The following is a 72,089-nucleotide window of genomic DNA, read 5'->3' on the forward strand; positions in this document are numbered from 1 at the left end:
CCACTGAACTGGGGCACCAGTGAGTAAACAGCATAAACTCACAAGCTTTTAAAAACTCCAGTAAATTGTTTCCTGGAGTATCTTCAAGTTTATTTCCTAGATTTAATTTAAAGCCTCTGTAATCTGATGCAATAAATAGAGGTTTATTTTTAAGCTCCACAAACCTTACAAAATATTGGGGGTGGAATCCAGCAGAGGCAGGCAGAAATATAAGAATGGTTCTCAAATAAAACAAAAACAACTTTTCAGTAGATCTATCAATGGGAGATTTTTTCCTTGAGCCATTTTGTGAGCTCAAACCTTTCAATTTTGTAGAAGAAATGCATGGCCTTTTTCTGAAGAAACCCACCTCATTTTGTAGGAGAGGGGGGCGGCACACATGTCACAGTAGCACAGTGAAACTGTCAAAAATAGTCTCTCTGTGGTAAGTGATAACTACCCTAGCTGTAAAATGTTGGATTATGTGCTGGCTTATCTGGAAATCCTTCCTGACAAGCAGTTGCACTCTGGGGCAGGAGGGGACCTCTGTGAGCATTCAGATAGTCCCAAGGTTCAATCCCTGCCAATTTCCAGCTTTAAAAAGGAAGATGCTATTTGGGAAGATCTCTCTGGACAACACTGGAAAGCCACTGCCCATCATAGTAAACAATGTTGGGCTAGGTAGACAATTGTTTTGACCTGGTATGAGAGAGCTTTCTTCAAACCATTTGTGTAGAAGGGCAATAGCTCAGTGTTGGACCATGTGCTCTGCATGTGTTTCCAGACAGTGACCCAGTCTGAATTAACATGCATGCCTGATAAGGATGCTATTGCAATTCTTGTTTGAGCCTTACATTGCAGTCATCTCCAAAGAGCTCAAATAGTAGTCAATACCGACAGACAGACAGACAGAGAGAGAGAGAGAGAATTGCCTCAACCATCTCCATCATTAGATGGACACAAACAGTGTATAATAGTTGCACTGTTCTGTTGTGGCTGTTCAAAGAAAAGGGAGCAGATTTTGAGCTGGGCAATATGACTCTCCCCACCCTCAGTGCATTGGGAATTTGTAATTACAACACTTGGATCTCAGGTATTTTCCCAGCTTCCTCAGCAGCCTAAGAGTCAAACGTGTGATTTTAACTTTGTTAAGAAAAAAAGAGCACTCTGCATCAGAATCCCAATGTGTAGGTTTTAGCGGTTTAAACGATCACTTCCCGCTGTGGTCCCAATTCAGATACACATGCTATTTCCACTGCAAAAATTGGAGAAAAAGAAAGCAAAGAGGTCCCATTCATTCCAATGGATGTAGGGACTCTGACCTAGATCAGGAGCACAGGGGAGCCAAAGAGTCAAAGGCCCTGCCCTGCAATGGTCCTGATCCAGATGGGGTTCCTCACTTGCACTCAGAGGCCGACCTGTAGCCTTAAGGTCATGTGTGGATTTGGCCCTAGGAGACCAGAAACCGCTGCTGTAAAAGAAAGCGAGAGAGAGATTAATTAAAGGCATTTACAAGCAATGCTCCCTGAGCAATCCTTGCTATCCAATGTTTTGGGTCATCTTTCTTATGAAACACACTTAACTGATTTTCTTCTTTTTAAAGAATGCATTCAATACAGACTTTCTTAGCAAAGCCATTGGATTTGGAAGATTTCAGTAAGGCGTTGGGGATCACGCTATAAGAGCCGGTTGATGTGAAAAGTGCCTCGTTGACAACCTGACTTTGAGATGTTCCAGTAACTGTGTTTTAGCTGATTTACTGAGCTTGCCTTCCCCACCCCTCCCCAGCCACCGTATTGACCAGCCAAATTCCAGCTTCGAAGACAGCAGCTAAATATTGATGTATTTCTCAGGACCACCAAGAAACAGCTAAGCAGATGCGCTCAGACAACCCTGGCAGGGTTTTCTTTTCCCTTTTTTTCTTTCAACCCTGGTGCAATTTCAAATGTATCAGTGTTTTATTAGCACTCGCAAAAAAGAGGGAAAGGATAAGCTGCTACCCTGTGGTTGATGCTCTGTAGCAGCCAACCTTTACTGCACCTGACACTATGCATACATTTGTACAATCCCAAGAGGGGATGGGAAGATATTAAACTTCATACATAAGAGAGAAAGTCACACAGTCAGTGCACCCTTCCAGAGACCACATTTGGCATATGTAAAAATACTCCAAGTCCTGCCACTGCATTCAGTTTTAAAATCAGATTAAGGAAATCCATTATTCACTGGATAAAATGATCATGATTATTTTTTGTAGTTAATCCTAAACAACTTAGATTAAAGTCTTAATCCTGTATATACTTAAATTCCTGGGGAAAGATTTTGGGCACACACTTTACAGCCATCTGCTTAAGTGGATGATGTAAGGTCAACATACAAAGAAATTCTTCAATGGACTCCCCCCCCACCCCTGCAAAAAAAAAAATAAGTATTGCTGGAGTTGTGGATGCATTTGAATGATTTCATGAAGAAAGAAATGTAAAGGTTTTTGACATATTTTTGTACAAATAAAATTACATCACAAAGCAGTGAATTTCCTAATGCCGTTCTGTTTCAGCTTCTAGTATCTGTTATTCTGCAAAATAAATGTCAGATTTTACACCTTTAAAACAAAAATTAATTTAGCTCAATCATGTCACTGAGAATAGTATTATAATTAATGGTGTGCATTGGGTCACTAAGATGGTACTTTATATCACACTGAAGTAGCTACTGGGGTGGGGTGAGGAAACTCAACAATACTACTAGATCTTGTAAATGCAATCACTTTTTAAAATAGTGGTGGCACCGAGTTAAAATCAAGGGCCCTCTTGGTAGTTCTGTCACAGTCTGATATTTGCTGTGGTAGCAGCATGAGATCAGGAATAATTTGTGGGAAGTATTCCCTGGGCTGTGGAGTCCCCTAACCATATACTGTAAGTGCACCTGGCACCTTCAATGAATAGCTTTCACCATATGCTGAAGACACTTTATTTTGACCTTTGACATCTGATACATGTCTATTTTAGGACTCACCTCTTCTTCTGACTGTAAATTATTTAACTGGTTTTAATAATTGTTTTTGTTGCTGTACCCAACTTTGGGACCCTATGGTGAAAATTAGGTAAGAAATCGGGGGGGGGGGGAATATTAGTTGTTTTTATTATTATTAATTACATCACTGTGCAGCTTTCAGAAAAACCAAAATCACACTTCACGGGGTTTTATAACATATGCATCACCCAGTGCCTGATTTACACAAGAATGTGTTCATAGGGAGAGTATCTTGTATATACTTGGTCTGTTTTTGAACCTTCTCTACAGGGTAAATGTTTAATGTATGGTACCTACTGCACTTGGAAGACCGGCTGCGCCCACACTTAATCCCTTCCAGTGTTTATTTTCTCTTTTTCACATTTCCTTTGTGACCTTCAGCACTATGAAGTCTTATTGAGGTCAGTGAACTAAGACATGTTTGTTTGAATCTCAACATGTTTTATTTCTTTGGATTTCATATAACGCAGGGGGCAGGGGCATGCGTTGTTTTCTTCTTCTCCTCTCCCACCCCCCACCCCCCACAATAGTAGTAGCATTTCCCTATTACAGCAGAAATGTTAAATTCAATGAATATTTCTTATGGGGTGGGGGCAAGGATTTTCCTTATTTCAGTTCACTGCCCCACGGTGATGTCTGACTTTCAAGCATATTGTGTTGGAATCCCAACTCTGCTTTCAAACCCAATCTGAGGCCATGTACCATTTCTCTCACATTCCGGACAGGTGGCTAGCACAGAGATTTTCCAGCATTAGCAGTCAACTCATTTAGCCTTACACCACAGCTGAGTGAGCTTTGGTCACAGACTAAACCTTCATGACCTCTCCCCCCCCCCCCAGCCTCTGCTGTTCTTCTCTGCTAATCACTCCACCATCAGTCCCTGAAAAGCAATCTTACATAATCTGTAGCAGGCAAAGGGAACTGTAAGTAATTCTTGTCCGCTGCCCTACTGCTCTCATCCAGTTACAAAACAAAAATTAAATGCTAAATGCACACTTAGAGCTATTAGTCTAAACATATTTAGGACCGGAATGACAAGTGCTACAGCATCCTTGGGTACCAGATGACGAAATCAGCTATTAGTCTGGAACATATTTGGGACAGAAACTACACGTTCTACAACATCCTTGGGTACCAGATGGGGCCATCTGCTGAAGACTGCATTGCTTACAGAGAATCAAGGTCAAATTTCAGCAATGGCATGTAGTACAAGCAAATCTATTCGGAACACCTCATACATGACAGCATAATGGAACTGGGGAAGTGAGAGAAACATTGGTCCCCTGTGTAGTCCTGCATTATTCTGACATTCACATTTCAAAAAATATTACTGACTTCCACAGGAACTGCACTGAAACTGTGGTGTATATGCTGTTATTTTTTCTTTCTTTGAAGAATTATTGTGTCATTCATTATTTGCCAAGCGCATGCTGCATTACAATTTGATCCCATTCAAATGCTTGCTTCTTTTTTATAAAGAAGGAAGAGCGTGCCATATATTCTTAAAGCCTAACTCCAAAACTTTTTGTGGGAGGAGCGAACTGTCAGAGGTCAGACCTACCCAGACTTTGAACCTGAGGTCTCCTCAGATAAGGAGCAAGGGGAGCAGGGATCTCCAATGATCCTGAGGAGCTATCAGATCTGGACATCCATGTTCATGCAGGGACTTCAGAATCAATGCAAAGTGCTTGTCTAACTGCCTGTGAGGATGAGCACATGGAAATACCTGCTTAGGCCAGGGCCTGACTGAAAGCCAGGAAGAGGTGGAGCCTCCAGTCTGAATTTCCTCATTGTGGAAGAAACATCTCTCATTCAATCTCCAGCGTCCGTGGTCTGAGGCAGGGGACAGGGGAGAGGATGCAAGGGTGAAGTTCTTCTATGTTAAAGAACAGCCAGACTTTGACTGTCACTTCCTGGGCCCCCAGCTACTGCCATGATAATAACTGCTGGGCAACCAAACTACCCACTACTGTGAACCCTTCTGCATTCTAGTCCCCAGCATACTTCCATTCTAGAACAAAGTCTAGAGATCCATAGAAGCAGACTAGAAAGCAAAGAGAGTGTTCCTCACCCGCTGAGAACTATGGGACCATGGGGCATACAGTTGGTCAGAATTCTCCTTCTTGTTGAAGCGCTCTTGCCTTTCTTCTGTCACTCATGGAAATTGATACAATGAATGTCTCATTAAAGAAAAAAGTGCTCTAGCCCAGACACAGCATATAGTGCTCCTTGCTTTTAACCAACCTGAGCAGCAGCAACCTTGCTGTGACCCACTTGGGATGGCCTCGTGACCCAGCTGGGAGTCCCAACCCACTGCTTGAAGCCCTATGATCTACAGAATGAAAATATACTCTCCTGAATTGGGCAACTGAAGAGTTTGATATAATGAGAGTGTGGCCCCTGATTGCCACCCACACCCTGCTGCCAACAAGAAGACCAGGAATGCCTTTCCCCACAGCCAGTTCCCCTACTTGGGGGCTTCATTCCCTTGGGATGGGGTCAAGAGCATTTCCACAGGTCACCTAACATTCCTTGTCTTATTGAGCACCACCAATCCTCTTTTATTTGGGGGGGGGGCTGCCAGAGAATACAGGGTGCAGGGTTTTCATATCTCCCAGTAAGATCTCTTTATTGCCCCCTTCAAAATGATCCTTCACATCTAGCACTTCCTCTTCTCCAGTGGATTCTGCTTACTGTATTGTCTCCTCTAAATCCACCACATCTACTGTAGGTCTACAACTTTTTCCCTCAGGTACAAAATCCCTTGGAGTGCAGCTTCAATTTTTCCCTGATAAATGTTAGTGTCTACACAGTTGATGGCACCAGTGACATTTCTTGTCTGTTATTAACATTAACAGCAGTGCTGAATGATCTCATTGATCTCACACTTCTGGGTGGGCAGGAGAGGGCGTGTGCCTTTTTGAAATGAAGGCCAGATTTGCCATTTTGTGTGCCATTGACTCAAAATAATCCAAGTCATCTCCTGCCCCAAGCAATATGTAACTGGTGGGACCATGGAGCTCTGCTTACAGTTCCACTTTCACAAATACCTTGCAGAGGGATATCTCCTCATCATCCTCATCTGGATCTTCTGGTTGGTCATTGCCTGTTTGCTCATAGTGGTTTCATGAGGCTCGTTCTATGGAGTCTGATAACCTCTTTGTCCTGATACCATCTCCCTTTCCTGGCCAGCTTGCTAAGGAGGACACTAGGGCTAAATGCACAGAATGTTCCTGTACATATTTTATTCAAAAGTCTCCGATGTGCCTGATTGTGGAACCTGTCTTCCTGGAATCATGGGTCAAAGTACATAGTGGTTACTCTAGGTCTAGGAGCTGCTTGAAGTTTTTTAGTGAACACATTATTTGATGAGCTAGGTGAGCACTGGCTAACCACATTGACCTCATTCTTTAACCTGGTTGAAAACCAGGATAAGTTAGTTGCAATAGGGGCAACAGTTCACTCACTGTAGCATTTGCATGACTCACTAACCAAGTTGTTATTTACACTGGAGCTGCAAAACCTTAGATGAGGGTTTTCATAAGATTCCATTCAGAGAGTGATATCAAAAGATATGCTTTCTTCTCTTTAATCAAAGTACTCATGCCATACTTTTCTCAGAGCATGCATCCTTTCCAGCATATACCATATTACATTCCAGTGGGGACACATTTTCAATCAACTTGAGGGGTTTAAGGATGGCAGAAGATACAGTTTTGTTCAGAAGTTCATGCGCCGGTGAGCAATGGTGGAAGTGAGTAACTATTGTAATACATTTAGTTATCCAGGACTGCACTAACTCAAGAAATGAAATTGGCTTCATTTGTATTTCACCCATCCTGTTTTGCAGGAGGAAAAATGAGGTTTGACTTGAGTTCAAGAGTCTGACAGGCAGTCACACTTAAGTGCTTAAGCTGTGCAGCAGAATACATCAGAATTGTTATATTTGCATCTGGACATGTAGTGGTGGAAGCAGAGAAACATGTGAAACCTTCTTCTTTTGTATTCTACAACCTGGGTGAATAATACTAAGAAAAAGTCATCTGTTGCTGAAAAGGAAGGTCTACAGAAAGGAAAAGGGGGAAAACTTTCAATATTTAGGAAGAGAGTACTTGAAAAATGTTTAACAGATAAATTAAATGGCTTTTACTTCACTCTTACTGTGACTTTAATAGCATTTGATGCCACCTTGCTGTGAGTCCTGGATGACCTGCTCTCTGCCTTGCAGGCCTTTTCCACCTGGCCTGGGAGGACAGGGCCCTGACTGACTCCAGCTACAAAAAGCTGAGGTGGCTGAACAGATGCTTGGTATTGTTTACGGGGGTTCATTGGGGGTTTCTGTGGCTGTTTTTATTGCCCTAACTGTTCAATAATAACAATAAGTACAGTTCTATTACTCTGCAGAAAGTTCAAGTACAACCTTTCCTTGCCTATTTCAATTTCTCTCTGATCTGCAAGACCTGGAAAACTGATAATCATAAATTACAGTCTGATCAGCTAACCTGTGCAAGGCTTGACCGTACTGCCTGGATCTCACAGATCTTATCTTACCATAATAGTAGATAATAGTTACCATAAATACCAAAATAATTTATAACGGCATCTGCAGCCAAGTCACCTGTCCAATTCTTAGCACTGGCAACCTGCCATCTTCAAATTGGCTACCTAAATGCTGATTTAAAGCAGATTCTACTCTAGAAGAATACTTAGAACAGCCAAGCGACTGGCACTGTGAACAAAGCTGTTAAGACAGCATCAGTTTTAAAGCAGTTCTGAAAAGACCTTGATTTTCAAATGTGTCACTTACATTTATCCTTTTTCAAAAAAAAGTAAACTGGAGTACTTTTAACCTCAGCTTTTCAATTATAGTGGTACCTCTGGTTACGAACAGAATCCATTCTGGAGGTCCATTCGTAACCGGAAACCACTCATAACATGAGGCACGCTTTCACTAATGGCGTCTCCCGCTGCTTGCAGGCCTCTGACGCGCGATTTCCACTCGCATCCTGGGGCAAAGTTTGCAACCAGGAGCAGCTACTTCCGAGTTAGTGGAGCTCGTAACCTGGAGTGTGTACAACCAGAAGCGTTCGCAAACAGAGGTACCACTGTAATCCTGCAATGCAGGGAGAATACTGTTAAAATACCATATTAATTATTAGATGCATTGTTTCCAATGCGTTGTGAGATTCAGAAACTCTCCATCACAGCCCCCGCATATTATCATTGTTATTAAACCCACCAGCTGCCCAACTCAGAAAAGTCTATTTTCATTCTGTGGGTAACATGTATCCCAGTCCTTCCTTGAAACTCAGCTTAGTCACAGAGCAACATGGCAGATTGTTCATTAGCATTCCCATGTGTCCATAGCAGATACAGTAACACAGACAAGATCTATGTGAAACAAAGAATCTAATACAACATTCCACTACTCGGTTAGCAGATAAATGCTTTGAAAATGCCTTTAAACCAAGATTGCCATCAAATTCTGTTCTAGCACATATCAGGGCTGTATTTAGAAGGTTTGGGTTGAATGGTGTGTGTGTGTGTGTGTGTGTGTTTTCAAGGGCACTCATCAGAATTTGCAATGAGCTCTAGAAGGTGCTGGTACAGTTTCCCAAAATTGTGAGATTCTACTTCCAACACTGGCACTGGAGAATGCTTATAGGTTAAAGAAATGGATGAAAGGAACAAGTGTAGGATTGTAGTTAGAGTGCTGGACTAGGGCCTAGGAAACAAGGGTTCGAATCCTCATTCAGCCACCAAACTCAGTGAGTGACCTTGAGCCAGTCACAGTCTCTCAGCCTAACCTACCTCAAAGGGTTGTTGTGAAGATAAAAAAAGGGGAGGGGGAGAACTATATACACCATTTTGAGCTCTTTGGAGGAAAAGTGGGTTAGAAATGTAAAGAATAACTAAATCTTAGGCCACAATCAAACATGGCTAAAATAATAGGCTTAAGAATATACACATCTGTGCTATACTGCGTGCAAGTGTTGAATTGCTGTGGCTGTTATGGACAGCCATTTGTTCAGTGGTTGCTTACTGCAGTGAACCTTCACAGTAAACCAGTAGTCAGTACCATTCAGACACACCATTCAGAGGAACATTTTCACTCCATTAGGGTCCCTACTGCCTATTGGAAACATAGAAGAGGCACCATCTTCTTTGGTTGATTGAGGGGGCCTGATGTGATATCCTGACACCACAAGGAGCCAGGGTGCAGATCTGAATGCCCTCTAAACATTGAGGGGCCCCGGGCCCCTAAAAAAAAACTTGGGAGGGGGGGACAACAAAACTGCCTTGGCCTCCAAGAGCCGGCACCTATGAAACATAGAGATGCAAGATTCTGGTAAAACTGTTACAAAGACATCGTCAGATGTAACAGACACCAAGTTTATCACGGGGTTACATAGGCACAACAGGATAGTTATGTTTTAACTATCTCTGGCATACTTCTCAGTTTTGCACCCACTCATCTTGATACCCTGTGGGGGAGAACCACCTGCACCACCCTAAATCTGGTGCTGGTGGTTATGTCCAAGGCTTTGGGTGGTATCCAACTAATGTGTCCCATCAGCGCAAGGATTTGTGCTTGTGCAACAAAATTCATTCCCTCTCCTTTCACCGCAGGCCCCTAAATGTTCTATAGGTTCTCCAATTACCCCAAGCAAATTTTGATTGGGCACACAATGGGAGAAGATGGGGGAAAGTTCCATTGTGCAACCATAAATCCTACTTTATTTCTGGTATATGGTGTAGAAAGTAATTTGTGACAAGCAAGGGAAGTGACCTTTGCAAGTGTAGAAGATAACAGGAAATGGTCTATAAAACTATAAGTCATTAATATTTAAATTTTAAAAAAAACCTCAGTTAAGAATTGGTATGATATGGGGGTGGGGGAGTCTGGGATTAAACGTCCTTGCATTCAAATATTTATTATTATTATTATGAAATATTAGGCATCTGGGACATACACTTACCTGGGAGTAAGCCCTATTGAACACAATAGGATTTACTTCCAAGTAAACATGCATAGGACTGGGCGGTGAAACTCCAGATCTTTTCCTGCAGTATGAAATATACATAAGCTAGTGGTATCCTTCCTTATCCATTGGTGTGATTTGATATTGGCAAACACTAACAATTTGTATCACAGGTTTCAGCATATGGTTGATTTTGAGCAAAAAATTATATGATGCGATTAAAAAACCTGGAAAGTAAAGATAATATTTTTCCCCCTAGTGATGAGCTCAGGAATGCAGTTGAAAACAGATCATCACAGATCATTTTGATTCTTAAACTCACCAAGTAGCATCAATTAATGTCACATAGGTGTCATTTTCTGCAGCTACCCACCAATTCCCATTTTCTTAAAGTGCAAAGCAGACGCTGACTCTTAATAATTTGTTGACTTTGCAAATCTGTGTAACCATAGCCTACTAAGTCAGTCTGGTGGCATTTCTAATTCAAGTACCGTGGAGCAGAAAAGCAATTTGCTGTTATAGGACGTGGGTGGGAAAAGCAAGGAAGCGTGTTGTCAGATAGAGCTGAGAAAAATTTGTAAGGGAAGAGTTAAATGTCTACATTTACCATTGAATAAGTCTTTCTTTTTCCCCCTATGCACATCTCTTAAATAGGCCTCAGAATGGCACATTACAAATCTGTTACCTGTTTGGATCCCCATGTAGCCAAGACTGCATTGTAATGCACTTCACAGGAGAAAATTACTGCAGTTTGCCAGTAGGGGAGACAAGGCTGTTTTTCTGTCCTGTTTTACTGTATACCTTTTAGCTTGTTAGACCTGAATAAGTGAGCAAAAGCTTTGTCCAATATCCTGTGCTTTTGATTCTAGTCCATCCCGGCTGATAAATTCAATACACACACAGCTGAGGGGATAATAAATGTCTCCAAGCAGCAGTTATGCATTTGACAGTAAAAAGAGGCCATAATATGTGCGGTGGGCCTTTTCCATTTCAGTTCCTGCCCTATGAAATGCCTTGCCAAGCAACGTCCATCAAGTCCCTTCATTATACTTCAGAAGAGGGAGAACCCATGGCCCTGCACTACAAATTCCATCATCCCTTGCTTTGGCCATGCTGGCTAAGGCTGATGGGAGGTGGTGTCTTACAACATCTGGAGAGTCATGGGTTCCCCATCCCTGCTATTGTACAGCACAGAAGGGCACATGGTTACAAACAGGTAGTTCCTCTTATGCTATGACTTTTTCCACAGGAGGAGTAATGGAAGGAGTAGTATCACACCTGGGATTTCCAAAGCAATGCTTGTGTCTGCTGAGTGATTTAAAAGCATTTCTGGCATCTCTCACACCTGCCCTGGGAATTACTGTAGAGCCATCTAACTGGAAATGTTAGGCACAAATTTATTTCTGCCCCAGTCTTTCTTTTTCAAGCCAAATCCAACATAGTGGTGGGGTTTAGTTGATAGATATTGGCTCCAGGGGAGTGTTCAAGTCTCTTGAGGGATACTTTTGAGACCTGACAGCTTGAACTTCATGGTTTTCCTTGCTAAGTGAGCTGCCGTCTTCATGCTAATAGATTAAACTCTAGTACTTTTTTGTCAGGTGCTTGTTTTCACAGTAAAACCTCCTGTAAACTGGAGGAAATGGAATTGCTAGCTGCTGCACACAGATGGACTAGGTCATCACCTATTGAATTTCTAGATCAGGTAGGTAATTTTCTAATCCATAAATTAATTTATATACACATCCCTACATAAATCAAAGGAATAGCTGCCTAATAGTGTCATAAAGCCTATCTGTCGTACACAGAAACTTAAATGCTATTCAACATTTCAGTGACTGTGAGGATCCTGACAGCACATTGTTTCTTTCTAAAACTGTTTGATCCTGCTACATATCTTCTTAAGCCTTTGCAATATGGTGGGCTTTATGACTCAGTAAATATATACATAAGCATGTCCAAAGCTATCACAGATATACAGCTAAAATGAGTGTGTGCGTGATTATTCATGCAAAGCAAGCCATAGAAACGTGTGCATGCATGATTCAGAGGCGAGGATTTCTTCCAATGGTTGTGATGTTCTTTACTGGGGTGTTAACATCTTTTGTGTAAATTAGCTTTGACATCTGAGACATCATGTCATGTTTCTTATCAGGGACACCGGATGTTTGTTGTTTTCCCTGAGATCACTTTTCTCTTCCCCTCTGCAGGAGCTCACTATATGATTGATGAGTTGGCAGGAATAATCAAATGGTGACATTTTTAAGCTCCACAAGAAAACAGTAATTCTTTCAAGTCACACTGCGCTGAAAAAACACTTTCTTAAAAACATTAATCTACTGCTTGCCTTTTGCTCCCAGAAAAGCAATTTGAATATTACCATAACTGAACTTACAACAGGATCTACAACAGAATCAAAACAAAGCCTTCTTATATCCTATGGAAAGAGAGGTATTCTTAAACAGAGTTATATTGAATATCCCAGACATCATGCATGCTTGCTCTGCTACTTGTGATTGGAATCACAGAAACAGAAGACGTTAAATGACTGAACTATACATTTTACACATAAGTACCAAATCAACCCCAACCTTCTAGTCACCAGAAAGAACGAATTCACTGAACTAATATAATACGTATTTACATACAAAAATATTGCTGTTTATACCTATTGATGAAAGATACTTTAATTAGTTTTGAATGTATATAGTACTATTGAACTTTAATGTATATTTTTTAAATAAAAAATACTCATATAGTTAAGGATTCTTTTTATATACCATGCCTGAAAGTTAAAGTGATTTTTCAAAATGGTGCTCAGTATAATGACTGACCCTTTTCCAAACACTGCACAACCTCCCACTGCACAATGATGTTACTATGCCACATGTCATTGTTAGCTGCTCACTTCTATTTTGTCCCCACACTTCTCTTTTGTCACTTATTAAGCAATCCTATAACAAGATCTCCCAGGACGAGCAGGTTAGGATCCAGTGGATCTCCAACTGAGCTATGCTAGGCTATGCTGGCATAACTCCCTCATTCAGTCAAAGATACACCAACATATTCCTCACATCCCAGCTCAGGTGCCTGAGCCAAGCCTAGCAGATCTGAAGCTGGTGTAAGCCATCAAAAATGGGTATTCTGGGGAGGGGAGTGGATGGGACCAGAGAGCAGGGGCTGAGGTTCAGTTCTAAGCGCATTCAGCTGAATTACATGAGAGTAAGAGCTGTTCAACACTGGAATAGACTACCTTGGAAGGTGGTGGAATCTCTTCACTGAAGTTTTTTAAACAGAGGGACCTGTAGGGAATCTTTAAATGTGATTCCTGCAGAGGGTTCAACCAGATGACCCTTGAGGTCCCTTTCGAATCTACAGTTCTATGATTCTATGACCTGAAAACCCAGCATAAGTTAAACCAGAAAAAGGGTTGCGTAACTCAAACACTATTTTAAAGACTTGTTTTCCCTCTATGGTATACCTCTCCGTGGTAAAAGTGGAAAGGGGTAAATATCATAATTACGTACCTGGTACAAAATATGAATTTGTCAAACTCGTAATGTTCTGATTTATGTCAGGTGCTTTGTAGATGCATGCACAGAAGTTATTTATTCTATGACGAACAAAAAGCATATTATAAAAATGGAACCCAGTTTAATTACTCCAGGAAAAATGGCGCTCCAAACATTACCTTGGTATTTAAGGGAGGGGATTATATAAAGTGAGAACTCTGTAACCATATGTTTGTCAGCTTGCAGGTGTGGAGGTTAAGTAACTTGTTCAAGGTCACCAAGGGAGCTTTAAATCATTTTGGCTGAGCCTAACTGAACATATTTAGGCCTTTCCCCTCATGTCTCAGAGATTAATCTTTGCTGCTTTTACAGAGCCCAAGGTCATTACAAAACATTTTCCGAGACTTATTTAATGAATTGCAAATTGGGGACCGTGTTGTATGTTTGAGGTTGAAAGGATCCCTTGCTCATTCTGACCTGAACAGCAGCAAGTAGGGACTGCATGAAAAAGAAGGAATAAGAGCTATATCGAGACACTGTAATACAAGTTAATATGAGTAGGGAAATGTTGTTGCAGCGGGTTCAGAATTAGAAGTACTGTACCGTAATAAGAGCGTAAATGTGGTATTTGCTATGGTATGTGTAATTAAACAATGCATAAGAGATTAGAAGGGAGGAATAGCAAATAGGAGCAGAAACACAAAAATAAGGAAAGGATAAAGTACCGGTAACAAAAAGCAAGAGGGGCAATAAATGGTTGTCATATGTCCTCTTTTTCCAGGACACTTTCCTTTTTTATTGGGTATGTAAAATGAGAGTCATCATAGTGGTCCACAGTTAAAAGTAGAAGTTGGCAAATTTGTCCTCTTTTTTTGCTCTTCAAAATATGGCAACCCTAGACAATGAAAGACAACAAAAGTGGGTCCTGTGAGCTCTGGTTTCTGCAAAGAGACTTACATTTCAAAGTTGCAAGGATAAACACCCACCACCCATTACTCAATGGTCTGAAGAATTTACTGGCCTTTCTACCCTGAATGTATAATTGTGAACCTTGTCTGGATATATATTTTGGCATAAAGACTGCTTATAGTAATTTATTTTATTACAGATCTGGGGTAACAGAGCTTTAAGGTTCAAGGACAGTCATAACTGCTAGAAGCACCTTAAAGACCAACTAAGTTAGTTCTAGGTATGAGCTTTCGTGTGCATGCACACTTCTTCAGACACACTTCATGCACACTTCTTCAGTATCTGAAGAAGTGTGCATGCACACGAAAGCTCATACCTAGAACTAACTTAGTTGGTCTTTAAGGTGCTACTGGAAGGAATTTTTTTTATTTTGTTTTGACTATGGCAGACCAACACGGCTACCTATCTGTAACTATAACTGCTAGAGTTAGGGAATGTTAGAAGTTAATGAACATTAGAATTTAGATAACATTGAAGGGAAGACGCCAGACGTTTGATGTAAAATGCAGGATAAACCAAGAAATCACTTGCCTGGGGAGAAGGGCTATGAAGGTGTGATTACCAGGCAATGGCCAGTCATTGACCCTCTGCCTGAGTAGCATTGGATACAACAAACCCAAAGTATGGAGATAGTGTTCCAACAGTGATCTTAGTAACCCTACAGGTAGCTTGCTGTCTTTCTCAGGGTCAAGATAGGACTTAAAACTCAATGTATCATTTGGGAAAATGCCAAGTGATACATTTTGATTAATGTCCAGTTTGTTCCTCCAGATCTGACACTTCTGAAACACTGGAACTTAAAGAGGGTCTGTTTCTTAGGCACAGGCTTAGGGACCATGTTGTGGTGTGCTGGCAGATGGGAGGGGAAGAGGCTGTGCTAGATGCAAGAAATACAAGGATTCTGCTCAGCTAACCTCCCCACTGAATTCGCAATGCCTGCTGGATACTCACTTTATTTCAGAAGGCTTTAAACTGAATTCTAAAGTTTTTATCTTTATTATACTAAGTTGCTTGTATACTGCTTAGAGACAATTGTAATTAAGAGGTATATAAAGTTGTCTAAATACAATGAAGCGACCATTTGTTTTAACAGGTGTCTGGCATTCTTCCTATAACTAATGTGTACAAACTGAGGACTTTAACAAGGGGCGGTGCATCCATGCAGAGGCACTTAAAAGGTTGTCGTCTTTTAACATTTGGTATCTTTTAGCAACAATTCTATTTGTCATATTTAATTCTTGACTGAGAAGACTAGACAGTCATTGCTTCCACATTTTACGTTACTTTTTATCAAAATAAATGGAAACATTTATCTTTTCAAGGGAATATGTCACATTAACTTGTAAAATTATAATGGTGCCTTATCAAAATAATAATATAGCTTCTGGTAATATATCACTCATTTCTGTTATTGTTGGCCCTGAAAGAGCCTTTTTATAAGTTCATTTATTTCATAACTTCCTAATGGTCCCTTAATAAATAGTTATACTCTACCCTTAGGGCTTAAGATCAATCATTAAAATGCCTGGTATTATTAGAGGTAATAACCAAATGTCACCATTTTGTGGGTGGATTTCTGTAATGGTCACATTTTTAGATTTATAGCAGTAATGAGCTATTAGGGACCCATCTATTTCCTCTTTAACGTCCTGGATGTGAAACTCAATGAAAGTTAAAGAGGGTTCAGAATGAATAAAAACAGAACTTTTAACTTACATTACCTAATCACCCTTTGCTTGTGCAAACAACCTGATTCACAAAAATGGAACTTATGTCCCATGTAAGTGTTTAGAATCACAGGCAGAGATTCAAAATGGCATGCCTATTGTGATCAGTTAGTCTTGATAGCACATTTGCTGGATTGTGCTCAGAGTTTTAGGACATCAGGATTCAGGATGTGCAGTATGTACAGTAAAATATCCCACCCACCACTGATATAGAAGCCACGGGTCAAATTTCATTTTTGGAACTTGGGCAACAGGAACAGAGAAGACAACAGATACATTCAGATATGGCAACTATTGTGTTAGTTTTCCTGGTTATAATGCCAGCATTTCTGTCCTAGCTTCTAACATTCCTCTTACCATGCATTACCTATTGCGTTATAGAACTGTATATTTTTGATGGATATACCTCTATGTATGTACTTTCAATTTCATTCATACCAGTGGATAGGGTTTGACACAACAGTAGAAAGCATTGAACACCCCTACACACACTATTTATGTGCATGTGTGCATGATTCACCAATGAAAGCAGCGAGGGGGACTGCATGACAAGTATACCACCCACAATTTTGTCCCACTATTTTCCAGATTAACAGGTTTGCAAACAGATTTTTTCAAGGAGCAATTAACATGGAAATGAGCACTAAACTTCCACTAAGATTTCCAAAAGTGGCCTTTATGTCAAGATCATATTAAACATGAAAGTGATCAGATAAGGAAACATTGGGGAAACAGAATAAAGTGCTGTCTGAATGCAACAACACCCTCCACACCTAACTACTCAGTAAGCTACTGGTACCAGAAATGAAATGTTCAGTTTAGCTAGTACTCCGTAAAATAACACTGAGACAGTGGGCCATCCAACCATAGATAGATTTAAACCTTTGATATTCCTTCACATAAAATGTCAAAGGTCTAAACAATCACCCATGCCCTGTGAATACAGTCATATGAAGGAAGCTCTACTACAGCAGCACACCAGCAACAGCCAGGTTAACAACTAAGACTAAACAATGTTTGGGCGGAAATGAAGTTTTTTCCAGTTTTTGTTACATTTTTTAAAAAAATATTTCAACCATTTTATTTCAACCCATATTTCAACCATTTTATGTTCCTGGTTCTTTTCTTTTTCTACTCTTTTGGAGGTGACAGCCATTTTGTGTTAGACTACATCATTGGTAGAGCCATTTTGTGACCCAAAAAGGTTGGCACATTGATATAAGCAATGAAGAGATGCATGTCACTGAATGGTGAAGGAAGGAAAAGGAGGAACTTGTACAGCATGTTCAATGTTGTGATCAAAATCATTAGGTGAAAAAGTTAATGGCTTCCCTTTTAGCTATTCATAATGATGACTGGGTAATAACTAAGATAGAAAACTAATAAATGTGCATAGGAAGAAACATATTTCTTCAAAAAATACATGAAACACCTCTCTTTTTCTCTTGAAAGTTAAAGATTTACTTGCTCTATTCAAGGCTAATTGTTTCAGTCAGATTGGTGTAATAGGTTCTTTGTCTCAAAAAGTTATTTATTTTCCCCAGGGCACAACTTTATTAGATCCAAGGTTTTATTCTGATTTAAACCTGATTTAAAGAGCTATTAAGGCTTATCGCAAGATAATTTATACACAGTTGTGAAAATGCATCCATGCAAGAGGTTTCATATGATGAATGAAGTACGCACGATTTAACTCTGGAAAAAAGCCAAATATAAAACTTCTCCTTCAGAAAAGTCTAACGGCTGATGCAGAAATTACAGCTGATCCACAAGACTCACTCAGACTTGCAATATGTCACCAAACAGAAAAGAATTCATATGCAGCAGCTGACAAACAGTTATCAGGTGAATTCCACTGCAAAGCTATAAATCTATTTTTTCTTTATCTTGGAAACTGATCCACAATGTGATATGGCAAAAGGGGTCTTGTGACTGAGAAAATGCTCAGCTGAAGTAACGTTTGTCAGATTTTGTTTTTAAGTATTTATTTAGGTATTTAACAAAACATAATCTGTGGCTTTCTAAAAAGGTGTACTGTCCAGTTCTGAGGAAATTAAGACTGCAACATCAGTGAAGTAAATCTCCTCCACCCCCAGCCCCTAAATTGGCACTTTCCCCAGTAAAGAACTTCCTCTCCCCACACCTTATTTTCTCCATTGGGGGATTCTTTAACATATATTGTGTGGAAAAATATTTGCAGATCTTTGTGGGAAGCCCAATATGCAAAATGCACACCCTGTAAAATTAGCTCCTTGACAAGTGTGTACTGTAGCTGGTGTAATCCAAGCACTGGCCCTAAAATAAGTGTCATATGATACTTCTTGGTTCAGTGCTACATGGCATTATTGGTTAAGGAACTCATGGATTTTGTGAGGTTGCCTATTATTGAAATGATGTGAAAGGTGTGTAGGTTTGTAAGTGTACACATCCCATAACAGTGATGTCAAACAGGATCAAATTGGAGGGAGGGAAGGAGGGAGGGAGGGAGGGAGGGAGGGAGGGAAGGAAGGATAGGCTGTAGATGGAAAACATAGTCTTTGGGCAGGAGTGACAGAAGAGGGGACAAGATTCTGAGAAAGCATTAAACTGGATGGATTAAGAACATAAGAAGAGCCCTCCTAGATCAGGCCAAGATCTAGTCCAGATCTATTATCACAGCAGCCAACCAGATATCAGAAACTGATATTCAGATGAATACTGACTCTGACAGTGGGCACAGAACTTAGCCATTGTGGCTCATAGCAACTGAGAGTTTATCAACTAGACATTGAATAAGATTACGTATGGAGCCCTTCCATTCATCCAAGCAGCTAGTATAGTATACATGGGTCTCCCTCCCACACACACACTTAACCTCATAACAACTGTGAAGTAGACTAGGTGGACAGAAAGTGACTAGCACAGATAACGCAATAAGCTAAATGGCCGGGTTGGAATTTAAACCTGAGTCATCCTCGCTCTAGCACAAAGCTTTTATCACAACATTTTTGAAGAATGAAAAGGACTAAGCTTCATTTCCTTCTAAGAAATGTAATTTTACACACACACTGCATTTGGCGATGTAGTCTTAATATTAACTCACTCACATTCCGACATATCCATGGTGATTAAAAGAACAGGTGCATCTTTGGATTGTTAGCCAAAGTGTCAAGAATCACTCCCCCCACCCCGGCAAAAAAGATGGAGATGGTGTGATGGCCCAAGCCCAGTAGAGCTGCTGGCAGTAGGCCTAAGGTATGTTATAGTTCCAGGGGCAATAATTAACTCCCTCATCCCATCAGCATGACCCCCCCCCCACTCCTCCTACTGCATGCACCCCACACCCTCCCAAAATCGTTTCTAGGGGATTAGGGAAACCCCAAGAACAGATGTGTGATGCATGTAGGAAGAGTAGAAGGGGGAAGTCCCATTGTGCAAGCAGAAATCCTTGTGCTGATTAGATTCAATCCAGGAAACTATAATTCTGGTTTGTTTGAACTAACTGCAGTTAAAATAAGCAGCAGTTTATCAACTTCAGACAGAAACTGCAGTTTATTCAAGACCAAAAGCAGGTGCTGTTATTATCCACCCCTTGTGTGTAAAGGGAGTGGTAGGGTAGAGAAGATGTATGTGAACTTGAGCCTTGGTTTATTCTCATGACAATCAACCATGATCTAGCATAAAAGTCCCTGAGGGCCATCCATCCAACCCTCCACAACGCAAACACCCTACACATGACAGGTGGCCACCCAACTTCCACCCAAAAACCCCCAAGGAAGGAAAGTTTACCACTCTTTGCAGGAGTCAAAACAGCTCCCACTGTCAGAAAATTCCTCACACTGTCCAGTCAAAATCTCGCCTCCTGCATCTTGAATCCACTAGCTCAGGTCCCAGCCTCCTGAGCAGGGGAAAACAAGCCAGCCCCACCCTCCATTTGACTGCCCCCCATATATCTGAAGATGACCACAGCATCTCCTCACAGTCTCCTGCCCTGCATCCTATAATCCATCCATAAGTCCAGCCCCAAGCTCAACAGGCCACCCATGAACAGCATCTGGAAACCCCAGTTGACACAAACTGCCACCAGAAAGAAGCCAGAGGGAGCACATGACTCCCCTCCTGGATAAACCCAACTGGCCAATGATTTGCCTCCCAAAAACTCAACAGGTTGCAGCAACTCAACACAGGTTAAGTATATACCATGCAGCCACAAACCTCTAACCCCGCCATGCACTGGGAAAAGCAGGAGCTACACACCTGTCTATCTCGATGAACACTAAACGCTGCCTGTGCTGAACAGATATGCTTCAACTGCTGCTATTTATTTAGCTTATTTAGAGAGGTGCTATTTGAACGGGGTGCTTTTTTCCCATGCATCAGCTAGACTCATCCTCCTAATGAGTGTGTTGCTCGGTCAATTATTCTTCTGTCACTGTCTCTTGCAGCTGCTACTCATCATGCATCATTATTCCCATCCTGCTTTTGCTGGTATTGTGGTCGGCATCCATATGTCTCAGGAGACAATGAGGAATGTACCTTTGCAGTTGTAGTCAAACTGTTGGAAGGTTACAGCTCCTGCTGTGGCTGTAGAGACCGATACAGGAGAGACATGTTTTGTTGCAGCTGGGCAGATGAAAGCATCTGTTGCGCTGCTGCAGATGCACCATGGCATTTTTTTCTATCCGCGCTCCTCCCAGTGTTCATTCTTCCTCTGCTCACTGCTGAGGATACACAGTGTTATGTATTGGGTTTAACACAATTTATGTTACAAGGCTCGTTCTAACCAATCGTATAATGTTGGTAGTCGAACATTCTAATGGCTCATCACAGCTATCTGCCAATCACCCATTCCCACCACCCTTCTGAGTAATACCCCTCCCCACCTTCTCACTATATAGAAGGGTCTGGTAACTTCTGTTTCAGTGTATCTGAAGAAGTGTGCATGCACATGAAAGCTCATACCAAGAACTAACTTAGTTGGTCTTTAAGGTGCTACTGGAAGGAATTTTTTTGTTTTGTTCTAATGGCGAGTAAGCGCATGCACTTTAGTGTTAAATGTTTGGAAAAAGTCAGAAGCCCAAGGCAGTATAAGTTCCTCAACTATGTTTATTCAATATTTGTCAGTGACAACAGCTCACTGATAGGAAAACAAGAACCAAACTGACTGGACAACACAATAATAATGCCCAGCATGAACTGATGGTTGACAGTTGACAGTTGAAAGTGCATGTGCTTACTTGCCATTAGAATGTTCAACTACCAATGCTTATACGATTGGTTAGAACATGCCTTGTAACATAAATTGTGTTAAACCCAACACATAGCACACAGCCTGACTGATTGTCTGACTGATGCTGCAGTCATCTGCAAGGGATTCCCACATGGTAGGGTTGCTTTGGCCAGCCTTCATGTCACATTTGCAGACATATTTGTAGGTCTGCTAACAGATCTGGTACATGAAGCCAGCTCCCCATAGACAACATCATTGGGGATCCTGCCACCTTCCATTCTGTGGACACAAGCAAGCTAGCTTAGACATCACTGAGACAACAGTGTGAACATGCTGGGAATGTGGGCTTAGGAGAGCACATCTTTGTTTAGGACTGTCCTGCCATGTGACAGGGATGTGAACACCTTTCCTCATATGAACTGACCTGGATCCTGCAATCGTCATCGGAGGCCCTTCTGCATATGCCTTCTCCAAAGGAATGGGCCTTTTCTGCAGGGGATCATCTCAAAACCACCATCAAAGGAAAGTTTTCATTGATATTCCTGCCTTGCAGGGCGTTGGACTAGATGCCCTTTGAGGTTCCTTCCAACAAGTCTATGATTCTATGGTTTCACTTGCCCTCCTGCTAGGACACATGTACGCTATGGTCATTTATCATTGTTTCCAATAAAAAGCAGCCTGCCATGCTGATTATTCTACTTTGTACATCTGCATAATGATCAACTACTCATTTACTCCAGAAAACCTATTTTATTTTATTTTATTATTTTATTATTTTATTTTATTTTTTCATTACATTTATATCCCACCTTTCCTCCAAGGAGCTCAAGGTGGTATACATAGCTTCTCCCCATTCTATCCCCACAACAACTCTGTGAGGTGGGTTAGGTTGAGAGGCAGTGACTGGCCCAAAGTCACCCAGTGAGCTTCTTACCTAAATAGGGATTTGAACCCAGGTCTCCCAAGTCTTAGACCAGCACTCTAACCACACTGGCTCTCATTGACTTGAATAAATCTGCTGGCGCAAACAGGATGTGAATTCTGAATCTTTATGAATTCCTAGAACTTCATTAACTTGGAACCAGATGGCAACAGTGTAAGATAGTTTGCAATATGCAATTATGAGGCAGAAGCTATGGCATCAAAACTGCTCTGGCATACAGCCAAAAGGACAAAGAAAATATTTTGGTGAGAAGTGGAGATTTATCAAGTTCCTATCCATATTCTGGAATTCAGATCACCCTTTATGGGCACAGTTCTAGGCACAAATGACTTTTGTGCACAAATCATATCTTTTTAAATGATTTTTAGGACATTACTAGCCCAAAAAATGGAAAGACAAAAAGATACCAACCAAAGAAGAATGGCAAAAAAAACCCTGATGAAATATGCTGAAATGGCGAAGCTAACTGGAAAACTGAGAGTAAGGACAATAGAGACTTTTTAAAAGATTGGGAGCCATTTATGTTGTATCTACAGAAACATTACAAAGAAGTGGACTCACTAGCAGGGTTTGAGTAAACACAATCAACAAAACAAAGATAGAGAGTAAGATATAATAATTGGAAAATAGAAAAATATTAGAAGTAATTTAAAAATAAGTACGGGAAAATGATAAGAAAATAAGATATTCAATTGGAAGAATGTAAGGTATGAAAATAAGCAGGAGATGTTATTACATAAAAACCAGAAGAGGAAGTTGAGGGAAGTTGCGGGGTGGGGGGCGGGGGCGGGGGCGGGGGCGGGGGGCGGGCAGGGAACTGTATTTCTTTTTCTGTTTGAGACAATGTTATTGTGGTGAACATAAAACTTCAAAACTTAATAAAAATTATTTTAAAAAGAAAAAAAAAAGACATTTACACCCACTGTATTAATGCTGCAAGGGACTTTTTTATGTGTTCTTATGACCAACAGGTGGTGGAAGGAGCGAACCACATTCCAGTGAGTGAGCCTGTCCCTGGCTATTGTACTGGTTTTAACCCTCTCACTAGTCAGAGCTGAAGGAGCTAATGGGCAGAGGGATTAGGAGAGGGAGGCTGGAGAAGATGAAACAGGTTTGAAAAGGCAACAAACCAGTTTAGGTTAGATTGCTTTTCAAAACTATTGGGATTTTATTTTTTAGAGTAAATGAAGAGATTTCACTGCTGAAATTCATCATTTACAACTTTTAAAAGGGACACAGGTAATTTTCACCTGTGATCTCTGCTGTGGTTGATTTCAAATACTATGCACATATACCTTAATCAGGTATTTGTCCCTAAAAAGTGTTAGGAGAAGCATTAAATTTTAAATTAAAAGGAAACCGAAGGAAAATAGATCAAAGAAGACTTAATCTTAATAACAGAGGGACAGTAAATTGTAGACAGATGGTGGACCTTGAGAAAGTCCCCCAAAAAAGAGTTTAGCCAAGCAAAATTTAAACTGAAAACTCAGGAAAATACCAAGATGGAGATGTTAAAGAGAATCAAGGAAATTTTTAAAAAACTTAACTGGAAAAGCCAAGAGAAAATGAAGCTAAATGAAGGAATGCGAAGCGGGGGAAACAAGTTTTATTTACCTTTCAGACTAATTAGTCTTTGGATGAAAAGAAAGAGCACATGGATATGAAGCCTGCTTAAAGCAGAGAGAAAATGAGGTGGGAAAATAGAAGGCATTTCTTTTAAAAGGCAAGTTGGGGGGTTTTGTTGCTGAAGCAAGAAATGTGCAAGTGGAGAGGGCAGGAAGTACAGAATAAGGGAGAGGACAAGTCCGCTCCTTCTGCTTTCATGTTGACTTAGGATGCCTTGGAAGGAGAGAAAGAAAGGTAAGATAAAAACTTGCTGAAAAGGCAAATAAAGTATTTTGAGGATGGACCTGCTGATGGCGGCTGAATAGTGACTGCTCAGAGACATGGCAAGTCCAGAATCCTGTGGGAAAGTGCTTTCTCTGAGGGAAGTTCCTGAAAGAGTAGAATGGCTAGAGTGATGAATTAGGAACTGGGAGACTAGAGTTCAAATCCTCACTCTGCCATGAAACTCTCCATCTCTAAGCCTAACCTACCTCACAGGGTTGTTGTGAAGATCAAATGAGGAAGCAGACTAGAACATCAACTCCACTAATCCTTTCCAACAGAACCAGCAAGATTATGAAAAGATATGGGAAATAGAGCTCAAAAGGTAACTATGGAACAGGCCAGGCAAAATTACCTGTGATGCGTAATGTGGCTCTCTGGTGGTAATAACCAAGGTTTCGGGATTTTATTTGATTTTTGCTAAGTGTCTTCTTGGAACAGCTATTTAGCATACAGCTCAGACAACACAAAATATACAAACTTCTCACTTTGAAGCGATCATCACAGCTGAAGGAAGGTAACTATCAAGTACTCTTGTATTTTCAGAGGCGATGACAGGCTCAGATACCTCACAAGTAAACCCTAAACGCTACATCACAATGATAGCAGCAATATAGTTGTATACATTATGCCTGAAGGACATCTTAGTGAGTATTCCTTGCTTGGCTGGGAAGAAAATTTATGTTGTTTTCCTTCTGCAACTCTTTGTGCTTAGATTCTTTCCGGTTGCGGTGACTCAGTTGTCAGAAGAGGCCCTATTCTGTGCCACCACAATGAGGCTCCTGCATTTCGAATGTCTTGCTTTAGGTAAGTTCACATTCCACCACTCAGTGGTCTTTGTTCAAGACAATGTTTTTCATATTGGTCTCTCCTTTTTCTCATTTTCTTTTCTGCTGGTCTCTTCACAGGTCTCTCTCCAAAGAGTTCTCAACCATCAACTGAAGCCAACTCTTCCAGCAGAGTCCCAGAAGTCATGGTGGTAAGAAAAGCAGGGATTTTTAAATAAAAAAATCTCTTTCTGTAGGATTGGTGGAAGGTGGCTGGGGACTAACTAGTGACTCTAGATCGCAGACCAAAAAAGGGGAAACCGCAAGACACACCCTCAGATGGACAAACAAAAGGGTGAACAATCTTCCTTCTTTCCACACAGAGGTTTAAGTCTGAATCTCATCTCTCTGTTGTGCCCCTATAGATCAATGGCTCATCCAGCTTCAAACAAAAATGGCGGTCAAAATGGTATTCCATGACTGAAGGACATTTAGGTGAGTGTGCCTTGCTTGGCTAGGGAGAAAATCTCTATTGTGTTCCATCTGCAATTCAGTGTGCTAAGACTCTTTCAGGTTGCGGTGACTCAGTTGTCAGAATAGGCCCTATTCTGTGTCACCACAATGAGGCGCACCTGCAGGTAGGAGAACACTTCTTCTTTTGTTCCAGCTCCTCTTTTCTTCAGATTTCCCAGAGTTCACTCTACCTGAGGTGAGAGTCACCTGCATTTCGACTGTGCTGCTTTAGGTAAGTTCACATTCCACCACTCACTAGTCTGTTTTCAAGACAATATTTTTTGTATTGGCCTCTCCTTTTTCTCATTTTCTTTTCTGCTGGTCTCTTCACAGGTCTCTCCAAAGAGCTCTTCTTAACATCGTAAGGGTTTTTTTTTCCCTGAGAGAACATTCGCAGAATGTTCCCTCAGGTTTTGCTTTTCACCTTGTTGCATTGCTCCAAAAAAAAAAAAAGCAAAAGACACTGGTGGTTGGCACTCCTGGTTCCCAGGATGGGGTTCAAATCCCTGTGGTGTCCTTGCTAACTTCCAATGCAACCATCATGCCCCTCTATTCTTCCCTATATCCCTAACTTCCCAAAGTATTAGCATGGGAGGATTTTTGGGTCGTGATTTCAGTGAATAAGCTTGGTTCTGAACTCTGCCAAGGCATCAAAGGACCAAGTCAAGCAACCTTTGCACTGTGCCTGCTGCTCTAAGGATGCTCCCCTGATGCACCACCAGCTGGATCATGTGGGTGCTTCCTAACCTAGCATTCCAGGTATGTATGTATGTATTTAATTTCTATATGGCTTTATATTTTTAAGGAAAATCTCAAAGCGGTTTACAGAATATTAAAACATCAGTAAAACAATCTGAAGAAAGTAAAAGATAGAGTATATTCTGTCAGATTTTTAAAATGAGATACTGACACAAATGCAAAAGCAGAATGAAAAAGTTGTAGTGGAATTGGGGAAGAACACAAAAATGGTCACAGAAACGTCTAGCAAATTAGAAGCTTTGGACATTTCTGGGTAAAACAGAAAAATTGAAAAAGAGAACAAAGAAATTAGAGAGTAACAAGAGATAATAAGGGGGTATGAGAGGTTTAGCTGGCAGACAGGATCAATTTGAGGATTGTCTTGCGGTCTTAGAGATTAGACAAAAATCTAATGTTTTGCGAATAAGAGGCCTTCCAGAGGCAGAGGGGGAACAGATTCTTTAAAAATACATAGCCAAGACAATTGCGGATTGGTTGGGAGAGGAACAGGAGTATGTTAAAGGATCTATGGACAGTTGCTACAGTGTCCAGTCTAAAGGCTAAGAAACAGCCTGGAGACTGTTTGGTAACTTTTAACTCTTAAGAAATTGAAGGACGCTATAGGTAAAGGTAAAGGTACCCCTGCCCGTACGGGCCAGTCTTGCCAGACTCTGGGGTTGTGCGCCCATCTCACTTAAGAGGCCAGGGGCCAGCGCTGTCCGGAGACACTTCCGGGTCACGTGGCCAGCGTGACATCGCTGCTCTGGCGAGCCAGAGCCGCACACGGAAACGCCGTTTACCTTCCCGCTGGTAAGCGGTCCCTATTTATCTACTTGCACCTGGAGGTGCTTTCGAACTGCTAGGTTGGCAGGCGCTGGGACCGAGCAACGGGAGCACACCCCGCCGCAGGGATTCGAACCGCCGACCTTTCGATCGGCAAGTCCTAGGTGCTGAGGCTTTAACCCACAGCACCACCTGCGTCCCGAAGGACGCTATAGTCCAGGACAATTATGAAAACAGACACTAGGTGGACAGAAACCCTGTGGCTATGTTTAGAGAGATACCTCCCCGTTTGCTTCAAAACGTCTTGATTAGAGTCAATATTAAATTTGGGTGGAAAGTCCCAGAAGGAATTTCCTTTACATACAAGAAAAAAAAGATATAGATTGGTAAATGAAGAGCAGGCACCGGAATTCTGGCTAAGACATGGCAGAGATTTTGACAACCCATACACTTCATAGGACCTGTAAGAAGAAGTAGGAGGAGCAAGGGAAAGAGCTACGGGGGATATATAGATAATTTAGAGAACCAAGACAACACAAAACTTTAGACAAGACTTTAGGGGGGAAGACACAAGCAAACATAACAGCAGACTTAAAGGTACTGAGTTGGAACGTAAACAGTCTAAACAGTAAAGGAAAAAGAAAGAAAGTCATGAATACACCAGCTCCCAGGGAAGAAGTACAGGCAGAGGGAGAAAGCAGACAGGAAGGGAGGGGGTTAAATGCAGGACTAGATGAGTATAATCAGGAGTCCTTTCCCCAACCCTCAGGAATGTCGACTGGAAACAGCCCTGATGGCAGGCAGACAGCCGTTTGCCAGCCAACCAGTGGAGTTTAAATTACAGAGATGCGTAGCAGCTGCAGCTGGGAGAGGGGGAACGAAGATGGAAGCTCCGTGTCTGGGAATGAGAAAGGGGAGGGGGCTGACCCCCTTAGATCCTGCTCTCGTCAAATAGAATCATAGAATCATAGAGTTGGAAGAGACCACCTTCCAACCTTCCAATAGGCATCCTTCAGGACAGATCACGTCACAAGAGGAGGCTGGGCTGCTTTTGGTTTCACCAGAAGAAGCCTCCTCAGTAGGAACATCTTCACTGATGGACGGGCAGCAGCGTTCACTGCTCCATGAACTCTGTTGGGTTTTTTTGCAATAAATCTTCTTTCTAATTAACCACACTCATTTGTTTCCAAGACTCCCTGACAAATAAAATTGAACATATAATTCTCAAACAAGATTTAGATGTAATTTGTCTTCAAGAAACACATATAGCAAGCAAACATAATGGGCAGGTTCCAATCTGCCTTCATTACATATCTCCAGGTGCCAGGCAAAAACATTCCTCTTCTCCCAGGCCTTTGGCTCATTAAATAATCTATGACCTTTTAAGCTGGGGAGGTTAGTTCTACTCTGGTATGCATTTTTGTGTTTTTATATTGTAAACTGCACTGTGATCTTCGAATGAAGGGCAGTATAGGAGGAAGAAGAAGAAGAAGAAGAAGAAGAAGAAGAAGAAGAAGAAGAAGAAGAAGAAGAAGAATGCTCTGGTGTAGATTCACTCTCAGTTTAGACAATGGTTGTCAGGGTTGGGAAGTGTACAATCAAACATTGGGGTGGGTCCAGAAGACTTGCGATGAATAGTGTTGCCCTCATGCCAAACACCAGTGGAGGAAGTGGGAAGATCATTATCAATTATTCCTCCTTCCCCATGTAGCCCCTGCCCTTGTGACAGGGCCGCCTTTTCCTGGGGGTGCTAGGGGTGCATTACCCCAGGGTGCCGAATTCTGTGGGGTGCCCGCCTCTGAAGCCGCCTAAGCTGTTAACCGCAACCCCTGGGTGATTGCGTTCGATGGCTCATTTCCATTCTCTATTGTGAAATAGCTGCACAATCAACATATCCAGGGGTGCCCCCTAGTGGTGTCTTTCATTTTAGCATGGTTGCAAAAATGGAAAGGTGGCGGTATCGCAGATGTTTTTTACTTTTTTATGTTTGTAGTTCTTGCTGTCCCCCCGTTAAAAGCAAAAAAACTCTGAGCTGCCCCTCTTAAAAAAAGTTGAACAACTTTGACCTGCCTCCTCCCCCCCAAAAAAAATGGGGGGGCGCTGGGCGAATTTTTGCACCCTGGCGCCGCATATGCTAAAGACTGCCCTGATTATGTCTAAATTGATCTTGCAAGTGCATAGGTTTTCCAAGCTTAAACTCCTACGGAAGTGTGAAAGGATTTCCCTCCCCAACATTATTTTCACATGTGTGGTTTATAGTCACATCTCTTTCAGATGCAAACTAGGGGCAATCAGGAAAGGATCAGCTTCATTTGCATTTGTTTTTTTTTAAAAAACAACCCATGCCTGCTTACAAAAGGGTGTGATTTGAGGCAGTCCTGTGGATATTTCTTCCTTCCCATGATTAGCTGGCAAACAATTCCTCTTTGCTACACCATGGTTGGTTGGCTTTTTTCCTGAAAGAAAATAATAATATGTTCCCAGTTGCATATCTCTGCTAGTGCAGTTGCTGTTTGCTTTAAACTGTTATCTTGAACTTCAGTTTTGCCTCATGTTTTCCTTTGGGACTGAGACACAAACAGGTTTGTGTGATTAAAAACCATTTGTATAAAGATAATCCTGGATTAAATTATATCTGATTTCTTCATATCTTATCAGCAGGGATTTAACCAAGTGCCACTCAATAGGATTATCAAAATATTTTAAAGTTTCCAGGTATCCTTCATTCAACATCTGTGATGCAGGAGCTGTAAAATCTTCCCCCCTAGCACTCAGTGCAGAAGCAAATATTTCAAATATAAAATAGATAATAGAATGAAATGAATTCCACCCTCCAAAAAAAGTCTTTTGTGTGGTTGTTCTCTGAATATTCTCTGTGAGTGCAAATTTGCTAAGCTATGAACACTTCAGTTGACAGAACCAGAAGAGAATTTGCAAAGCCTCTGTATAACTGAAGCTTCTTCAGAATAGCTAAAATCTGACCATAAAGGAGGTAGGATTAAATTCAACCTCCTCTTCCTCTTCTGTCTATGGTCAATGTAATTTCAACTTGTTTGAAAGGGTTCCACATGAGTATTGCCAACCAAAAAAGGGAAATCCCACAAAATCCTACATTTAACCTGCTTGGGTAAATAATTTTAATGCAGCTGGGAGTTTGTGCATCACTGATTGTTGCATGTCTGTGGCACTCCTAAATGGAATGGGGCATTTGTGTTATTTGACTGCAAACTGCATCTGCATCTACGTTTTATGATATCTTTCAATAGCGATCAGTATTTGGGCAGCATATGACATGTAGCAATCAGCAGTTGACAGTTGGTAGCCAGCACTTCACAGTATCTGACATGTTGTGATGGATAAAACTTGACATGGAATTTTGTTCAACCATAATCGTGAATGTTTAATTTAGGTGTCAAAATTCAGTTCTGCGGGGACCACTAGGGGACGCATCGGAAGATGGCTGACAATAACATCTCTCCGACCCACACAAAGTAATTTGGAGGCTATGGTGGGGGTAATTAGCCTCCCTAACCCCCCCAGGATGGTGGGGGAGTGGCCCTTGCCTGCTGTGCCCTATACCACCCCCAAATTTGTGGGGATGGGGGCACTAGGCACAAAGCCCTCCTGTGGGATTTTGGCACTCCTGGACGCCGTCCCTGATTCATGCCACTAGCTGCAAGAACTTCAAAAGAAACAATTTGGATGAGGAGAGTGCACATATTTCAAGGAAGAAGGGGGAGTAAAGACTGCTAACAGAAGAGATCTCTGATAAAACAAGACAAGAATAAAACATGAGAAGATACGCCAAGACACGGTACAGCAAATGACTGATGGGGGAGGGGGGAAACTTTCCTTTCTTTTCTTATGTGATTAAACAAGAATCCCCTCCCCTTATGAGTCAGAAATGTTGTTTTAAGGACTTAAGCTATGGATTTAAGGCTGTGTGGAGATAAACTTTCGAATCAAAGCATGTTTTAAGAAGAGCGTGGAATGTATAAGAGCTTTGGAATGACGCAGTTAAAAATGCCGTCGCCATATTGGGAAGCTCTGTCGGAGCTCTTGAGTCTGGGAGGAGAAAGAGAGAAACAAAGCTGTTTATATATTGTGGATTAAACTCCTCAGTGGGACTTAAGAGCGACAGTTTTGCAAGATATGATGGAAAGAGCGATGTTATCTATGAAGGTGATGATATATTGAAACCATCTTAATTCGAGGATTGGAAGAATGGAAAATTCACACAGGATTATTATTACTATTGGTGTTTATCGGCTTAAGGAGACTATCAGAAGAGATCATAAAGAAAAAAGAGAAAATATATGAACAAGATGTGATGTGGAAACAGCAATATAAGATGGGATAGAATTACTCTGTCTGGACTGATTTGGACTGATTTGGATATTAACGCAGCAGCAAGAAGATGATCAGAATTCCCCTTCGGATCTTGAAATATGGGTCCCCCCAACAAAATTCAAAATTTGGCTTTGTAATTCGGAATTTATGTGATGTGATTTAATTTGATGTGATTGGCCAGTTAATAAAAATTATTCAAAATTCAGTTCTGCAATTCGAATCACAACATCAAATGCTGATGGTCAAATTTTGACAAATGTTGAATTTCAAATTTTCAAAATTGGCTGACTTTTGAAATTTTGCAAGCTACTTCTGCCCTATTTTCAGCAATTCCGCACACACTTCCAGTGCAACCCCCCATTTCCATTCTCAAGAGAGACTTTTCAGCAGGTATAGTAGAAAAGAAGGGCTCAAGTTGAGAGAGAGAGAGAAAGGCATGTTGCATGAGCTGCCTTCCATTCACATATAACATTTGGATATAAGTCAGTGAAATGCCATTGTGTTTCTCTGTAACTAATAAAGGGGAAATGGCAAGTCCTGAATACTGATGCTCCGTTTCTACATGATAAATAGAAGGGCAGAGATAAATCCCATTTACAATGCACACAAACTATTTCATAGCCTATAAATGAAATATTGGTCTTCTTCCAACGTAGCTGAGCATGAAAAGTCATGTGTATTTTGCCAAGCAAATAATGTCATATTTCACCACAAAAATAACATCAAAACCTTATATCAAAGCATGCAGAATGTGAAAAAGAAATTTAATAGTCAATGTTTTATAATTTATTATTGCATTTCGTTATATGAAATGCAGCGCTCCTGATAGTAATAGGAAAATTGGGTGCTACTTACAGCTTTATTTCTTCAAGAGTTTATTTTCAGGCCTTTGATCATAAAAAGCTTCTGATGAAACTATTTTATAACCATATTAAGATGTAATTAAACATTTCAGTTGATCAGCAATGATGGGAATGGGAGGATAATGAAACAATGGATATAATACAATCTGACAAAGGTTAGATATGTACCATACTCACTGCACGTATGCTGGGAAGCTCTTATGGGCCTCCTGTAAATAGATCTATGTTCTTAAAGAGGCCATCCCACTGATCTAAGATACATTGGCACAATGATTCAGAATTGGCAACATGTCCTTCCTTTATGGGAGTGGTAGTCAGCTGGGTTTTGCTCAAAGCAAGGTAAAGATAAAGGGACCCCTGGAGTTGCAGCGCTCATCTCACTTTATTGGCCGAGGGAGCCGGCATACAGCTTCCGGGTCATGTGGCCAGCATGACTAAGCCGCTTCTGGTGAACCAGAGCAGCGCATGGAAACGCCATTTACTTTCCCGCTGGAGCGATACCTATCTATCTACTTGCACTTTGACGTGCTTTTGAACTGCTAGGTTGGCAGGAGCTGGGACCGAGCAACGGGAGCTCACCCCGTGGTGGGGATTCAAATTGCTGACCTTCTGATTGGCAAGTCCTAGGCTCTGTGGTTTAACCCACAGCGCCACCCACGACCCTTTTTTTGCTCAAAGTAGGTCCACTGAAAGTAATCGTTTTAGGTCCATTAATTTTGGTAGGCCTACTCTGAGTACAACTCAGTTGAATACCACCCCATGGTCTCCCTCAAGCTGTTCCAGATTTAGAAAATACCATAGAAATGGATGCAAGCAAGTTTAGAATGACCGCTCCCCGCTTAAAACGGGGGGCACCCTTTGTGTGGACGCGTGCAGCCCCTAGATCTGGAGCGGCTCCATCATCATAGGCTTGGCTTTGCCTTCCCTCAGGTGGAATGCAGTTCCTGTCCAAATGCATGACCAATTTGCAGATAAAGATCTTTTCCCACTCTCATCAACAATTACTAAGAATTCAGGTATATTATTATTCAATCTTTCAGAGATTCAGGCTATGATTAAAGCAAATCCTAGCCTCTCATTTCTTCTTATTTAATTGTAACTAGAGTGATTGACTTGAGTCAGAAGTTTCATATTTTTCTTTGATGTGGGCTATATTACTAAAATATGAAATTTAGGATTAATTTTATTAGACACCCCCCTGCAAATGTTATAATTAAGGCAAAAGGCAGAGACATGGGGATACAACAGAAAGGTAATACTAAATGCAGGCAAGAAATGAGCAAGCTTAGGTGTCAGGGGTTCAGAAGGAGAGACACAGGAGGGGGAGCAAATGGAGAGTGAGGAGGAGGAGTCCGAGGGGGGTGGAGGCAGTGACAGTGGAAAGAGTTATTCCACAAGCCTCTCTAGCGAATCGGAGGACTCACAGAAGGGAGCGCCGGTGGCCAGAGCGAAGGGGGCTCCAGGGGGGAAGCCCCAGGAGGAAGGGGCTAGCGGGGAGTCCCTGAGCAGCAGTTGGAAGTCAGGACCAGCTTCCCCACCAGAGCGCAGTGGGGAGGGGGAGTCCCAGGAATCGGGACCAGTGTCCTCACCACCAGCGGGAGGAGAGGAGTCAGGTTTGGCCACGCCCACATCGGGAAGCGGGGAAACGGTCAGGAGGAAGGTTACCGGCTGGGCGCGCGCGCCAAGTTCAAATGTACAGGCGAGCGGCACAGCAGGGAGCCCGGGAAGGGAGCCAGGTCCTAAAGCCCGCCGGAAGGAAGGGCAGGACTCAGGAGGCTCAGCGTCAGAGGAGTCCAGGAAGGAGGAAACCCCAGAGGGCAGAAGGACCCAGCGAAGGAAAGAACAGCGCAGGAGGTGGAGCCGGGCTAGGATCTTAAACTGGTGTGGGAGGAGCAGTGAGTCAGAGGGGACTTAGCCGGTCTAGAGTCAAGACGTGGGGCGGCACGCCCAGAGCTTTGAAATGGAAACTAAACTTCAATAAAGACTTTTGTACATTACATCCACCGGGCGTTGGTCCTCTGTGAGCTGGGACCTAGAGGCAGTCCTGACATTAGGAATTAAACTGAGTCATTTTTTCCGGAGACCCTGACTTCCAGTGTTCATGCTTTGAATCATTATCATGTAATGAATCGTTATCATGCAATATTAATATGGCACATGGCTTTTTTACTTGTTAGGTGATGCGGTATTATAAACTTTTAATTATGGAAAAGGAAATTAAAGTTAATGACTTCTTAATGTAAAAGCCTTTAGTCAGAGAAGGAAGTTGCCATAAATGTTAATAAGTAATTTTTCGAGGCTCATGAGTCATCTAATCGGAAGGGAAGAAAATATACGTATGCATTCATTAAACCCATTTGTTTATAGAAACTCATGAAAGAACGTGGTCTCTACTGAGCCCTGGGAATATACTAAACATTTGGATTTAGCCATGTGATGCTGGTGTGTGTATAGAACTAAATCATATCTGTCTCCAGAATTAGAAACCAGGCAAAATGTTCAATGACGACAAAAGCTGTAAGGGCATCTTCCAGAAGGGCCAGCAGTTTGAGGCTCTTGAAACCTATTATTACAAAGGATTGTCTATGTCAATATCACTGTTAGGGGTTTCTCAGGTTAAGATCTGTGACTGACATCAAATAAAATTCAGAAGCAATCCTTAATGTAAGACATCTGCAATGATATATAATAAATAATAATAATAACAATAATAATAATTTATTATTTATACCCCACCCATCTGGCTGGGTTTCCCCAGCTGCTCTGGGCAGCTTCCAACAAAATATTAAAATACATTAGTCCTTCAGATATTAAAAGCTTCCCTAAAGTCAGTGTTCTTTCTGTAAATGTACTTCCCATACCTTTACATTATTCTGTTTTGTTCCAAATGCATCAGTGACATTGTTCAAATAAAAAACTTGGTTCTCCTTGCCCAGGGCCAGAAATTCAGTATGTGGATGTATTTATCTGGAATGGCAAATCAAGTTAGCACCAACAATGTGTTCATTTGATTTTTTCAATGCCAGGTCCTTGAAAAGTTATTATTGTCATGTCTATTGCCTAAGTGTACAGCATTCAAACATATCTATTATGTCTCTTTTTGACCTTCGAATATATGTATACAACCAGCAAAATGCTTACACCGAATAAAAAAGTAGACAACAGCATCACTTAAAAATGGTACTCATAAGACTACAAATTCGTCATATATATACTGTTTTGGGCATTGTCTCACAAATATCCGATCCTTGTATCTTGAAGCATCACCACTGGCAAAATTCAATGCTGCGTTTCAGCTTCCACATGCAACAGAAATAAAAAACAACCTTCGCCCGCAGAATGAGTCCCTGCATGAACTAAGACCATGACAGTCAGATCTGCCAAATACAGCTGACATAACCAGTGCTAAACAAACATCTTAGGTGATCAATCAAAGTGTAGTCAGCAGGAAAGCCCCTGTTCCAGATGCCTAAAATCAAAAGTGAAAACCTAAACATGAGTGGGGCGAAATAATTATTTTCAGTCACTGCCAAGTATGATCAGGACTTCGTTGGTTGCTTTCAAACCTCAGGATGGAGCTTAATACAGATGGCATTCCCTGGGAAAATCTTGATCCACATTGTTGAAAACAATCTTCCACAACCTGCTCCCTTCTAGACGTGGTAGTCCACAACACCTGGAGGGTACCACATTGACCAGCCTTGGTTTAGTGTGATGGGCTGCCAGGGTTTACTGATTCTTTGCCAGACCTTGCCCCTTTAAATAGGCCCCAATCTTCACCACTTGAGGGGACTCCACCCATGGGAGATGAAGGAGCCTAGATGCATTGCCTCAGGCAGAACAAAGAGTGAGGAGACAGGGAAGATAGAGAAACTCTCAAAGACAGTGAACAGGCTGGATGGAGAAGCCCCAAGGTGAGGAAGGGAAAAGACTGAACTGACCAGCCCCCTGAGATGGGAGGGAGCTCAGCCCTCACTCCCATGCCACCTGCAAGCTACCTCCCTAAGCCCCAGTGGGTACGGCCAGAGAGGGAATTCCAGCATCTTGGGTTGACCCAGCCACTATCCTTCACAGGAAGGCACAGGGTTCCCAGACTTAAGCCTGCCCATGCCAACAGCCGGGAACCAGGGCATCCTTATGCCCTTTTACAGATTGTCTCCTCAACACCCCTGAGGTGACTCTGGGGGAATCTGAGGATTTGGGATTTAGGGTTGCTTTTTTTAGGAAACCCCCAAGATTGAGATTTTTCGATTGACTTGCCTAAGAACCAGGACAATGTGCCGCCTTTGAAATTGGTAATGTCCAGGATAATCTGGACATATGGCAGCCCTAGATTTACTCTTGATAACAAGTGTGGAAGAGAGGGAATCAGAAGCCCTAGGGTAAGGGATTGTGCTAAAGCAGTTATCCCAGGAGAGGCGGCCTACTGAAATACTTTATGTGTTGCAGAAAGTCATCTGTTACATGGAATGAAGCAACATCCATGAAACAAAGCCTTATTTATAGTAGACCAGGCATAAATTCATGCCTTCCTTAAGCCCTTAATGAGACAGAGCCCATTGAATATATGGTATATGCCTCCTTTGATGTGCCCCATTGGCTTGCTTCTGATCAACTCTTTACAATACAGCAATTATTCTTGTAATTTGAGTTTATTTCAAATAAATACTGTAAGTGGATTTTGATGACAAATGCACAGGGTTATACATAAAAACATTTATTTTTCTCAAAAGCAAACACTCTGCCACCCTTAAAAAAATCACTCCTATGATAATTCTCAAAACAGAGCTCCCATACAACATGAGAAAATCTCATGAAAATTACTATGAAATTACTATGAAAATTACATAGTAAAATTCCCTAGAACATATATTTTACTTTCCTTCCTAGAATTAATGGTGCACAGCTTCCTAGCTATATACTCTTACTACAGTCCATTTTATAAGAATTCTGTCAGGGGAATCATTGCAAAATTAAATTGTCCCTTTACAGAAAACATGTTTTGTGTGAATGAGTCCCAAGAGGAGCTATGGAACTTCAGAATGGAGTATAATATTTCTCTGTTGTTTCCAATTTAATTTGGTTCAGAGTTGCTCAGAGAGAAGAGAATTAGATGAATTTCTAGCAGCTGTTCTGTTTTTCAAAACAGCCATGTATCTAAAAGGCAAGATAGTGGTGAAAATAGTTGAGCCAAAAGGAAGCTCAGAGAATGTGGCTCTAAGTCCTATCCAGGAGCTATTTGGGGGGATTCCAAAAGTGGCCCCAACACAAAAACATTACATCATAGAAGATATGACACTAACTGTTCATTTTCTATTTTATTACAGGCTTGTATTTTAATCGTTCTTGTAAGCCATCCTGAACAATATGGATATACTGGAAGGGCGGGATAGAAATATTTTTTAAAAATATATCATGACCTCAACTAGGACGAAAGGCTGTTTCCCCATCAAAAGGTCAACAAGAACTGTAAAATCTCTGAAGAAGAGATCGTAAATCTGGAGTGCTGAAATCTGTGGGGAAAAGTAACCAAGAAATTAGCATGGATAGATTTTGACTCAGTATTAACTTTACATCAGCACTACGAAGATAAATAACAAAATCAGTATTACACTTTTGTTCTCTGTTGTATTTCTTTCCAGTTTTAATATATTCCATACCAAAACACTCACTAATAGTCTGTGATAGAAGAGGAATGTGGAATCGCAAGGGAGAAGTTCTCCATTTTCATAAAAAGTGTTGCAAACTAAAATACTCTTTCATTAGTTTACTAGGGGATAACATGTTCCACAGCATAATGTGAACAAGGTCTGAAAAGATGAAAGCAGAGAAGATAAGAAGGCCTCTAAGCTTTGAGAAGATGAGAAGGAAAATCTAGACATTATGTACAAAGGAGCATTAAGTACCCTCAAGGCAAATCTCCAATATATTTTGGATCAAGAATGAAGTACTTAAATGTATGAATTTCGAACACCACAGGGATGATTTGATTTTAAATATGCCTAAATTACACTTTTTAAAAATCCTATACATGTTTTCTCAGACTTTCTAACCTTTATATTATATTTTAGGATAATTAGCTGGGGGTTCAGGGACTAAGCCAGAAACAACAGCTAGGGATTTAAAAACTCCCGCTGATTGTAATGGGATTAAAATCTAAATCATCTGATTTATATAAAGGATTTCCATAAATTTTCTAGTTGTATAAAGCAGCTATCCTCCAAAATTAGATTTAGATAGAAATCAAGCATTAGGATGAATATTTAAAGCAGCATTCTCTGCCTCATTTAAAACTAACTTGCTAAAAACTATGATTACTACACACACAAAATTCAATATTTTAAGAAAGAAAGCTTGCCTTCTCAAGTGGTTACTTCATATCCTTTATCCCGTCTCTATGCTACTTTCTCCCACATATGATGCGGCAAAGAAGGTACTTGAGATACTAAGAGAACTTTCTTTTCTGAGGGAATCTTTTATATATATAATGATTCACTGAAGAACCTCTAAGGAGCTTCCAAGGGGAGCCCTGTGTCTTTATATTCTAGGAAGCACATTCTAAGAAGCATTTTAGTTCATGTGGTGGACTAGTAAGCAGGAATGTTTTAGGAAGTTGGTTTCTTGGAATTCAGGGTCAAAACTACCCCATTTACTCACCCCTTTATTTATTGAAAGCTTTCAGGGTACAACTAATTATGTCACAGTACAAACAATATAAACAGATTAAAAATGCAGCCATCTCTGATTGGCTCTTAGAAATGTCCCTGAGCTACACCCCCTCTCTAGCCACACCTCTTGATGATGGACACTTCCAACTGGCTGAGCTCTAAAATCATAGCCATTTTACCATAAGTCATCATTTGACTGGTCTCCCAGCAGCAACTTCATCAACAATGTTTTCTAGCTGACTATACAACAGTCACCATTCTGGCCAGCAGCAGAGAGAAGCAGCCACTCACATCTTCAGTCATTCATCTGAACATACAGGAGTTAAGAGTTGGGGGCACATATAAACAATCCACACTCTCAAAGTTTCCATTCATGCAGACTGTCATTGAGTCGCGAATTGAGTCCGCGAAGGTCTGAAGGGTGTTTCTACGCATGTTCAGCTGAACACACTGAAAAGCCTCTGCAGAATCAGGAATCCTATTCAGGATTCTCAATCACATGGAAACTTCTAAGCTCCTCCAGTTGAAAATGCATAGAAATCCCCTTCACAGCTAATTCCCAAACATGGTCACATTGAGAACAGGGCTTGTGTGCACCCCCAACATGCACTCCACATACTTTTAACCCTTGCACGTTCAGGCAAATGTCAAAAGAGTGCTTGAGTCTTTTGAGTATTGGCACAGCTGAAACAAAAATTATCTTAGAGCAGTCATTGCTTTCATTCACTATTTTTCTGTGTGGAAAAGGAAAGGCCTCTTTGTCCTGAAACTGAACCATTAAGTGAAATATCTTTGTCATTTGGATGCCCAGGTCTTCCTCTCTGGCATTCCTAACTCATTGTGCAATTTGAACTAAGTCAACGATCCATCTGTTCCATCAGTTGGAAGGCAATATCCAATAAGAAACCAAAATCTACTTTGTTGCAATTATATTAACGCATTAAATGTTTCAGGACATTATCCTTTTTAATGGCTAATATTAGTTTAGCAATTAATTCTGGAACATATTTCCAACTTGTACTGTATAGGTGGGAACACATTGCAAGCTGTCAAGCAATCAGTGAGAAGATGACACATCCAACTTTTTAGACTGTTATTTAGTTACTGTTCTGGATAATACTGTACAAAAGAACCGCCAACCTGTCCCATCTCTTTTCTACTGTTTTCCAACATTTAATATGGGGAAAAATACATCCTGGTGAAATTATAAAAGTGGGGTAAGGATTTTATTTTTTTTTTTGTCATGCTTGCCTAAATTTTGAGGCGACCAAGGGGTGTTTTCATGCATCCTCTCATTCTTCAAATCATCTTAGAAGTGGTATTTCACATTGCCACTTTCCTGTGTGGCAACGCTGCGACTAAAGCCTCAGGAAAGACAACCCAAGAATTCCCTCATGGGTTTGTTTATTTTTGAGGGGGGGGGGTTGGAGGAAGTGTGGGCAGCCATGATTTATTTTGTAGCCCTTCACACCACATGGAAAATAGAACACAAATTTGCATGTGACACAAAGGATATGCAGACTGGTGTTCTTTTTTGTGCGTGGATCCACAGAATATGTGTATTTAGCCCAGAAAATCTTCTGGCACCTGCTGCACACCCCTCCTCAGCCTCCACTCTGGCCAGTGTAAACCAGCAGGGCTTCACAATCCACCACTACATTCCACCCACCCCAGAACTATAGAAGAGTTTGGATTTGATATCCCACTTTATCACTTACCCGAAGGAGTCTCAAAGCAGCTAACATTCTCCTTTCTCTTCCTCCCCCACAACAAACACTCTGTGAGGTGAGTGGGGCTGAGAATTCAGAGAAGTGTGACTAGCCCAAGGTCACCCAGCAGCTGCACGTGGAGGAGCGGAGATGTGAACCCGGTTCCCCAGATTACGAGACTACCGCTCTTAACCACTACACCACACTGGCTCTCTATAGCTCTCTATGTGCACTCAAGTATAGAATAGAATTACTTGAGTGCACATAGCAGTGAAATATTTGTCTCTTTTCCCTCAGTATACCGTACTTTTGACCATCTTCCAGTATAAATCTATACACTTTTCCAACTGCATGTTCAGAATATTTATGCTAATACATTCATATTATTCTACAGTAATAAGTACTGATTACAAAAAAGACCCATAAAATGGACATCATGGATAGATTTTATTATACAGTTAACATCTTTTATCATTTGATATATATCTTTTTCCTTGGGATTAGTTTTTATGTCTACAGTCTTATGCTAAAATTGATGACTATAAGTGGTATAATTTACATGGCTATTGATCTAAATTGAAATCAAATTGTTTCCGTCCTTTCCATCTGTTTCAGCCCACACGCAGCATTGCTTTCTTGCCTTTTAAATCCTGAGGTAGTTCATTTTCAAGAATTCTTAAAAAAACAAAGGTCATGTAAGCAAAAAGCATGCAAGCAAAAAGTGGATGTAACTTTAATAGATATGAACACTATATCTAAACCGTTTAAGCAACCACAGTGCCACAGTTGATGAATGTTTATTGAACATTCACCCTGATTTGTGTGTGAAGAGGTTAAACAATTAGTGTCAAGCAAGAGTTATCCCACACTTTCCAATGCATTTTCCCAACACTTTCCTTACCAGAAAAAGGCCCTTTTTAAGGGGAGGGTTTGTTACACAAGAGCTCAAAATCTAATTGTACAACCTGAACTGGTTGATCTGTGATTGAAGGCCACTTGGAAATGGTAACAGTCTAGAAGCACCCTGTAGTCATGAGCAGAAAGCAAAGACTTGAATGAGCTGGGACCAAGGTATCTCAGAAATCTCAGGAATCACATTCTCTCATGCAAACCCGTTGGAGATCCTGTTTCCAAAGCCAATGTTGTGATGCATCAGTCCTCCCCAACCTGGTGTCCTCTAGTTGTTTTGAACTTCAACTCCCATCATCCCTGACTGTTGGAAATGTTTGGCTACAGCTGATGGGAGCTGCAGTCCAAAATATCTGGAAGGCATCAAGTTGGACAAAGCTCTCAAACAGAATACAAAAAACAACAACCCTGCCTTCTTGCAGGTCAGACAATTTGCTATCCTGTTACTGCCTCCTATTTTGACTGGCAACAAGAACAAATAGTTGGATTTATTATGATGTAAGCCAGGCATAGGCAAACTCACCCTCCAGATGTTTTGGGACTACAACTCCCATCATCCCTAGCTAATAGGACCAGTGGTGAGGGATGATGGGAGTTGTACTCCCAAAACATCTGGAGAGCCAAATTTGCCTATGCCTGGTGTAAGCTGTTGTGGACCAACACTATGCTGAGTGATAACATGTTGCCCCAACTGCATTAGAGTAGAAACATAGGACGTTGCCTTATATTGAGTCAAATAATTTGTCCATCTAGCTCTGCACTGACTGGTTGTGGCTCTTCAGGGTTTCAGACCAGCAGCATTCTCAGCTCTGTCTGAAGATAATGGGGATTTAACCTGGGGCATTCTGCTTTTAAAATAGATGCTTTGCTATTGAGCTACAGCCATTCATGAGCTAGGCTAAGCTACATTCCTCTCTATTGGGAGGTGGTTGTCTTGACAGAACAGCACAAGCACCATGAGCTGCTAACCCTTGCCAGCTACAAAACCAAAATGGAGGTGTAGGGACAAAATGGAAGTGCTTTAGCAACACAAAGGGCTTATTTCAGAGAAACACCTTTAAAATCAAGTGGGCATTTGCTGTCATTTTGTTTGACGTGTGGATTGCAGATGTGGGACAATGCACAGCAAATCTATGCCCATCTTCTCAAAGCCATTGTGCCATTTTGTGCTCTGGACATGGCATAAATAATAAATATTCCTTTTATATTCTTGTATTGGAATATTTATGGCACCATCATTTATACAATCCATATCATTGCCTCAGACAAAATTGCAATAATTGGACTTCTGTGCAAGTTTAAGTGTCAGCCTGGCACTTTTGACTTATTGATGGATCGACTATGCAAATGGTGCTCTCTGGAATAAAAGGAGAATTTGTAATGATGAAGCTAAAAGGAATCTTTTTATAACTTCAAGCAGCCTAAGGCAGTGGTAGCACTTGTCATCTGTCACTCTTGGGACAAGCATTACCAGGAACATTTAGCCACTATACATTTTGAATATGTCAAGGAGAAGTAGGAGTTGAAAGTAGGCAGACTTCAAATTTATCCGTGTTAGTCACTGTAGCTTTTGAGTAAAACAAGCAGCAGAACAGAAAAATTAATGTATAATAAAGCTATTAAGAGTCAATACCTTTAACCTTTTAAATAGCCGTGGAACATTAAATGTTACCTTTTTTTACCCAAGGCTTGATTAAACACTATTGCTGATGAAATTGTAGAGGAGAGTCTGCCTCAGTAGGGGTATGCAAGGCTTTTTGTCAGCCGCAACTTGCCAGAACTCAGTTCCAGCACCTCTCAAGTGGGCACCATTGCCTTTCATTGTGAGTTCTGGCACTTCTTTTTCTAAAAACAAATAGCTCTGGATACCAAGTAGAAGACATTATAACCAGTAGGCAGCCATCTGGACGAACTTAAGCATGTACAGAAAAGTATGTTCATGTCTACAGCATTGGGTTGTTATGTTACTGCTTAGACAAGAGTAGGGAGAACAGTAGGATCACAAACCCCAGGCATAAGCTGGGTGCTGCAGACACATAGCATTGTACTCATGGAAGTTGTCTCATCATTTTCTCCATTCTCCAAAAGCACTTACTCTCTTTTAACAAAGGACAATGCGAGGAATTTTTCTGCTGCACTCATCATATTGATACAGCTTCTTCAGTACCTGATGTTCTATCATCCATCGCCAGCAGTTTCAAGTTATTCCCCTGTGAAAGCTGCTGCCTTATTTATTGTACTAGTATAGAGACTGTGAATTTACTAGCCTGGCAATGAGCATTACTGGGGGTTGGGTGATGTTCCTAAATAATGGTAGAGGACAATTGTTTTGTTTGCAGTAAAGTCTGCACTATCCAAACTGTACTCAGGGGAAAACAAATTTCAAATTAGACTGAAAAAAGTCTTCATAATAATAATACACATCATTCTAAAAATCTAGGATTTGTTGTATTTCATAACATACCTGTAGGTACAATACAGAACATTTGTCTGCCCAATACAGGAGCAATGGAAAGCACAAGAAATTGCAGGAAAGGAAGACATTTTCTATTTAAAGGGCAACAAACAGAGTAGCAAGGTTACAGTGCATTTTATAAATTGCAAGTACAGAAAACTAGTTTCCGACTAAACTTATAATGCCCTATTCTCATTTTCAGCAACCTAAACATAATATTATGACCTTTTCATTTTGACATTTAAAAAAGCTTAAGCAAACATTACATGTCTACTTCATGTTAGTTTTCAAACTGCCAAGGCTCCAATTTGAACAAAGACATAACTTCTTGGAGTAAAAGAAGTGTGAGTGTGTGTGCGCGCATAATTTCTCTTGTCAAGAAATTATTAGGAGGACATTCAGCTACGTTTTACTCAGGATAGAACCAAACCACTGAAATTAATGAACTGAGTTAGCCCCATTAATTTCAGTGGGTCTATTCTGAGTAAAACTCAGTTGAATGCCACCCTTTGATTCCTGATTTGTTTGTTTTTAATGCTTTCACAAAATGTAATCTTTAAATACAGGAGAGGAGATGAATCTTTAATATGTGAGTTCCAGTTGGAATATTTTCTGTGTTATCAAACAGACAAAAGGGAAGATGTGTATGGGCTAAAATCCAATGTAATTTAAGTGGGTGTCCACTTGCACAATGGGGCTTCTTCCTCTCCTCACACTTACAGTTCGTTTTCCAAGTTACCCCAAAATGAGCTCTGGGTGACTGGGGGATTTAAAAAAACAAGCTTACAGGACATTTTCCTTCCTGCCTGCTTTGTTGAGTAGATCTCAAATGTAGCTGGGAAAAGTTAACAGACCTTCGTAGACCCAAAAGGATAAGCCCTCTTCTCAACACAGGCCTCCTACTCACATAATCCAGTGTAAGGGGAGATCTTTAATTGGAAAATTATCTCCCAATAAAAGGAAAATATTGCGTATAGCTGCCTATAATCTTAAATATTCAAAGGTTTAGTGCCCTTATGTATTAAAATTGCTAGCCATATAATACCTGTCTAGCCAGTTCATATTCATTAATGTGAAAGTGTTATTCAATTTTGTGTAAAAGCGTTATTCACAGAGAAGCAGCTATTTAAATCACAGAAGCTTAAATGGCCAGTGAATTCTTTTCACTACCAAACATTCGAACTTCATTAAAAAATCTTATCATTAAAAAAACCCAATCTAGGATGAACATGCTGTCTTGAAATGAGGAGAAGCTGATGTCAAGGAATTCATCAGAGCAAAAAAATACAAATATGACAACTGTTTCCTGATTTGCAGTTCACATTCCACCAAGGTGTGCAAAACCCAGATTTTCAGATTATTTCAAAAGTGATTATTTACCTGTTGGATGTGTTTGGTGCTCAGAGATAAACTGATCATTTTGGGATATCAGCAGACAGCTTGACATGGCTGTAAAGATTTCCAATGTGCTTCTCTTATCTTATAAATCCTTGTTTAGCAGAACTTCAGGTCAAATGTCCTCATTTAAAAAAAAGCACCCTTATGTTCCTGTTGAACATTTCCTCAACACCCCGTATTTTTTAAAGGAGTCAATTGCAGCAATCCTGCCACCACATGTGATAGATTAGCTGCTCTTTGTAATTATATCTTATTTCTACTGCTCTCACCACTTGCAGCAATATATTATAGTTCCACTGCACTGAGACCAAATGTTAAAGTTGTCCTTTTACTGAAACCCACCACTGTGCTATTTTATGTAGTAAATGCTCGCATTATCCCTTATCTTTATGAGAACACTCCTTAAAGATAACTTCCTTCTACATAGTAACTATATTGACTTTTGACAGGCAGGCCACATGTGCACTGTATTGCTTCACCTCAAGCTAAAGATGATCTGGCAACCTTTTTACCTCAAAAACTTAACAGTTTGCCTACCAAATGGCCTTTAATGACAGCATGGGGAATCTTATTAGAACATTTACATAAAGGTTTGGTAGCAGTTTTCTCTAAGGATTAAATGGTTCTTTCACAGCCCATAAAATGGTTATCGGCTCAGATCTAAATTCAGACATAAACTCATGCAAGCTCCAAGCTGTGAGTTTCTTCTTCAGCTTAACTTCACAGAAAAAGAAGACCACTCAATCTTCTCTATATATTCTTCACCATTTTGTGGTGGCTACCTTCTCCTCACCCCCTCCTACCACCCCATGCTTCAGAATGTTGCTAGGGGGACAGCACACTATAGAGGATATAAAGTGGTGGCCAGACTGCCCAACATCAGGAAAAAGAAAAACTATGCTACTGCCGATAGGTCTCCGTAAAAGGATATATTAATTACATTTAATTCTCTGCAGACCTACATGTGCAGGTTAGAAAAAAAGAAAAGAAAACCAGCTGGTGCTTGTTTTAAAAAATGCACGGCTTGCATATAAAGAGCCCCAGTAGCAGAGTTTCAATCCCATCATTAAGCAGATTTAGTGAAGCATAGGCATAGGCTTATGTTTTTAAACCTTTGTTTAATATGTTCCAGCTAACTGAGCCAACTTTGACTCCTTTGACCCCTACTGCAGAGAAACAGACCACACAACGAAGCAAGTTTAAAATAGACTTTACTTACAGTGATGCATTGTCCTTAGTAGCAATGTTAAAATGCAGGTAAATATTCTTAGTTGAAAAATACAACCAGGGCAACCACAGAGGCAGAGAGATGTGTTGAGGCATGTCTGCCTCTGTTGCATGCAGCGTGAGAGAGAGAGAGAGAGAGAGAGAGAGAGAGAGAGTAAGGAACAAGAAACAAGTCTTGCTTCCTGCCTCTCAGGAGAAGAGGGGACATTGCATCACTGAGCCTACTCTAGAAAATTAGAACTCTGTGGTCCTTAACTCCTTCACATACACAGTTAGGTTTGACTGCAAAACTCTCACAACTGCTACCCATAATGCTAAGCCCCATTTCCAAGAAACTATTGAGGGAGAATTTTTCTTCCCCCATGAAGAAATGTGATGCAATTGTTCCCTTCCTCACCATTTATCTGCAAATCAATGTGGTAGAGAATTTTGAAAGGCCATTTGTACCAAGCTCCAGATATAGTTTTCAAATTAGCAAAACACAGACAATAAACCAGTAGCATAAATTAATTTATAAGGATTACCATATTTACTTGAGTCTAATGTCCCATTGAGGGATGTGGGTGGCAATGTTGGTTAAACCACAGAGCCTAGGACTTGCCAATCAGAAGGTTGGTGGTTCGAATCCCCGCAACGGGGTGTACTCCCGTTGCTTGGTCCCTGCTCCTGCCAACCTAGCAGTTCGAAAGCACTTCAAAGTGCAAGTAGATAAATAGGTACCGCTCCGGTGGGAAGGTAAACGGCGTTTCCGTGCACTGCTCTAGTTTGCCAGAAGCAGCTTAGTCATGCTGGCCACATGACCCGGAAGCTGTACGCCAGCTCCCTTGGCCAATAAAGCGAGATGAGCGCCGCAACCCCAGAGTCAGTCACGACTGGACCTAATGGTCAGGGGTCCCTTTACCTTTACCTTTAATGTCCCATTGAATCTAATGTGCACCTGTTTTAAGAAGTTTGAAACCAAAAAATGTATTTGCTGGTGAATGTAAATGTCCCATAGAATCTAATGCACACCTTAATTTGGCCAAAAAAAGGTGAGCATTAGATTCGAGTAAATACGGTAATCCTTTTGGCCTGTGCAACCCAAAGACAAAAGAAAATAATCTCTATACTGAACCTTCCATTTGTTTCGAAAAGTAATGTAACCAAATCCACTCACCTATCAAGTTCTGTTCTTTAAACTTTGTCAAGTTGATTGCCACCAATTCATTATCATTTTGAGAACTGGCAATATGTGCAAGGCCAGATGTTTAGATTAATAACATGACATCTATTCACTGGCTGATCTACTTATTATATTTTCTCTTTTAAAATTTATACTTGGGCAAGAGTGCAGGAAAGAATTGCACAGAAAAAGTGTTGGAAGCAGTGATTTTAAGAAATGTCATATTAAACCTTTTACATTACAGTTTTAAAGTGGTGAAGTGATTGCAAGTACAAAAAAAAGAAAAGAAAAAGAAGAATCTATGAAATAAGATGTAGGAAGTCGAACTTTACAATAAAAATAGAATATGCCCAGGCTTTGTACTTTTAAGTCACTGTGCTTTAAAAGCATCAATATAATTACCTGTTTTATGGGAATCGTGCTTGCTTTGTGCTAGAAAACTGCTCTTATCTAGCAATCAGCCACAGAAAGAATGAAAAAACTCAACGAACAACTATGGCGCTTTTGGAATTAGCAATGACTCTGGCTGGGTGAAAAGGAATCATAACAACTTTATATCACATGGGGGTACAAAATGTCAATACTAAAAGATTGTTAAAGCCATGAGGGGAAATTAAGCTGCATCTTACCTGACATCTCTTATCAAACACTGGGGAGGGAGGGAACCCTGACCCAGAAAATCCCTGTTTCAACTGCAGAACATATTTGATGCAGCATATTTCCTTATTTGCTTCTCAAGGTTAGGAAACAATGTTAGTAGCCTCCTTAGCTTTCTAGAAAATTAAGGGTCACCATTGCCAAAAACATGCTGAGGTCCAGGAACTCGTGTCCCACTACTGCCACCCTGCTCTATCATTGAGACCTCCAGAGCCATGATGTGGTATTGCTGCTGCTGCTTGCTGCTACCGCCCGTCACTCATCTCATCCTGGCCCCCCTGCAAATGTGTTTAAGCAGTGGTGCTCATTATGGGAGATGAACCAGTGCTCAGCTCCTTTTATCAGCACACTTCCAAGAATTAGCACTAGCACAAGGTGATTCCTGATACTTTCCTCCCTCTGTGTACAATTCATGCCATCCTCACATCTGCTTTGGAAGGTGGGGGTACGGGGACCCAAGAACGGATTTAGGGGGTGTACAGGAGAGGAGAGTAGGAGAACGTTCCATTTCACAAGGAGAAATCCTTGCGCTGACAGAACATTCTGCTTAGTGCTACTACAACTCTTAGTGCTCAATGTCAAGACTTTGCTCCCAGCTGTAGTCAACAATAAGGGAAGAGAAGAGTCCCTGGAAAAGACCCTGATGTTGGGAAAGATGGAGGGAACAAGGAGAAGGGGACGACAGAGGACGAGATGGTTGGACAGTGTTCTCGAAGCTACCAACATGAGTTTGACCAAACTGCAGGAGGCAGTGGAAGACAGGAGTGCCTGGCATGCTCTGGTCCATGTGGTCACAAAGAGTCGGACACGACTAAACAACAACAGCAACAACAACAACAACAACCCCCACACAGTCCATTTTACCATGTCATGATTTGTGTCATCGTACCCAGCTCCTTCAACACCCCCCGTTTATTAACTTTGCTCATAACTAGACAGGACCTATAGCCAAAACACACTTTTTCGAGGTATTTACACAACAGAGTGATGACAAGCTCAAAGGCAACCCAGCAGATTTTTACTTCTCATCGTTTGGGTAGGATCCAACCTCCTTTACATGGCTCCATAAAATGTACACCAAGCACGAAGGAATCTGGCTGAGAACAGATGCGCCGTGTGGATCAAGCTCAGCTGACATCATTCCAAGCCCAAGACTTTAATAAAATGGCCATTATGGAAGACAGAGTTAATTAAAACATCTCCAAAGAATCCAATGCATTTAAAAGGCTTTTGTCAAAATTTTAAAGGTGTTGGATCGTCTTCCACATTTCAGCTCCTTCCCTCTGCTCTTGGCAGTGCTGTGACTTTCAACCACAGAAAGGTCATAGTTAATTGTAACTTCAGGGAACATTGTACCTTAATTGCATTACTTAGCATATCACTTCCCAATATCGAGATGCAGTCAGGAGAAGTTCAGCATCAGGTAAAATCAATAGAAATTTAAGTAAACTTCGGCCACTTAGGTATTTGTATTTGAATGTACCACTTGAAATAAACATGAAGAGTTACCTCCCAGCGTTGCTCTCAAGATGATATTAATGCTGAAAGCAAGGGTAGCCAAAGGGTTGCCCTCCAGATGTTCCACAGCATGGCTGATGGGAGCTGTAGTCCAGCAACACCTGGAAAGCAGATTCAAGCACATGAAGTCTTCTGACATTAGCCATAGCCACGTGTGTTTTGGGGGTAAAGTAATCAGTGTACTCTGTCATGGCTCCCACTCACAGATTTGGTACTCAGCTGTTAAAATTAAAAGCTTTATTCCAAGTTTCACTACTGTTCCCAAATATAAGTTTGGTTATACAAGTCCATGGGCTAGGTATAATCTGAGACCCAACATTTGACACGGCCCTTGTGTCCACGCTACTCGACAGGAGAGCTCATTCATTCACACAGTTGACACCCCAAGACTCAGGGCTGGGTAGGCAAGGAATCACTCCTCTGAGTAGGCTGAGCGTACAAAGTCTGTTTGTGCCGGCAGAGTCACCTCTTGGTCCTTGGTGACAGAGACAGATGTCTGGGCTGGCTCTCTGTCATATTGGCTCCTGTGCCTTTCCTGAAGGGAGTAGCTCTTCGCTGGCAGGAGGCAGCACCAATTGTAGTACCAGAGTTGCAACAACCAGCTAAGATGCTACACCCAGCATGTCCAATGGCACTCTTGACAACCCACTCAGCCTTTCTACGATGCTCCTGACATGCTCATCCTCCTTGAAAACAGAATGTCTGAATGGAGTTGTTAAATCTACATAGATGAGCGCTGCAACCCCAGAGTCGGCCATGAATGGACCTAATGGTCAAGGGTCCCTTTACCTTTACTCCTTATATTTAAAATTGTCTTTAGACACAGGGTGGATCTCTACTGACAGGAAAACAGAAAGAAGACCAATATTTTGAGGCCATGATGTAGTGGACTCTTTTAAAAAGAGATTGAGCACATGACATAATGGGTTCCATGCTGAGAACATTTTTTTAAAAAATAAAATAAAATGAGTTGGCCTAAAATAATGCCGCTGCAGAAGCAATCATATGCAAGGGCTTTCTGAACAATAGAACTTTGCGTGGTTCCCAGTTTTCGGCAATTCCAAAATGGAAACAAAATAGAAACCCCACTGTGAAGTTTGAGTAAATATTAGCCATTTGATCGACCCACAGATACAATTCTGATGTAAGTTCTAAGATGTATGGTAACTGTCCCTGTCTACCCAAGACTATATAAATCATGGAGAAGTGATGAGGAGTATTAACTGTGGAGCAGTCTGGAGACTATATATTACCGGTACTTCAGTTGCGTCATCTAAAACACCAGCACATGCACACAACTTGTAGTCAAATATATGTACTACAAATTTCATTTTAAGCCAGGATCTGCCCACAAACAGCATTGTGGTATGGGTGGGTAGTGTTGGGCTTGGCCCAAGGAACTCTAGCTCATCAACTAGGTTGTTATTGGCAAGATAATATATCCTAGTGTAACTCTTTTTGCAGGAGACTACCCATGTAGGCCACTCTGAAGTTCTTGATGGAGAACTAGAAAGTATGATAGACAGAAATAAAGATGAGAACTCTTTGTCAGTCCTCAGGACACTGCTGTTTTGTTAGAAGATGTGCAAATTTCACACTTGGAACCCTTACGGCAGCTCAATGTTCACATAAATTAATCTGGAAAACAAATTAGTTAATGTCTCTCCCATTATTCTTGCTATTTTTAAAGCAGCATGCTTTGCCTAGATCAGGCATAGGCAAACTCGGCCCTCCAGCAGTTTTGGGACTACAACTCCCATCATCCCTAGCTAACAGGGGTGATGGGAATTGTAGTCTCAGAACATCTGGAGGGCCGAGTCTGCCTATGTCTGGCCTAGATGCTCTGCCTCTCATGTAAGGGAGAGGGGGCTCAGTGGATTTCTGCATAATATGAGGAGATAGGTATTACATATGGCTTAAACAGAAAAATGTGGATTTTTTTTAAAGAAAGAATGACACCATACCTCAACCCCTGAGAATGGACTGAAGACAAGTGCTAAGCATAGATTCTGATCTGCAAGTTGATGGGAAACCCAGCCAGATGGGTGGGGTATAAATAATAAAATTATTTATTATTTATTTAAGAAGAAAAGAAGAGTCTTGCTGGATCAAGCCAAAGGCCCATCTAGTCTACCGTTCTGTTCTCACAGCCTCCATGAGCAGCCTCCGTGTTCTGCTTTTACATATTCTACTAATACATCATTTCTAAATGCTATGCAATCAAGGGCACCAAAAAGATGTTTATGTATTAATCCTCTTCCCCTTTCCCTTTGGGGAGACATCAGTCTGTTATCTATGCTGTTTGTTCTGCACCAGTTCATTTCTCTATTGTTACATTCCTGTTCCTCCTCTGAAAGTTTGCTGTGCGTTGTTAACACAATTTCTCTTTCTTTCTTTCTTTTTAAAAAATACCCAAAAGGGAGCTTTCCAGATGGGTTCCAGTGTCCTCTCCTCCTATTTCAAAGTCACACAACTGGACACCCTTTGCATTATTCTGATAGATCTTGATTTGTCAGTTTGATCAAGCTGTTGCTTGCAGGTGCATGCTATTAGTGCATCTTAATTGTCATTTCATGATCAAACTTCAACCGTGCTCTTTTCTTTGATATTTCAGAAGACACATACTATGAAGAGACGGTACACTACCTTACATAACCACTGCAATATTCAAGAAATATATTCCACCTAAACAGTAATTGCTGTATGCCATTAGATTCACTACAGAATACAGTGGGTACAGATATCAAAAGCAGGTGGAAGGAAAGACTTGAAAGCTATTCCCACAGTGAGAAAGTAGACCTTATTCACCACCACCATGTTAAGCAGTGGAGAAACTGGTAATGTCCAAAACTGTATCACAAACATTCTGAAAATTAGAAAATAGCAATAGTCCAAGAGGCAAGATTATGTTGGGGGGAAAGTTTCAGGTGAATATAAAGCTGTTGCATTGATAAATAAAATGTGGCTGCAACTTTTCATCATCAGAGGCCCTTTCACTGAGGTCCAGAGCCGAGGGCCTTCTGGTGGTTCCCTCACTGCGAGAAGTGAGGTTACAGGGAACCAGGCAGAGGGCCTTTTCGGTAGTGGAACCCGCCCTGTGGAACGCCCTCCCATCTGATGTCAAGGAAATAAACAACTATCCGACTTTTAGAAGACATCTGAAAGCAGCCCTGTTTGGGGAAGTTTTAATGTTTGAAGTTTTATTCTGTTTTTAAAGTTCTGTTGAAAGCTGCCCAGAGTGGATGGGGAAACACAGCCAGATGGGCAGGGTAGAAATAAAATAATAATAATAATAATAATAATAATAATAATAATAATAATAATAATAATAATAATAATTCATGTGCTTCATCCACAATAGTTCCTGAGGGCAGAAACATGAGAACAGGTCTTTTCTGTGGTGGCTCCCCACTTGTTGCTCTCCTCAGGGAATCTCACCTGACGCATTCACTACATATCTTTAAGTAACAGGCAAAAACATTCCTCTTCTTCTGGGCCTTTGGCTTATTAAACAATCTATGGCCTTTTAAACTGTGGAGAAGTATTCTTTGTATTTTTATATTGTAAATTTCCCTGTGATCTTCAGGTGATTGTAACAACAACAACAGCAAACAAAATAATAATAATAATAATAATAATAATAATAATAATAATAATAATAATACAGTTGTACCTCGAGTTACAAACACTTCGGGCTACAGACTCTGCTAACCCGGAAGTAGTACCTCCAGTTAAGAACTTTACCTCAGGATGAGAACAGAAATCGCGCAGCGGCAGTGGGAGGCCCCATTAGCTAAAGAGGTACCTCAGGTTAAGAACGGTTTCAGGTTAAAAACAGACCTCCAGACGAATTAAGTTTGTAACCAGAGGTACCACTGTAATAACTTAAAATAATGAATGTTACATCGTGGAGTCTAATAGGTTTACAGAGCAGGAAATAAGTAGCCCACACTGAATTTCAGCCTACTCCTTCCTTATCACAAGTGTTTTAACCAGTGAACTTGCTTGCTGTCATGACATTTAGGGATATATTTTTTAAAGATTAGTAAACTGCTCATTCAAACCCTTTAGAAAATAATAACACTAGTGCTGAATAATAATCTTTAAAAAGTGTGAATAAGATGCAATGATACCATAATACATTATGACTCAGACACTGTTGTGAGTCATGGCTACAGTTGCAAAAGGACAATTACTGCATGGTTTCCCCATAAAAATAAAAATAAAGCTTTGTACAGCATAGATAATAAATAAATAAATCAGCTGTATTTAGTCCAATTATCTTGAGTGTCCTCTTCCTGTGTAGGTGACATTTGTTCTTAAATTCAGTGGAGCTTTGATTTCATGCGTTTTTTCGTGTGTCATTCTCTCTGCTGGTTAAATAAGGACCTTGGTTAGAGTTAATGTCAGAAATCCAAACTAAAACTATCAAGGACACAGTGTCTCTCGCATTCATTCTGATGATAAAACAGAGGCTAACATGTGAATCCCATTGGAGCCCAATTCAAGATATTCCAGTGAGTCTCTTCTTTCTCCCAAACACATTTTTAAAGAAATCTGGAATGGCTTGGGTATTAGCATGCACATCTCAATTCTCAGAAATCCCTAGGATTGGTTGACCACCTATGTCACATTGGCAGGTAGAGAAAGAGGTTAGGGTTAACACTGATGAATACTCAGGCCATGTTTTATTAAAAGCCACTGTGAAGTTCAGCAGAAGGACATTGCAAAAGGAAAGGAAAGCATAACTACATTGTATCCTGGGATAACTTTTGTAACAGGATTTCCAGGACGATTATCCTACTGTATTCTCACAACAGATCTGAGAGGTTGATAGTGATGAGTTAGTGTGAAAGAGGGACTGGTCCAAGGTCACCAAATGAGCTTCATGGCAAGGCAGGAATTTGGTCTACTTCCAATATTTTATCTACTACAACACTGTGATTTATTTCCCACCTAAATGTGGATGAAACCACTTACTTCTGTGGACCTCCTACCATTGCAGAGTCAGATTTACATTTCTTATAACCAGTAATGCAATCCTATATAGCTCCCCCTGCCCCAGCTTTTAGCAGCACTTAATCCCTGCTAACCATGTATAGGATTACAGCCAAAGTTAACCAAACAAGGCTCAGACTGGGAAACCTTTGAATACTGGATGTACCTGTTGTTGTTGTTGGAATCCATCTGTTTCAGGAGACATGGGGGGTGCCTTTGGAAGGGAAATCAAAGCACTGGAGAGTTACAGTGCCTGCTGTAGTGACCAATACAGGAGAGACATGTTTTGTTGCAGCTGAGGCAGATCCAGTTGTGCTGCTGCAGATGCACCATGGCATTTCTTCTCACTGCACTCCTCCCAGTGATCATTCTTCCTATGTTCACTGTTGTGGATGAACAACCTGTTTCCAGGCAAAAAAGGTAGGGTAGCATAATGGTTAATTCCAGCAGGGGAAGATGATATTTCAGTGTCCTTATCAAAGAATATAGGTCTTCCTTTGTGATACTTGACCAAATTCCTACTCAAGTTCTTTAATCCATTGTCTCCCATAAAATATGCCTGAGCACGCAAAATTTCTTTTTAAAGGAATGTGTTGTTATAGCAGGGTTAACATTAAAATACTGTACTTTGCTCCCAGGTGGAGTCCATCTCTTGACTTCACAAAAGTTAGATAGGGAAAGTCAACTTGTTCCCTTTTGGAGGTTCAGAAGGAAGGATGGACATTTCTCATTGCAGGTCTTCAAATAAGAAGTAGTAATAAAGTGAGCAGAACATGCTGGAGGCAGATATAAAGGGAAACCATTCCTTTCATGCCCTGCTTATAAGTTTCCAGAGACATCTGATTGGCTACCTTTGGAAATAAAATGGTGGACCAGTTGGATCTCTCTCTAATTCAGCAGGGCAATTCTTGTGGGCATAAACCTTTTTAATGAAATCTCAGTGTCAGCTCCAGCCCACTTTCAGGGGGCCCTGAGCAAGTCCCGATCAGGCATTCCCCTCTTTCAGTGTCAGCTGCCTGTCACTGGGAGCCTTCCTCACGCCCACCAATTGGAGCTTTTGCCAGATAAAAAGGAATCAGTGAGCAGTTAGGTGGTAGCAGCTGCTGCTTTTCCAACTGCTGCTGTCATTCAGCTTCTCACCTCTTCTGGACCAGAGGAAAGGGGAGAATGAGCAAGCAGGTGGCAGTGGTGAGGATGGTAAGGAGTGAGAATACAGGTGCAGGGCACTCTTCATGGTGGCCCCTCTGCTGGGACATAGGCAGGTGCTGACCCCCAACACCAGTCCTCTGTAATATAACCGGGGAAAGCAGAGGCATTTGAAAACTTCTGGACAGAAAAATACTGCATCTGCAATGCCACCTGCTACTTTTGCAGTCAAATAATATACCGGAGTAGCTAGGGAAAAATGACTGGAGATCAAGAAAGCAGTAGTTGAGAAAATACAAAGACTAGCTCAGATTATAGTGAGTTGATGGAGATCACATGATAGGGTGAGGGGGAAAGTCCATGCACCTCCACATGATAAATTGAACCTGAGCAGAGGGTTCACTCTGAGCAAGATCAAGGTTCAATAGGAATATTTTCCCCAGTCCTAATAGCACTATAGATCTTCAAAGAACACAGCATCAATATTGATAAGTTCCCACCACAGCGCTTCAAAACTTTTCTCCTTTCTATTTTATTTCAGAGAACAAAAAGAGAGGCAAACCTCACTACAATATCAAGATGCCAAGAACTGCTCCACCTACTAAGAAAAAGGTGCCATTGCCATAGGGAGGGATGTTATTGCTCAATTGCACTAAGTAAGGTTTACAAGGTGGATTTTGAAAGGCACGAAAGAGAATGTATTGCATTTCTATCCTGTCTTTCCTCCAAAGAGCATAAAGCAGTGTGCGTGGTTTTCCTCAATTGTATTCTTGCAACAACCCTATGAGCTAGGTTAGACGTAAAGATAACTAGCCTAAGGTCTCCAGGTAAGCTTTGCCGGGAAACTAATGTAGGGATTTGAGCCTATGCCTTCCCAATCCTAGTCCAACAGTCTTAACCACTTCTTCCTGGCTCTTGCATTAGACATACCTTAGGGTGCTTTCACAGAATCTTAAAGAATAGGATCCTGTTGACTCTGCCCACTAGCCAATAATGAAAACACTGGAATCACCACTTAAAGCATTCTTCCCTGGCACATTAAACCTCAAAGCTTTATGCTATTTGTATCTCAAGCATAATACAGTGGTACCTCTGGTTAAGAACTTAATTTGTTCCGGAGGTCAGTTCTTAACCTAAAACCATTCTTAACCTGAGGTACCACTTTAGCTAATGGGGCCTCCCACTGGCACCACCACACAATTTCTGGTTCTCATCCTGAGGTAAAGTTCTTAACCCTAGGTACTACTTCCGGGTTAGTGGAGTGTGTAACCTGAAGCGTTTGTAACCTGAAGCATTTGTAACCCAAGGTACCACTGTACCTGAACTATTTCCAGGGTGACCTAAAATCTGGAAATTCAGATGCATCAAACTATACACCAGGTTGGCACTATTTTGAGTGGAGTTCAATCACATAATTGTTGTGCAAGTGCAACTGATTTGGTTTTCTTGTGCAGCTAGTTTAAAAAACCGAAAAAACTGGGCTATTTGTCATAAGGAAAGTGATCAGAAAATGTACTAGAAATGATGGGGTAACTACTGTTTAATGCAGGGGTCAGCAAACTTTTTCAGCAGGGGGCCAGTCCACTGTCCCTTCAGACCTTGTGGAGGGCCGGACTATATTTTTGTTGCAGGGGGGGTGAACGAATTCCTAGGCCCCACAAATAACCCAGAGATGCATTTTTAAATAAAAGGACATTCTACTCATGTAAAAACACAATGATTTCTGGACTATCCGTGGGCCAGATTTAGAAGGTGATTGGGCCGGATCCAGCCCCCGGGCCTTAGTTTGCCTACCCATGGTTTAATGTAACATCATCTACCTCCCCATTAAAAAAAAAAACAGAACAAATGATCAGTAAGTAGACAGGATCCCCTAACCCCCTTGCCCACAATCCATTGAAGCAGCAGTCAAGCGTTCAACTTAAGATGGAAACCGGATAATGCAACCCTAAACCCTAAATGTATTTTAATGAAGACATCACTCATTATCTGTTAAGCCTTCCCTTATATATAGATCCCGGAGATTGCTTTCTGAAACCTTTGTTTGCACAAGCAAGCAAGTACAACTTGGAAGAAATGGTTGTTTCTTTTGAGAGACGATAAGAGCTTTGTAAAACACAGAGTGACCCTCTAGGCACTGGCTGGGGGGGGGGACCACACAGGAAAAATGAGTTAAATAAATTAACTGTAAATTGTTTTGGTGATTCGGAGTTTTAATCTGAAATCAAGCTGGATTTGAGCTTGTTTGTGTATCTGGGGTATGGTTGGTGTTCAGCAGGTATTATCCGTCACTATTTATATTGATGATAAAGTTTTAAATAGGTTTATGATTAACGTGTAGTTTTATTTTGTTAGTCACCCTGTGCTCCTTTTTGGGAGGGAGAGAAGGAAAGATATAAACAATGACAAATAAGTAGATATAAATAATCTTTTGCTTGAAGTCAACCTTGCCCACACACTTTTTCTTCACTCCATTGCTGTGAGTCTATGTTCATGCTTATGTACATTGTAAGACCATCTTTTCAATCCTGGCTTGAAAAGACAACGCCTAAATCAGCAGTGCTTCGTTGATACCAGTTGAGAGCTTTAGGATACTAACCAGCAGAGTCCAGATCTGCTGAATCTATTTTATAATTCCATCAGATGATAAAAAGTGCTTTCCTTCTCTTTACACTGGAGCTTAATCTATACATTTTGGCAATTTTCATTGGTGTGATGTACCAACAAAAAAAAAAGACAAAAAAGAAGAACGCATTGACCCTCCACACCTCTTGCTCTGGCTGGTGCAAGAAGACAAGGTCTTCATAAGTTGTGGATCAGGCTTCTTATGCTATGGCTGAGTGTGATGTGATTGGCTACATACCGTATTTTTTGCTCTATAAGATGCATTTTTTCACCTCCAAAAATTAAGGAGAAATGTGTGTGCGTACTATAGAGCGAATGCAGGCTGTGCGGCTCTGCCCAAAGCCAGAACAGCGAGACGGAGCGCCCCATCTCGCTGTTATAGCTTGGGGATGGCTGCGCAAAGCCTCCACAGGGCAGTGGGGTGCCTTCACCCCGCTGCCCTCCGGAGGCTACAAAGGCTGTCCCGGAAGCCTCAAGTCTTTGGAGTGCAGCGGGAACTCGTGCTGTGCTCCAAAGGCTTTGGGTCAGCGAAAGGAACCCGATGTCCCGCTGCACTCCAAGGGCTTCAGGGATCTTCCCGCCAGCCCCACAAGCTCCGGGGGCAGCAGGAAGGCAGTACACCGCCTTTGCACTGCTCCCCGACCTGGTTTTGAGGCTTTTCCCTGAGGAGGGAACTGTGTCAGTCCCTTCTCCCTCCTGGTCGAAAAGCACGCAGGAACCGTGCACCCTTTAAAGAGAGCGCTGCTCTTGGGGGTTTTGGGGGGAGATGGGGGAATTCCCCCACCTCCCGCAAAAGCAGGGAGAAGGTCTGGGAGAAGCGCGCAGCCTGTCCGCTGCTCCCAGAGCTGGGAGGGGGAATCATATTTTTTTCCTTGATTCCCCCCTCTGAAAACTAGGTGCGCCCAATGGTCAGGTGCGCCCTATGGAGCGAAAAATACGGTAATGCTAAGTGCAGGGGGTAGACTTTGGTCTTTCAAAACTTCAGCTGTGCTCTGTGAGGGGCTAAAATTCGGTGTGCGCTCACCCCCACCTCTCACCTTCCATTCTGCTGAATTTACTCTGTCATAGCAGTGATGCCCTGTGACACCCCCTAGGCTCGGCACCCAGTGCAGAGGAACCAATCACACTGCCCTAAATCTGTTAAGTGCTTCAATGTGTGATTATCCCTGGCCACACACGAGCTGTCATTATTCCTATCATTTCCCCCTTGGCGGGACTCAAACCTGCCCTGCTTGTTTCCCAGTCCACTAGTGCTCATCCCTTTCCCTCCCTGGCAAAGACATATCCCACCCATATGAGTATTGTTCCCCCAAAAAGATTCAAACCCTTTCCCCAGCAAACCTCCTTCCTTCCATTCTTTCTTGGTACGCCCTGGTGATGGCAGCCCTTTACTCCAGACAGCCCTACTGGTTAATGGATGCAGTTACACACACCACACACACCGCCAACATTGTCTTCCCTCTCCTTAGCTGCAGAATGACTCCACATGCTGACAAAGCCACTTGTACAGTGAGGGTTACAAAGGACCTCTGTAGAGGATAGAGAAATCAGTGGTCATCAGCATTCCAGACTTCTGGAACTGCTGTTGCTGCCACCTTCACTTCCTTTTTGTCCCCTCCAGTCACCAAAATGACTGCTCAGTTTTGTAGCCTAAAAACGGTGGGCGTGGCATTGAAATTGGGAGATTTTCTTTTTCTTAGTCCTGTTACAGGCACCACAATCAGTTGCTCACAGGGGGGAAAATGTCACTCTTTCCAGTGGACCACTCTTAAGCTGAAATACCTCTTTGGATCCCAGCTACCATTTGTAATTAAAAGGAATATTTCCCCTTCTTTGCAGAGATGTAGCCTCAGTGATGAGACATCTTGAAATATCTTCATTTGAATGTAAGAGGAGGAGGCTTCATCATTCAACTATAAGAGACTTTTGTCTCCATCTGATCAGGAGCATCAATAATCCAGAGCCTCTAATCAAAGTCAGTGTGAGAAGAAACTGTTTCTTTTCATTTAACAGCATGCCTATTCCTGCAGATTTGTCACATTCATGCCTTTTCATTATAGCCGCATAAAGACCTAGCGTCAAGCCATAATAATGGGCACTGCATATGACAGAGGAATAAAGGAAAAGGAAAATCTACGTGATTTCTCTGAAACCTGAAGTGTCTGTTCGGTTAGAATGTCAAGACATGTGGCCCAAACGATCTGAGAGCCATTTCATCTCGCACTCTCTTGTCTTCCATCCTGCTACAAGCCATGGTTTTCATAGAAGCACCAGCCCTTATTTGACATGGTTATACAGAGTCAGTTAAAACAGAAGCACTGGAATATTTATACCTTGGATTCAAGCCATATAGGTTAGCTAAAGTTGCAGGAGCTCCACTTCGAGAGCAGATTCCCTTGTGATGCTAATCTGAAAACAGGAATAATCTGGTTGGCTGGCTCTGCTTTTCCCTGGATGCCATCACTTTCGCGGTCGAGCTAGGTGTGCCGTTTGCTCTGCATGGATACACAGGAACATAGAAAGCTGCCTTATACTAAGTCAGACCATTGCCCATGTTGCTCAGTTTGATTGGCAGCTACTCCCCAGGGCTTCAGACAAGAGTCTCTCTCAATCTTACCTGGAGATGGCAGGCATTGAACCTCGGACCTTCTGCAAGCAAAGCAGATTATCTCCCACTGAGCTATGGCCCCATTCTCAGTCCTTACTAAATTTGGGGTTATGAAGGTGGGGTAAGAGTGCTTGAGTAGTCCATGCCCACAGCCATAGCATGTTCAAATTGACTGAGAGACAACAGAAAGACAGTGGGACCACCACAGTACATGAGCCTGGATAAAAAGATTTTCCTAGAAAAAGAAGGCCACTTTGCAGGTGTTTTCTCCATTAATACTCTCAGACTTTTTTTGTGGAGGCCACCATTACTCACCCTCCCACACCCAATGCCCAGGAAGGTCTGGGGCATTCTGGAGGATGGAAAACAGTGTTTGGGCTGCCAACATAGAAAAAAATAGGGAGGAAAGACTGTGAAAGTGGTAAGCCTCCATCCTTGGAACCTGTGGAGAAATTTCTCACTCTCCACCAAAGAAATTCAGTCCCCTAACTTCTCTGCCCACAAATACGGTGAAAATTTTTTAGAGGCCACTTATGCACTGCTCTAGTGGGGATACCATACCTTGTTACAGGTCTAATTTTATGTATCATCTTTTAAATATTTCACACAAGGCGCAAAAATGCCTTGGGCAACCTTGGCATAAATCTCCCCAAAGAACCAGCCAGTATTTCATTTAAAGCCCCTTGTTTTTCATCCAGTGCTTATTTATAACTTGGGGGTGGCTGTTATGATAATGCCCAGAGCCTGTGCACAGACAATTTCCACAGAGAACTGTTATCCACTGAACCAATCTGTGTGTTGTCTCGCAACTGCTTCATCTATTTAAAAGCGTCAAACTACATTTTATCAGCCTTATTAGATGTGCCCCTGGCATCACTTACATTTGGACACCGAGGCATTTGAATTCTTGAACGCAGTTGTTTCAGAGGGTGCCTTTTAACATTTTCAGTTTTATGGATGAATGGTCACTGTATATTAAGGTTTCGAGCCTGTTATTCATCCATGATTAGATTGGCACAAACTCCCCACAAGTAAAATGGAATCACTTGAAAATGAGAATTCCCTTCAGGGCAGACAAGGATGCAGTGAAACGGCAGGATATCCAGGCATTGCATTATTTCCCTGCAGGGTTTTTGATGTTGTTGTTCATACCGCAAGGTGCCCACACTGCTTTCTAAAACAACATGCTCAGCTGTGGCCAGTACAATTAACTTAGCAATAGCTTCCATTAGGATTTCTGCTCTTTCATTTACAACCAGAAATGAATTGTGTGTTTTCATCAAAGCTTTGTTGTTTTTACTATTATTATTCCATACCAATGAAGCAGTAGAATATACATGAAAATATTTCTTAACTACTTAAGAAGATTAAATTTGAGTTTCGCTGTGGCTTGATTGTATGACTGATTGGAATGTTTTGATTTCAATTAATAGGAGTTCTCACACAAATCATTATTGTGCCTTAAGGCTGTTTGTATCTGTGTGTGTCTCTATTTGCAGGAAAAAAAGTAATTATGCTATGGAATCCCAAGCAATTCAGTATGAATGTGCATGTAACCACCCCTACTGCTTTAGAACAGCAAGTTACTTATCAGACCTGTCTGGCATCTCATTGTGGATTCCCACATCCATGTTGTTTTTGCAGTTCATCTTCCTAGTGAATATTTCATGTGTTAAATCAGCAAAACAATTTATTCAATATATATTACACAGTGTCTGGAATGATTGCTCAGTCCTGACCCTACATTAAGCGAGAGGCATCTCTTTTCAAGCACCACAGTATCAGTCTGGACACAAGCACTTTGCTATTCGACACAGGCAGGCAAAACAATTAACAAGGACTGATAGCATTAATTAGCGTGATTAATGTTTAGAAGCTTTCTTCTGAAAAGGAGAGCCATGAGGAAAATCTGGCTACGTAAAGAAAAAGTCCACCAACCCGAGAAGAGGCAGAGAAAATACCATCAGAGGGATCAGATCACAATACATTTACAGGCCTCAGGGCTGATGGGATACATGGACTCCTCCCCTGAGGCTATACCCTTGACCCCTGCTGATTCACGCTACTCTGGGAACACATTTCAGTACCGTCATACCTTGATCGTCGAACACCCTGAAACTCATATGTTTTGGCTCCCGAATGCCGCAAACCCAGAAGTGATTGTTCCGGTTTGCGAATGTTCTTTGGGAACCTGAACATCTGACGGGGCTTCTGTGGCTTCTGATTGGCTGCAGGAGCTTCCTGCAGCCAATCAGAAGCCACAGTTTGGTTTTCGAATGTTTTGGAAGTCGAACAGACTTCCAGAACAGATTCCATTCGACTTCCAAGGTACGACTGTATAGTGCCCCCAACTCATTCTCCACTATCCTGGATAGCAACCTATTGCATGCCTGGGATTCCTGTTGATATGCCTACCTCAGATAATGCCACAATAAAGCCCTACTACAGCAAAGTTCAAACATGTTTTTTATTACACTTATATAATAAAATGTATCTACGCCATTATATAACCTCTTTTATATAATGGGGACATAACCATTTAAAAATCCAGCTTAAACCTTCAATCAGGATTTAAGTAACCTCTGATCAGTTGATTAAGTTTTAGAATAGTGTGATACCTTTAAGAAGACTTATAAATATGAAGCTTTCAGTAGTATTATTCTCAAAAATAGTCACCAAACCCATATTATCGCTCCAAGAAAGTTTCTGTGAGGGGAAGGCTCCTGTAAGAAATGGGATGGAAGAAACAAGGAGAAATAGATTAGGAACAAAAAGGTGTGGCCAGCTTCAGAAAGGATGTCCAACAGAACAGGCTGGAAGCTAACCAAGATGGAAGTGTTTTGTACTAAAGTTTAATAAAGTCTTGCTTCTTACACCAACAATTGCTTGCAAACCTAAACACATTAAGGGAGCAATCCCATGCACAAGCAGATAGCATAAGGCACACTGATGTAAATTAAACTGGCATAAAGTTATACCAGATCCAAACCTCATTCAGCAGTGAGACAGCAGCTACTCTGTCTACCCCTGGCGGAGGAAAAACAGACCTTTAAAATAGTGTTCTATGTCCAGTTGCCAGATCACGTGAGCAAGCTGAATGAGTGGAAAATCCAGCCTAAGTCCTTGCTCTCTGGTCTCAGCCCCACCATGCCCAGTACACAGGATGAGCCCATTTTGGCACCTGAGGCAAACCGCAGAATGCCCCTACCTATCAGAAAAGAAGAGGGGAGTGAAGAGCTACATCAGAAAAAGGGGGGAAATAAAGATCAACATCAGGTACAGGGGTTGGGAGGAGCCAACATTGGGGGGCTCTGCTGAGGAGGAGGCAGACCCAGCCTCCAAAGAGGAGGCAGCCACTGCTGTGGGCACCACAAAGCAGCAGCAGGTGAGACATTCCTTGGAAGCTGGATCAGCCACACCTGTGTATCCTGCCAACCAAGGCAGCCATCTCACCTTGTCTCTTGAGTGTGCTGGCCCTGCCTGAACACCAGGATGAGCACAGATTGAACCGGGCTGAGTCAGGAACCAGCTACTTATGCTGGTGGATCTTGGCATAGGATTTCCCTCTTAGAAGGAAATAAACACCTTCAAACACAAGAGGAAGGACTTTCAGAGGACATTTGAGGGATTCCTCTTCTTCAAAGTCCAAGTCCAATTTTAAGATAAAAAAAACATTAAAAAGGAGAGCAAAGGAATTGAAATTTCCCATCAACAGCACACGAAAAAGTGGGGGAAAGTGAGAAAGCAGTGCCACACAGCTCACCTGATCACAATCTTCCCCACTAAAGTGAGATGCGCTGTATTTCTATCTATTAACATATACATTTATTTATTTTTGCATATCTATGCTCTCTTTCTGGAGGAGACTCTTGAGAGTCTTGAGAGTCCCATTGGCTGCAAGAAGAACAAACCTATCCATTCTTAAGGAAATCAGCCCTGAGTGGTCACTGGAAGGACAGATCATGAAGCTGAGGCTCCAATACTTTGGCCACCTCATGAGAAGAGAAGACTCCCTGGAAAAGACCCTGATGTTGGGAAAGATGGAGGGCACAAGGAGAAGGGGACGACAGAGGACGAGATGGTTGGACAGTGTTCTCGAAGCTACAAACATGAGTCTGACCAAACTGCGGGAGGCAGTGGAAAACAGGAGTGCCTGGCGTGCTCTGGTCCATGTGGTCACGAAGAGTCGGACACGACTAAACGACTAAACAACAACAACAACAAATGCTCTCTTTTGTAGGGGGGCACAGGAGCCATCCTAACTTGCTTTCAAACCTAGGATTGCATTGCCTAGCATGCTTTTTCAAATTAGTAGAAATAATGGTGGTTCAAAACATGAAAGCCCAGCCTTCATCACCCTTCTTTTTTAATGGAACTATAAGAAAAATAATTATGAATTCAGATTTGTGTTTTGTTTTGTTTTGTTTTGTTTTGGGGTGGGTGGGTAGGTGGGTGTTTTAAACAATATTGGAATCAATCCAGGGATATCCCTTCTCCTGTCCCCCAAACTGCTTATTTCTTTATAAATAGGAGTGGCCATTTTATGACACCTTACATTGCAATGGACAGAATCATTGTGAACATCTCAAAACAAGGTCAGTGTGCTACTGGCTTTGCAATGCTATTTAGCTAATGGATGAGACACATGCCAAAACAGCTTCTGGTTCATTTAATATTATCTGCATTCTTGTTCTGAGCTAGCACCAGGGAACGATGTTTTGAAGTCTTTACCAACACTCCAAAGCAAACAGGAAGACAAATTGTTTATCTGGTTGGTTAGCACTTGTTCTGCATATATGCCATCAATTATATTATGTCATAAAGAAGGCAGAGCATTAGAACCATGCCAGGCAGCACATTGCTGTGAGCTTTGTGCTAAAGTGTCCATTCAGGAAGGAAGGAAGGAAGGAAGGAATCAGTTGCCTGCTGTCTAATTTCAAGCTACTGATGGGAGCAGCGAATCCAGATTTTGAAGGGAGGAGGAAAATCCATTTTGGTGTTCATGTCATATTCTCTAAATTTCCTTTTTATAAGCTGCTGAGTAATTCTCTTGATTCATCTTGATTTCAGTTATGGGGCCGTGAAGCTTTTGGCAAAAACTAGCCATTAGCAATGAGGCAGAGGCTGGAATTGCATTACTTCCCCAAAGCTAGTTGTGCTCTGAACTTTCCCAATGTGTCCATTATTGTCCAGAAGCTTTTATAAGCATCATTACCCAGGGCCCTTTTAAAACTGTCTAATGCAAGGTTAAATTCAGTCTCGCTGCTGTATTCAATCTCATTTAAGCAGCCTTATTGTTATTACACTTGCCTCACTGCTATACTGGCCCCATTTGTCCAACTACAATTAAACCCGAGCTGCAGTTGCCTTGGCAGATCCTACAGTGAATATATTTGTAACGGGCCAGAAGGGTGTTTGTTTTTCTGTTCTCCCCTCCCCTGAAATTAATATCTGAAAAATTATGTCAGACTTAGTCTGTGCAAAGAAAAGAAGAACAGGTTTTTTTTTTCCTTGTGTGAATGTGATAAACAATCTCTCTTACACATACACACACATTTCTCTGTCTCTTCATCTTCCTTGTTACGTGTGCAACTCAGCTGTGTCTACAACCATGAGATGTAAATGAGATATAGTCAAACAAATCAATGATGGGGGCATATCCAGAATAGGGAGCGTTCAAGAGGATAATTTCCAGTCTGGGAATGGGAAGTATCATTTCCTCTGTTTTCCCATTAAATCTGAACAGCAGAGGAAACTGCAAATCCCATGGTCTTGTTTCAGCACTACAATTCCCCAATTGAGAAGTTAGCAAGCTTTCTCCTGTCTTTAATACACCATTCTCACTGCTGGCTTAGCACCTTACCCCGGCTTATGGCTCTGCCAACCCATATTTCATATTTTGGCTTAGAAAGTGGAGGACTGCAGGCATGAAAGACATGCTTTGGCCATCTGTGATCTCTCAACTTTCTCAGCAAAAATAGACAGGAAGTATGTTTTAGTGCTGGGTTTTTTCCTGTTTTGTTTTCCAGGAAATCATGGACTCATGACATGAATAAATTCTGAGACGTGAGTCAGGGAGTTTGTATGCACCAAGAAAAAGACAAAACACTTTGAAAATCAGGTTGGGGCTGTGAAAATTAGATTTCAGAGTAGGAAATGTCTTCAATTTGGAAAAAAGACTGCAAAATAATCGGGTTTTAGAGCATACCGTTTGAGTTTCAGGAAGTGAAATACCCCCATCTCCCCTTGTAAATTGTGTATGTGTTATTGACAGTGGCGTAGCGTGGGGGTGCAGGGGGGGCCAGCCGCACCGGGCGCAACATCTGGGGGTTAGGGTTAGGGGGCGCAAATCCACGGGTTAGGGAGGCGCAAATCCATGGGTTAGGGGGTGCAAATTACTTGCCTTGCCCTGGGTGCTGACAACCCACGCTACACCACTGGTGATTGATTGATTGATTGATTGATTGATTGATTGATTTAAGATGGTGTTTGGAAATACCAGTGCTTCAATGCAAAGGAGAAACGTGATTGCTAAAAGAGGGCTGTAAATGTGTTCTCCTAGGCCTGATTGCAGAGCTGTGGAATTAAGCACATTCATCACTCTATTGATGTGAGACAACCATTAAACATTACATGTTTACATGCCATCTGAAAAACAATGGTTGCAAATGTACAGCGTTTGCACGTTCTGTAGATATTCAGAGCAATCAGCCATGATTGATATGTTACTGAGTGGCACGCAGTGTTACAGAGAAGGAAGGAAATGAAGAGGGGGAAAGGTCTTAAGGCTCCTGCACCCTGCTTGCAACCACATTCCTTCAAACTAGTAAAGCCATTCACCTAAGGCTAAACCGATGATGAAAGATACATCCACACCATATATTTTAAGACTTCTTATACCACTTTAACAGTCATTGAGAATCCTGGGAACTATAATTTATTAAGGGTGATGGAAACTGTAGCTATGTGATGTTAGCACTCTTAATCAACTACGGTTCCTAGGATTATTTCAGGGAAGCCAGGATTCTTTGGGGAAAGTGGTTTGAGTGTTTCAAATATAGAGTGTAGATGTGACCAATACTTTGAAAAAGGAATACTGGAAGATGAGTGGGAGGAATCTCTCCAGCTGCCTATAGTACAATCACTCAAAATATTATCTAATATTCGGAGGGTCTCTGGTGCAGTTACGGAAGCAGCACGTGCCTAGTATGCTAGCTGAAAATCTAGCCAATTGATACAAAATGCTGACAGAAACCCTGTTCCAGGCTAATCAGTTCAGACAGCCCAACTAAACGGGAATGCCTAGTCACCCAACAGTTACATGATTCATTTACCAGGCAATTGCTATGGCCACTTTCCCCTCATTAACTTTTCTCCGCTTGATGGTCCAGTGCACAGCCAACTGATGAAAGAGCATTGGGCTGAAAATTGGGCTCAACCATTAGCAGCAAAGGGCTATGTTGAAAAACACACGTTATAGGTGCTGCAAGCTTGTAAAACAGAAGTGTGTTTTTGTGTGTGTTTAACTTAAGCCATAGGTCTAATATGAGAATGACTAAGTCACCTAGAGGAGAAGGAGGAGAAGAGTTTGGGTTTGATATCCCGCTTTATCACTACCCAAAGGAGTCCCAAAGCGGCTAACATTCTCCTTTCCCTTCCTCCCCCACAACAAACACTCTGTAAGGTGAGTGAGGCTGAGAGACTTCAGAGAAGTGTGACTGGCCCAAGGTCACCCAGCAGCTGCATGTGGAAGAGCAGAGACGCGAACCTGGATCCCCAGATTACGAGACTACCACTCTTAACCACTGCACCACACTGGCTCTCACACTAGAGAAAGAGTGGTGTTAAACACAAGTGACAAAACGAGAAACCTTTTGAGGTGGAAGTTTGAGGTGGAAGTTGCACTCTTTCCTTCTTCACATGATCCATGTGTGTGGGGGGTGAACATGCATAGGGGCCCCAAATGTATGCAGAAAGCTTGAGATGCACAACATGGTTTCTTATTTTTGCAGGGTCTCTCACCACATGGACATTTTGTACACATGGACATAATGCAGGTGTATAAATAATAAGCACTATTTGTATAGAATATGGTTCATAGAATCATAAGAGTTGGAAGGGACCACGAGGGTCATCTAGTCCAACCCCCTGCAATGCAAGAATATTTTGCCCAACGTAAGGCTCGAACCCATGACACTGAGATTAAGAGTCTCATTGTCAGGACTGCCGCTAGGTCCCAGCTCACAGAGGACCAACGCCCAGTGGATGTTATATACAAAAGTCTTTATTAAAGTTTAGTTTCCATTTCCAAGCTCTGGGCGCGCAGACCCACGTCTTGACGCTAGACCGGCTAAGTCCCCTCTGACTCACTGCTCCACCCACACCAGTTTAAGATTCTAGCCCGGCTCCACCTCTTGCGCTGCTCTTTCCTGCGCTGGGTCCTTCTGCCCTCTGGGGTTCCCTCCTTCCTGGACTCCTCTGACGCTGAGCCTCCTGAGTCTTGCCCCTCCCTCCGGCGGGCTTTAGGACCTGGCTCCCTTCCCGGGCTCCCCGCTGTGCCGCGCTCCTGTACATTTGAACTTGGCGTGCGCGCCCAGCCGGTGACTTTCCTTCTGACCGTTTCCCCGCTTCCTGATGTGGGTGTTGCCAAACCTGACTCCTCTCCTCCCTCTGGTGGTGAGGACACTGGTCCCGACTCCTGGGACTCCCCCTCCCCACTGCGCTCTGGTGGAGACGCTGGTCCTGATCTCCAGCTGCTGCTCAGGGACTCCCCGCTGGCCCCTTCCTCCTGGAGCTTCCCCCCTGGACCCCCCTTCGCTCTGGCCACCGGCGCTCCCTTCTGTGAGTCCTCCGATTTGCTAGAGAGGCTTGTGGAATAACTCTGGCCACTGTCACTGCCTGCGCCCCCCTCGTACTCCTCCTCCTCACTCTCCATTTGCTCCCCCTCCTAAGTCTCTCCTTCTGAACCCCTGACACTCATGTTCTACCAACTGAACTACGTAACTATTTTTTCTTTATGCCCACCTTGTTTTCCAGGGATACTACTATCACTAACTAGTAGTAGCAGCTGCAATAATAGTGGAAGTGATTATTTATGATGATGATGGTACAGCAATGAATATTGAACTTTAGGAAAGTACATCTGAAAGTGTCAGAGAGCATCCTATTTCTTTTCCTTAAGCAGTTAGTATTGCTTTAGTAAATTATTGTTGCAATGGTGTCTATTTTGTATTGTATTTTTTAACATATCCGCTGGGATTTTTTGTGTGTTCTTAACTGTTTCAGCTGTTTATTGTACATCGCATTGACATAGCTGTCAAGCGTCTCTTATTTGAAGGGACAGTCCCTTATTCCAGCGCCATGTCCCGCTGCTGTCCCTTATTGATGGATGTCCCTTAAATGATGTCCATTAAATTTCAAAGGAAGCAGCTCCTCTCCCTCCCTCCCCTGCCGGCCAGGGAGGAGGGAGGTTCCAACTGTGTTGCTTGGCTGTGTTACTCACCCAATAAGAAGTCTAAGAACGACTGGGGGGTGGAGCTTGCATGCCTTGTGCTGATCAAATCGGCTGCATTGCCTGGGGACTCGCCTTTGCTCAGCGCTTCCCAGCGGAGAGGTGACGGTGGTTTTCCTTGAGGCTTCATTTGGCTGCTGGCTGGGCTTTCTGCCTTTGGCTCAGAGGGGCTCAGAAGTTGAACATACCTATGCTGAGTGCTCGGATCAGAATTGGATGGATACATCATCGACAGCTGGCAAAAAGGTCTGTCTGGAGCGGGGGCACATGGTGGGGGAAAAGGAAAGGAGATCTCATGGGAAGGGGGCTTTTGAATTTGTTTTGGAGGCTCCTTCGATTGACTTATGGGTGGAAAGAAAGGAGCTGGTTGACTAAAATGGTGGGTGACTAAAATGGTGGGTGACTGGCGATCTTGTGGCGAGGGGAGGGAGGCTGTGTGTGTGTGGCTAGTTAATGCAAGCTGAGGGGGTTTTTGAATGCTGGACGTCATTTTGTTGCATGTGCTGCTGCAAACTTTGCAGTGCAAAGCCAGGCCAGGGAGCCATCTTGAGGCTGCACAGGCCTTGTGGTGCATGTGATTCAGATTCTATTCCGTTGAACCTCTGGTTACAAAGTTGGTTGGACAGTGTTCTTGAAGCTACCAGCATGAGCTTGACCAGACTGCAGGAGGACAGGAAGACTGGAGTGCCTGGAACAGGTGAGGCTGCAGGTCCCTTATTTTGGCTGCTGATCCCTTATTTTCAAGGCTGCTGGTCCCTTATTTTCAAATCTGTAAGTTGACAGCTATGCACATTGAGATGCTTGTGTAGAGAGTTTTAATAAATGAATAATAATATCAACCACAATGAAGGCAAACTTCACTGTATAATTTGTAGTCTTGAAGCTGAATTGTTCCCAAACTATGAAATGCAGCCAGCATTGGGAATATACTCACAGCTGAATAAATTGAAAACATCCTTGAAAATTACCTCAGCTACTGTGACAGACACATTGAAGGAGTTTCAAGTCAAGGTGATAACCCCTCGGCACACAGATTTGAGACAATGGAATTGTCATCGTTCTGACTTGATACAGATAGAGAACAAAGCTGCCAAATCAGGTCAAATTCAAAAAAGACAAACTGGATTCCAAAAAGACAGGTTTTTTTAAAAGTGACCAACAGAAAATAGCAAGTCAAACTTTGGCATCCTCATATAACACTAGATAAGATTTGGTGGACTGTGGAAGTGTGTAGTATCTCAGCTA

General features: G+C 41.8%; 1 long non-coding RNA gene across 2 annotated transcripts; it reads left to right on the top strand.

Annotated features, from left to right (window-relative positions):
* The first annotated feature begins 25,020 nt into the window (after window positions 1-25,020).
* Window positions 25,021-27,989, top strand: LOC310848118. Of its 2 annotated transcripts, none has more exons than XR_014566171.1 (3): window positions 25,021-25,218; window positions 25,432-26,278; window positions 27,810-27,989. It is a non-coding gene; the product is annotated as an uncharacterized lncRNA (long non-coding RNA). The 2 variants fall into 2 exon arrangements; XR_014566172.1 differs by lacking the exon at window positions 27,810-27,989 and adding an exon at window positions 27,256-27,352 and having other exon boundaries at window positions 25,432-26,881.
* Window positions 27,990-72,089: the final 44,100 nt, after the last annotated feature.

The sequence above is a fragment of the Podarcis gaigeae genome (genome assembly GCF_964106915.1).
Source record: "Podarcis gaigeae genome assembly, chromosome: 7".
Classification (NCBI taxonomy): Eukaryota; Metazoa; Chordata; class Lepidosauria; order Squamata; family Lacertidae; genus Podarcis; species Podarcis gaigeae.